Source organism: Nicotiana tabacum, chromosome 15, assembly GCF_000715075.1.
Source record: "Nicotiana tabacum cultivar K326 chromosome 15, ASM71507v2, whole genome shotgun sequence".
Lineage (NCBI taxonomy): Eukaryota > Viridiplantae > Streptophyta > Magnoliopsida > Solanales > Solanaceae > Nicotiana > Nicotiana tabacum.
Window position 1 is genome coordinate 120009980 of NC_134094.1, and position 72089 is coordinate 120082068.

General features: G+C 37.1%; 3 protein-coding genes across 4 annotated transcripts; all 3 read left to right on the plus strand.

Moving 5' to 3' along the window:
• Positions 1-7033: 7033 nt before the first annotated feature.
• On the plus strand, positions 7034-10740 carry LOC107784102 (uncharacterized). Its single transcript, XM_016605175.2, has 6 exons — positions 7034-7415; positions 7526-7658; positions 8144-8247; positions 8623-8767; positions 9089-9229; positions 9346-10740. The coding sequence occupies exons 1-6, from the start codon at positions 7375-7377 to the stop codon at positions 10384-10386; spliced, it is 1605 nt and encodes a 534-aa protein (XP_016460661.2). The 5' UTR covers positions 7034-7374; the 3' UTR covers positions 10387-10740.
• A 7284-nt stretch (positions 10741-18024) lies between these two features.
• On the plus strand, positions 18025-23900 carry LOC107784103 (heat shock 70 kDa protein 15-like). Its single transcript, XM_016605176.2, has 10 exons — positions 18025-18265; positions 19527-20742; positions 21234-21461; positions 21587-21682; positions 21791-22012; positions 22318-22512; positions 22597-22743; positions 22821-22970; positions 23092-23222; positions 23431-23900. Exons 2-10 carry the CDS (start codon positions 19573-19575, stop codon positions 23654-23656), a joined length of 2565 nt encoding a protein of 854 aa, XP_016460662.2. The 5' UTR covers positions 18025-18265; positions 19527-19572; the 3' UTR covers positions 23657-23900.
• A 20382-nt stretch (positions 23901-44282) lies between these two features.
• On the plus strand, positions 44283-50145 carry LOC107800496 (heat shock 70 kDa protein 15). 2 transcript variants are annotated; one of them, XM_075231196.1, is made up of 11 exons: positions 44283-44486; positions 45345-45569; positions 45696-46911; positions 47490-47717; positions 47844-47939; positions 48048-48269; positions 48576-48770; positions 48849-48995; positions 49073-49222; positions 49339-49469; positions 49666-50145. In XM_075231196.1, the coding sequence occupies exons 3-11, from the start codon at positions 45742-45744 to the stop codon at positions 49895-49897; spliced, it is 2571 nt and encodes an 856-aa protein (XP_075087297.1). In that variant the 5' UTR covers positions 44283-44486; positions 45345-45569; positions 45696-45741; the 3' UTR covers positions 49898-50145. The 2 variants fall into 2 exon arrangements, with proteins under 2 accessions (XP_075087297.1, XP_075087296.1); XM_075231195.1 differs by lacking the exon at positions 45345-45569.
• Positions 50146-72089: the final 21944 nt, after the last annotated feature.

Genomic DNA, 72089 nt, shown 5'->3' on the forward strand with positions numbered 1-72089 from the left:
AAATGATAAAAATAATTTTTCTCATAGTAATTGTATTAAATATCTTCTGAATATGCATAGATGATGAATTTAGTTAAATTAATTGTACATTAGTTTGTAATTATACATATCTTATAATATGATTTATAAATATGTTAAATTATATCTCACTCGACATCTCTTTATGAGTACATTTTGGCTTCTACTATTTCATCCTTATTTCTTTAAGTTTGCATTTAACCAATTTTATATACTGATTTCTTTTATCGCCGATGCTCTTTTTTTGAAAAATAATGTTTGTACTCTAAGATTTGTGTAAACTTCAAAAATAATTTTACCTATATGATAATTTGGAAAGGAATAAAATTGGATTATTTTTCTAGTTAGTTAATTCAAATCCTGAGGGAAAAGGTCAATTCAAATACTTAATTATCTTTTTTAATCACTGATAGAAATAATTTATCTTTTGAGTATTTTAGTTTTTTATATTATATCATTGCATTAAAAAAATATTTAACTAATTATAACTATATTCTTATCCAAAAAATTCTTTTGTCAAATGATAATTTTCTCTCTCTCTTTCTCTATTATGCAATATTTTCGTATATATTTTTTCTAATAATGTTTTATAATATATATTAATATTTATACTTAAGTAAATTATTGATCGAAGAATAAAATTAATAGTCAATGGACCACTCTAACATAGAATACGCATAACATTTATAGGTTAAATACTGATTTGAATAAAGGACAAAGCAAACTACTTCCTCTCTCTTTAATTTTTTCTTTCTTTTATTTTGTTTACATCATAATTTTTTTACCTAAAATTTAGCTTGATTATACAAATTTCTTTGAGATAAAAAACGTTCAATTACATAAAATTCATATATAAGATAAAACATATAAATATTTGGTGTTATTTAGTTATACTTTAATTTTAAATTCATATAAGATAAATAAAACTTTAATAATTTTAAAGTACTAAATATAAGGACCTCTTACTTAATTCAAATAAGGAAAGGTATAATAAGTAATAAATCTTATTTAATTTCAAACTCCTAAATATTAGTTAGAAGAATAATCAAATGACTATTCTGTCTAGTGTGAAATCTATTTTAGAGGGGTAAAAAGGGCAAACGATATTTCGCTAAGGACTTTCGTGCTTTTAATATAGTATAGAAGTATAGATTAGAGTGGCCTAGAGAAAGAAAGATGTAACGACCTGACCGATTATTTTGACCATTTACACTCCTTTCAACTATTTGAAATCTTAAATAGCTTCATTTGATGTATTATGACGTGTGTGAATCGTCGGTTTTGATTTTCAGGTATTTCGGAATTTGTTCGGAAGGATAAAGTTCATGGTTGAAGTTTTAAGATGGAAGAGTTGACCAAGTTTGACTTTTTAGTATTCGACCTCAGATCAGAATTTTGATGATTCCGTTAGGTCCGGATGATTATTTTGGACTTGGGTGTATGCTCGGAATTTTATTTGGATATTCTAGAAGGTTTCGACGCTAATTGGCGATAATTGAAAATTCGAAGGTTTGGAAAGATCATGAGTTTGACAGAATGTTGACTTTGATGATATCAGATTCGGATTGTGGTTCCGAAAATTTCAGTAGTTTCGTTACGTCATTTATGGCTTGTACGCAAAATTTGAGTTCGTTTCGAGTTGAATTGATACGGTTCGGCACGCGTTTTGGAAATTGAAAGATTTAAACAATTTTAAGTTCGAATTTGTGTTACGATTCGTCATTTTGATTTTTGTTCTATGTGATTTGAGGCCTCAAGTAAGTTTGTATTATGTTATGCGACTTATTGGTATATTCGGACAGGATCCTGAGGGACTCGGGTAAGTTTCAGATGAGGTTCGGATAAGTTTTGGACTAAGTTGATTTTTGGCTGGGCTGGTGGTTCTGGTGTTCCGCACCTACGACTGGTATTGCGTAGGTGAGATGGTCACAAAAGCGAGCCAATTGAATGCAGAAGCGAGAATGCACTGCTAGGCAGGAGTCTGCAAATGCAGAGAATTTTGCGCAGAAGAACAACCGCAGATGCGGTTCTGGGCATCGCAGAAGCGACCACTACTGGGTCGAGGTTGTCTCGCATATGCGGGCCTTTTCCGCATATGCGACCACTTGTCCGCAAATGCGAACAACGCTGGGCAGAATACTTTAAGTTCGAGGGTTCAATATTTTTACCCATTTACGTATTTTGGAGTTCGGTTTGGGTGACTTTGGAGAAGAATTTCACCACACGACTTGGGGTAAGTATTATTGACTCACTTGTGATTATATTTCATGAATTAATCTTCATTTACGGCGTATGATTATCGATTTTTTAAGAGAAAGCAAAGGAATTTTCTAAAAATTCATAAAATAAATTTTTGAGTTTTGAATATTGATTCGGAGTCGGAATTGAGTAAAATTTGTATGGTTGGACTTGTAATGAATGGTCTATCGGATTTTGTGGGTTTCATCGGGTTCAGAGACGTGAGCCCCACTGTTGACTTTTGGTTGACTTTTCGTGCGAAGTTGGAAATTATTATAAATTGTTAAATTGTAAATATTGGAGTGTATTTTGATTAATTTGCACGTTGTTTGACTAGTTTTAGACCGTTTAACTTGGAATTGAGAAGATAGCAAGGCGTTCGAAGGTTGATACGCGCAGAGTGGAATTTCTGGAGCATTGTTTAGCTTGCTCAGTATTGGATTCGGCTTGTTCGAGGTAAGTAACATTTCTAAACTTGGAGCTGAGAGTATGAACCCCGAATATACGTGTTATGTGATTTGTTTGGAGGTGACGAACATGCTAGGAGACGGGCGTGTGGGCGTGCACCAGATAAATTGCGACTTAATTGATTCTGTGGTGTTGTATAATCAAATAATGATGTCATTATTCACATATCCTCTACGTGTTAGAGAAATTGAGTTGAGACTCGTATTAAATATCATGTTTAGGCTATGTGCCGATATTTTGGGACCCACAGGGGTCATATTACTGTTGAATTAAATTTTTTAAAAATATAAATTTCATACTCAATCATGTTCATCCAGTTGTGAGGATATTTATAGAATCGAGCTGCACCTTTTTCCATATCCCATATATATATATATATATATATATATATATATATATATATATATATATATATATATATATATATATATATATATATATATATATGTGTGTGTGTGTGTGTGTGTGTGTGTGTGTGTGTGTGTGTGTGTGTGTGTGTGTGTGTGTGTGTGTGTGTGTGTGTGTGTGTGTGTGTGTGTGTGTGTGTGTGTGTGTGTGTGTGTGTGTGTGTGTGTGTGTGTGTGTGTGTGTGAGGTTGCACGCCGCAGCAGGCCATATTGGATATATATATGTGTGGGTGTGTATATGTGTGTATGTGTGTGTGTGTGTGTGTGTTTTATTTATGGACCGGGGTTGCACGCCGTAGCAGTCCTTATAGGCTTTATTATTATATGGATCGGGGCTGCCCGCCGCAGCAGGCCTTATAGGCTTTATAGTTATGGGATCAGGTTGCACGCCGCAGCAGGCCAGATTGGCTTATATTAGCGCTTGGGCAGGATCCACCCCTCCAGAGTCTGGCATACCAGCAGTGAGCGCAGGCACGATGACATATATATATACACGTGCTTTCGTGAGAGGCTTATGAGCCAGGCACTAGTATAGTGCTGAGTGATTTTGTGTGTGTGTGTGATGAAGTAGGCATTTGAGGCAGACAACTTGAGTATGTCGAGGGCGAGAGTGCCTAGGAATATCATCGTGAAATCATTTATTTGACATGCATATTTGGCATGTAGGCATAGAGATGTATTTTCTCTCATGTTATGCGATATTGTGACATTCATAGTCTGACATGTATTGACATGTAGGCATGGAGATGTACTTTCCTCATGCTATTTGATAATGAAATTCTTTATTGTGGAAGAAAGTTTTTGGGGAAAAACCACAATTTTCAAATTTACTCATATTTTGGTGATTTGGTGAAAAGAACTGAGTTTTACTGTCATCTTCGAAAAACAATATCTATTTTTTCGGAAATTGTGAACGAACATAGCATCATATCTTGAGTTATTACTTGTATTGTTTTATTTATGTTGTTATAAACTGTTTCTTGACTGTTGATGATGGACTCTGACTTTTGTCCAAGTCACTACTTTCAACCTAAGGTTATGTTTGTTACTTATTGAGTACATGGGGTCGGTTGTACCCATACTACACTTTTGCACCTTGCATGCAGATTTCTGATGCTGATGTTGCTGTGTATGGCGGGAGCTGACATGGAAGATGTACCTGTGATCCGGTCATAGTTGCCTCTTGTTCATGGTAGCTTTAGAATTTTTAATATATTCATGTATATTTCAAACAGATGTTGTATTTTATTTCATACCAGCTTTATTAATACTAAATCTTAGAAGCTCATGATTTGTACTACCAGTCCTTGGAAAATGTGTTAAAGTCGGTTATTTCGTCACTTATTTTATTAGTAAATTTCATTTGAATTTTATTTACGTAAATTGACTTACCTAACGGGTTGGGTTATGTGCCATCACGACTAGTTGGATTTTGGGTCGTGACTCGTAACAGAAAATGTAAATGTTAAGAAAGGAACCTTGCACCAGTGAGCATGTGATGGTTGGGTCCCTCCACCCTTAAATAATCTTTGAATATAAAATGAAAGAAAACAATCAATTTGTGACAAGAAATTGACAAGGTGAACCTGCTCGGGTGAATTATAGCCGGGAGGTGGAGGAAAATATTCAATTGGCACGTCAATAGAAGGTTCTGATTTTCTGATATAACATGATATTGTGTACTTTGGGCCAAGCCCGTACGATTTTTTTCAAAATGCCTCATACTAACAAGAGATCCCTTCAACTTATATACATGCTCTCAATTTTTTCAGCTACCAATATGAGACTTTGTTCCCACACCCAATAAGCTCCTCCTCGAACTAAGTTTCACATGGCCTACTACCACGATCCACATGTCTCCCACTCGAACCAAATCTACGTGGCCACACATGGATCCACAAGTCAATTTTCGAGATTTACTTTGTGCCACCCAGATTGTTTGAGTATTATGGCAACTTAAGCCAACAACTACCTTCTTCTTGTATGTGCATCTCCAAACTCGTAAAGATAAGCAAACTGGGCCCTACAATATCACTTATCCATCACTATACTCGTCCTACCAAATCTCAGTTTTGATACTAGTTGTGGGGCTAAAAGAATCATAAGATACTCTTAACATGGTGTGATATTGTCCGCTTTGGACTAAGCCTGCACGGTTTTTTCCACAAGGCCTTGCACCATTAAATGATCCCTACAACTTATATGTAGGCTCCTAATCTTTTCAACTACTAATATGGGACTTTGCTTGCACACCCAACAGTTCTTTATATCTCAAAAGGATTGGAACCTTCCCAAATTTTTTATTTGGAGCACTTCATTTTGTTTTTTTATCTCACTGGAATGTGTTCTTCTCATTTGATTTAGGAGTCGTTTAGATATGATTTACCAACTCCTGTTGTACATGTTGACGTCATTGTGTACGGATAAAATCGGGAATAAAAGTTATCCTCGATTTACCGATAAAGAAACAAGAAGACAGCGGGGCCCGATATGATCTCGAGTAATGTCGAGGGCATCCACACCTCAGAGCCCGGAGAGGACAACTGGTGCGCTCGATAGCGGACACGACCGAGCATTGGGTCCAAGCAGAGTGAAGGGCCGAGACTGGGGGAGACGACTATTAGATACGATAAGCGGGGGAGCGTAATATCCGCCCTAAACCAGATGTCACAGCGCAAATCTCACCTGATTTCAACTGCAGATCAACGTTTACTGGACGGAGAAGATTTTTTTTACCTTATTTAGACTTGTACTAGGGTTGGAACTCCCCTACTATATAAAGTGAGGAACCTTTTTATTTTTTCACACACTGTTAGTACGCATATCAAAATAATAAAATTAATTTTTGTCCTTTAGCTATTGTTCTAAGTGTTCTTCAGCTGTTTGTTTATCAAGTTATAACCGAGCTCCTTCGGAGGGCTAAATCGGAACCAAATCCCAGACGTCCAAAGCGAAGCTGAACTTGTTCCTCCACTACATTTGGTTTGATCGCTCTGATTTTCTTTATTTAATTATTTATTGTTCATAACTCATTCGTGTTAAATTAAATCACATATCATTTTCCTGCAGAACTCAATAGGCCCAAGTCATTGTACGTGTCCAAAAACGAAGATCATTAGAATGATAGTACAATATATATATATATATATATAGAACCATGTATGAAATTCACAAGCAAAGAATAAAAGTAAAGATCACTGGCAGTATTTGAATACTACGAAAAGTCGTCAATGTATGATTACCATCAATTAATTAGAAGCAAATGGCACTATATTGAGTTATTATAGAACGGAGAGAACTTCCACACCATAATAATAACTACTCTAAGAAAAAGTCCCCCTAACCAGATTCCATGTTCGAATGTGCCCACTAATCATCGAAATCTTAGGGAAAGACAGAAATAGTTGACCACCATAGTACTATTTCCATTTGCAAATATGACCTAAAGATAAAACATAATTAAGGTCATCGTTAGGTAGTGACAAATGTGAAACGACAAGGCGATAATGGCCGTCCAACTCATCCCTCAATCTTGTGTTGTTTGATCAAATCAAATAGAATGTAACTTGGGAGAAAAATATAACTTATATGCCCTAGCAATTAAAAAAAATGCACATTATATTTTTTAAACTGGTTATACTATGTTATTGAATAAGTCTATTGTAAGTTACCTGTTGTTATAGCTAGGTCATATACATTGACCATTGTCAAGAGCAAAACTTAAAGTTCTAATCATAATTCATTGCTTTGAATTATTAGTTAAAAATTCTTCCCGTATTACCCTTTCATTGGCGCCAAAACCGTTCAACTCCAGCCTGAACATCGAGGGCATCATGGTACAATCATAGACTTGCTGTTATATATCCGGCAGATCAATGTAGGAATTGGACGTGGCAGCTGAGGCTGTAATTGTAATACTTTATGCTGATAAAGAGATACTCTGCTGATATTCTTTCATCCCTCTTTCACTTTCTTTTTTCCCATGAATTAGTGTATATTTGTACCAGAAACTATGTCAAACTCGAAATATATATATGATGCACCTTTCAAACCGTAGAACTACCTTTGCATTAACATAGTATTGTGCATTTAATTCATCGTATAAGATTAATATTGCTCTATACTGAAACAACTGGATTCATTTGCAGGTCTATTCTTGACGTGATTTGAGTCGCATTTTTGTATCGTAGACCAGCTTCTGGTTTCAATATCATAAACTCCTAGGTGTTCCAAGAAATAAACAATGTTTGATGCATTGTTAAAAAGCAAGTTCTACACCAAATGGTAAGTATATCGGATGTTAATTCTGCAACAAAATTAAGTTTCAAAGAAACATGATATGCATTACTCGTTTTTGTTTGTGTGTGTGTGTGTGTTGGTTTTGTCTGGTGCAGCAAGTCTGTGATCAAGCTGACAAAGACTCGAATCGAGATGATCAGAAAAAAGAGAGAAGCTATGCTTAAATACTTGAAGAATGATATGGTTGACCTTCTTAAATCTGGATTGGATGTCAACGCTTACAACCGGGTGATTTTCTTTTCTTATTAATGTGTTTGATATTCTTATCTTGAAATATTTTGTGCTGTTTCAATAGATGCTTACATAGTTCAAGCTGAAAGCAATAGTTTCAGTTGAAACCAAGTACCTGTCTTAGATTTGCCTCTAGTTACATCTGTTCTCTATTTATTTTTAGTTTCTAATTTGGTGGTTGTTTGCAAAGATGTTCCGTGTTCAAACTTATTGTCAGAGTAGTTTGAAAGCAACGAACCCTCAATAATAATAACCCTATTAGAGGATCTTTAAGACCAAAATTCAGATTTCTGAATTCTTTTTCTGTTTGATGATAATGCAGACTGTAGAATTTCCTAGGCCTTAATATTGTTATTTGTTTCATGCTAGTGCCATTTCTAGAATTTTTAAGCCTTAGACAAAGTCAATTTGTATTTTCTCCCTCTTCCCCAAAAGGTTGGAGATTGATTCTGACATAATGTTTCTGGTTGTTAACGCAACAGGCTGAAGGCCTTATGTTTGAGCTCAATATCTCGATCTGTTATGATATGTTGGAGCATAATTCTCTGCATATTTCGAGTCACCTCGCTATAATGAGTAAACAGAGGTACGTGCACTAGTTTTTGGGCCAGAGGTACGTGTAATATGTGTATATAACATGTATATTATATATATTGATGTATATTATAAGTATATTTATACTTAATATACAAAACATATACATTTTCCGGTTATTATTTTTTAGAGCGGCTCAAAAATTTAATTATCCCTTAAATTTTCATTTAGTTGGTCTCCAGTAGTATGTTAGGCCCGAATTATTAATATTGCAGTTGCATATAGTGGAAGTCATGTTAATATGCTGCTTCCTCTTTTCCCCACTTGTTAATATTGCATTTGCATATAATGGAAATCATGTCATATCAATATGTTCTACCTCTTCTCCCTCACTTGTTAATTGTTTCTGGGTAATTCTTGTTTTTAGGGTGTGCCCTGAGGATTGCAGAGAAGCCGCGTCGACGTTGATGTTTGCAGCAGCAAGATTTTCTGACCTTCCAGAATTACGTGGACTGAGAGCTACATTCACTGAGAGATATGGAAATTCTCTCGAACTTTTTGTGAATAAAGAGGTAGTTACTTAAGGTCTTCTGAAGGGGAGCCTTGGCGTAACTGGTAAAGTTGTTGTCACGTGATTAGGAGGTCACGGGTTCAAGCCGTAGAAACAGCCTCTTGCAGAAATGCAGTGTAAGACTGCGTACAATAGACCCTTGTGGTCCGGCCCTAATTTCCCGGACCCCGCGCATAGCGGGAGCTTAGTGCACCGGGCGACCCTTTTTACTTAATGTCTTCAGCAACGTACATAATAGTACTCACACATAAACTTTCACATGGAGCTCTTTCTTCCTTTATTTAAAATATTCATATTCATATTCATTTTCATTTCTTGACAGTTTGTTGAAAAGCTAAAGTCACAACCACCAACAAAGGAGATGAAGCTTCAATTGATGCGAGATATAGCAGTAGAATCTGGTATAAAATGGAACTCAAGGGATTTGGAGCAGAAGCTATATAAACAACTGATGTCTGAACAAGTAAGTTTTCTATAGAACGATCGCAGATGTATCCTAAAATTGTCGTTGGCTACACATTGAAGATATGTTTCCACCCTAATCAGACTTCTTTTGCAACTTATTTCTATCTTTCACAGGGCAGGCCCAAGAGTCACAATGATGAAGAGCATAAATTGCACAAGAAAATGGATGAATCAGCCCGGAGCAAAGAACACGAAGACAGTAAACTTAATCATGAGAATGTGAGACAACATACAACTTCTAAAGCGAAAAGGGAGCATCATTCATCTTATGGCAGAAAGGAAGTCCCTGGTGATGTACATAGTTTGCCTAAGGGAAGGGACAGTGACAAACAAAAAAGAGATAATTTAAGTCGCGCATCCAACAGAAATTTGGATGACATACCTCCAATCAAAGATGGCAGAAAATGTAAACAAAATGAACCAGATATCAGTAGCTGTGTATCTAAAGAAGAATCTGATGACAAGAAGCCATTCTATTATAGGTCATTTCAGCCTAATTACACCAAGTCAAGAGCATGCATTACAAACAGCAGTTCAGATGTATCTCCTACTTGTTCCACTGAGGAGGCACAGAAACATACAGAAATGACTCAGATGAAGGTTCAGTTGTCCAAAGAAGAAGGTACATGTGTAAATGATACAATCAAAAAGCCAAAACCGAAATCAGTTAGGAGGACACGTCTGCAGCCGATGCATGGTTCTGAGGAGGACTCAGATAGATTGAAAGGCGAGGAGAGAGGAAAGAGCCGTACTAGTGGAGTGAAAGATAACGGAAAACATGGCATAAGAATCACAAAAGGTGATCATCACAATCAACGGGATGAAGAGGAAAAGATGATGGACAGGCTTTTGTTACACTATACTCGGAAACAGCTTCAGAATGAAATTCAGAAACCAAAATCAGTTGTTAAGTTACCTAAACTAGCTGAAGTTGACGCTGGTGAAGTTTCAAGGCAGAGATTTCCAAATGGTCCATCAGGCCGAGCAGCAATTACTCCCATTGAATTGAAACAGGCAAGTTCAGTAGCACTCAGAGTCAGAGAAGGGCACACACAGGCAAATTCCTTTGAGCGTGATATGTTGAGTCCAAATGGGCATATCCATCCCAAGCTACCGGAGTATGATGACTTTATCACTCGACTCAGGCGAATATAGTGTTGAATCGACGATTCAATTTAAATCCTGAATCCGTCTCTAACTCAACTGGCAGCTAGCTCTAACAAGGAAGTTTAAAGAATAAATTTGAAGTCAATTAGATGTATCATTATGCCATTCTTCATATTACTAATGGCTTTCTCATCATATTCTCTGTCAACAAGTTAGGACTGTAATCAGGAAGTAGTATAGAAAATGCTTACCTTATCATTTATTTGTAAATGGGAAATTAGTTCTAGAACTTGACTACAAGTTCTTAACATGAGTAAGAGAGATGAGTATTCAACTGTAGTCATAAGGAGATTAACTGAATTCGAACGTGGAACAGGTAAGTTACTACTTTTTCTCAGGGCGGACCTAGGTTCGACCGAAACCAGTAACTTTAATCTTAACTCTATATTTGTATTATATGTACAACAATTAAATTTAAAACTCAGTTACTAATTTTCCTAAAATTTGAAATCCATGAAGTTCAAATCTTGGCACCGCCTCTGCTTTTACTATATTACAATTTAATGCTTATCAAATGATTTATATGTAATTAATTACCTAATAAATAACCTGATTATGTAAATACTTTTTGATATTATCAGTGCATAGACCTCAAAATCTAACCTTTTAACACTCAGCTATTCTATTGGGTGCACAAATAGTCATTCTAAGGGATGCTATTCAGAGATTATTCAGCTGAAATTTTAAACTGAAAATCTTAATTTCAGGACAATTCATGATATTTTTGTCATGAAAAACTGAAATTCAGGACGCACCGGCTAATTCCTAAGTAACCGCCCTTTATAATGGCTACCTGGTGTTATTTCTACGATATTATTGGTTCAATTTCTGCCAATGTGCTGTTAATGGACCCCGTGTACAAAAGGCCAATCAAAATCAACAGTTGAAGAAAGCCCATTTAATCAGTTTAGGACCCATATTCAACCAGCCCGAGTTTGGGTGCACATAGATATCTATATTTAGTATAATGAACAAGCAAATTTGGACAGAGAAAGTATATACCGTCACCTCACGCATACAACTTAAACTCAAAAGGAAATACATTACACTGTAGATATACATCTTTTTCGCCTATATAAGTTTGTCCGCTCCTATGTTTCCCCATGCATTTGCACAATCTAAAAATCTCAACAACCACAAAAACTCAGAGTCTCAATTCACCTTTCAGATCACAAATTAACACCCTGTTTTGTCCACTCAGTACTCTCATGGATGACTTAGACAATGGAATTAGCGTCTGCTGTAGGCGGAGCTACTCCGGCAGAGAGTACAAACGTTTCGCATCGTATAAATTGCCGGCCGTTAACAGATCGAACAAAGCACCGGCCATCTGGAGATTGCTGTGGAGAAAGATGAAGAAAGAGAGGAAGAAAATTTTTGAACACTCCAAGTCCAAATCAATGCGGTTTACTTATGATCCACATTCTTATTCTCAGAATTTCGATCAAGGTTCAGCCATTTTGGCTGACGCTCAGGAACTTTCTCGATCATTTTCCGCTCGTTTTGCTGTTCCTTCTAGAATCTTCCCCAAGAATGAATTAATTGTTTGATGGAGAATCAAGAGAACTCTAGAAACTGGAGAAGCATCAATCTTTGTGTAATTCTAGTTGTCATTTTTATTTCTTCTGTAAATATATTGTACTCTAATTTGGTGTTAATTATGACAAAATTAATTTAGATATTATGTTTGGCGTTCTACTGCAAACTCTTCTATTACTTCTTACGCGGCAGCAGTTTATTCTAATGTTGTTGGTAAATAGGCAACTTTTTTGGGGCGGGTTTAGGAATTTTAGAATATGGATGCACTACTAATAATAAAAAGACGGAAAAAAAATGTAAATGGAAATTGATCATGAATAGTGAGTGATTCAATGCTCATTAAGTATATCATTAAATCTTTTTGGAGCATGCCAACAGATTATATTAGACAATTCTAAGAAATATGTACATAAAATATTTAGACAGAATGATCATGGGTTCACGTGCACTGTTGATAAAGTATTAAATCCGCCCTTGTTTGCACTGTCATTGTAAGGGACTCTTACACTATTAAGTCATCTTTACCTATTGCGACGATTAAGTTATCTTATTTTTAAGATTACAAAACTCACCTATATACATTTGTTGGATGATCTAATAATGTAATTTTTTGTACACGGAAAGTGTATAATACTGTACACTGAAAGTGTATAGTTATAACTTAAACTAAGTCATTTGAATTTTCTTATAATGACTTTTAATTTTAACTTGTTAAGAATTTTCTTATGATCTTATCCATGTTGTACATGAAAGTTCTAACAATTAACTTCTGTTATCACAAGTAAAGTTAGATGCTTTATGGATATATAGATCTTCTTTTTCTTCTTTTTGAACTTTGTTTTTTTGATCAGCTATATATGCTTTACAGGTTATTCCGTCCCCTTATCTTGACTTCTTTTTCTCATTTGATGTTGAAGTAACCCAATAAAGGCAATAAGAATATTTCATTGAGTTCCTTTTTTGCTGTTGAATAGATGACAAAGCTTAGCACACAATCGAGAAATGTTTTCAGTGAATCTTTTTCCCATGTGGAAAAAATGACGGCTGACCAAAATGCAGGGGCGGATGTAGCATCCAACGGGCGGGTTTAATTGGATTCATAACTTTTAAGACGGAACATAATTTTATGCGTAACAATTAATAAAATTACAAAATAGTAAATATGAACTCCTAACTTTACAAGTATAATGAGTTTAATAATAAGAACTTTAAATATTGAATCCATACAAGTTTAAATTATTGATCCGACTCTGCGAAAATGCCGCACAAATCCATAAATGATCCACTAAGTTTCTTTTTGCTATCGTCAAAGGACACCATTAGCAAGACAGAGCTATCCTTGGTGAAACTTGAATATCATTTACCGAAAAATTATATATTGTACATATATATTATTTTTTATGTATATATATTAAATGTTGAACACATTTAATAAAATTTTCTGGCTCTAACCCTTGACCTTATGCAAACGAAGAACTCTTGCCTAAATTTAAGTTTAAACAAGATTAGGTGATGGAATTACTCATTTGAGGGTCACAAGTCAATAGTGAAGGCCGTTAAATTTTTACATTATATTATATCATGAGAGGCTAGCTAGCTATGGTTGTATTTTGTATTATTAGTGTAAAGCCAAATTAATATATAAATTATGCAGGCCGAATAGGCTAAAAATAAATTCTGCATTTCTGCTTAGATGCACCAGCATCTATATTGACTATCCTGGATTTCATGGTATTGGTATTGGTATTCCTTTAGTTTTAAGATAGATTTGTAGGAGCTCTATTCAGAATATAGATAGTTGTTTTTAAAAGTTTCACCCTTGACATCATATTTTTCACCATTTTTATGAGAGTACGATTTTGTCTTTCAGCTATATCATTCTATTCAGGAACACCTTGCATGATGTATTGTATTATTATCCCATATTCTTGTAAAAATAAAGCAAAAGGTCTCATACATTGATTAATTAGACTCATTATATTTTCTATAGTACTCACCACCGTCGTCAGCAGAAGCGGATCCAGGATCTGATGGCTATGGGTGGTAGTGTATTTAATATATAAACTTACCGCTAGTCAAGGAAGCTGTATTAGGGTGTGCATCTAGTCGGTTCGCATTATTTTGAATTAATTATGTTCACTGTACAATATTATTTTGGTGCATAAAAATACACGTGACAATCAAACTGAAAATGTTTGATTCTTGATTTGAAATTAAAAAAAATAACATCAACTAAGTAAAAAACCAAAAATGATATCAAAAGCATATTCAAATAAATATTTTGAGATCTAGAAAAAAATATAAGTAAATATACTTTTATAATAAATAATTATACATGGAGTTAAAATACAAAAATGGAAACAAGAGAAACTAAAGGTGTCAAAGGGGTGGGCCGGGTCGGGCCGGGTTGACTAAAAAGTGACCGGTCGGTCATCAATTCGGACCGGTTATCGATTTTTTCAAATAGAGTTTAACCGGTCCGGGCCCATCCGGTGAAATATTGAACCGGAACGGTTACGGGCCTAAGGGGCCGGGTTTATTTTTTATTTTTTGTATTTTGTATAACTATCGTAATTTATATTAATATAAAGTAAGAATATAAAACAAAAAATAATCTTATAAAAAGAGTGTTTGAATAAAGGATGCAAAGGCTTTAAAATTCTTATATTTGAATATTTCATTAAAAATTTAAGATAATAGAATACAATGAAGATGGAAAAAAATTGCACTTATAATTTGCAAGTTCTTTTTTTATTTCAAACTTGCAAACTAAAGTTTACATTTAACAACAACTAAATTAACGAAAAAAGAGTAAATTCAAAGTTTAATTATTAAATATAAAATTATAAATCCAGAACTTCAAAGGTTTTGCATTGCCTTAGTAAGTTCTTCATAATCAATATGAACTTCTTGGCCTTCTTCTGGAGTTTTAACTTCAAAGGCTTTCATAGTTTCATTTTAAATTTTTATTGCATAACAATACTTTAAATTAATCAAACAAACTAAAACATTAAGCATAAATACGTTTAATAATTTTAAAATAACACAAATTATTTCAAATCAACTTAAAATTTTAAATACGAATTCCTGGAGGACGCTCAAGACAACTCTTCAGATACCTCCTTAAACAGCCTGTGCCTTCCCACTTTCGACGAAGATTTAAAACTCGACCACAGTTCTTACATTTTACTTTGTGAACTTCTTCATTTTCTTCTACCACCTCAAAGTGTTCCCAAACATATGAGCGCACTCTAGAAGCACGGGGCATGATTTAACTTGAATTGAAAATTTGAGTTTGAGAAATGAGAGATGAGTGAAGAAATAAAGAAGAGGGGGTGTATTTATAATTTTTTAAAGGGCTAAATTAGTAATTACTAAAAGTGTTATTTTTTAAAATAATTGCCCAAAAAAGGGCTATTCTTGCATTGGGCAACAGTCAAATTGGAAGTTGACTGTTACCAACAATCAAATGAATTTAAAAAAAATAATCAGAAAATAGCCGTTGAACCGGTCCGGCCCGGCCCGGTTAACCGGCTCAACAGTAATTTTTCTTGATCGGGTTTGACCGATCCGGTTAACTGGTAATGAAAATGTAAACGTCCCAACCCCCAAACCCAGCCCTACCCGACCCCCCACCACCGATCCGGGTTAATGCCGTTCTGGGATGGTCCGGAACCAGGTCAACCCGACCTGTTAAACACCCTTAATAGAAACTAAGAAAAAGAAAATATGGAAAGAGGGAACAACGGCAAAGAGGAAAAATAAAATTTAAACTTGCACAAATGTGAGTAGAGTGCATATCGGTCATGGGCCTTGAGCCAGGCGTTGGGCAATTTGACCATGGCATCGACAATCACTTTGTGATTTAGGGTGCCATTCTTTCTTTATTTATTTTTTCGGAACGTTTTTACATGCAATACTAGTACATACACGAAGTTCTACCGAGCGACTGAGTGGCGTACTACCCCCTCTTATCAACATAGATCCACCCCTGGTCGTCAGACCTTACTATCTAATACGCCTTCCTAAGTTATTTTTCAACTTTAGTCTTATAAATTTAAAACTTATCAAGTGCTTCAGATTTCTCTTTTAAAAGGTATATATAACAATATCTTGAAAAGTTATCAATAAAAGTAATAAAGTATTTATGATTGGTCAAAGTAGGTGCATAAGGTTCACTAACAAGAATATCAATAATTTTCAAGAATTCAGAGCTCCTAGTGGAACCCTCTCCATTAACCTTGGTCATTTTGCCTTTAACACAATCCACAGAAATTTTAAAATCTTTTGTATCAAGAACAAATAAAATATTTTTTCTTTACCAATTGCTTAATTTTTCTTAAAAAATATGACCAAGACAACTATGTCATAACGAGTAAGACGTTTTACTCATAGCAGGCTTTTTGTGGAAAATAGTTTCAATATTACAGAAAAAATTTCATTCAACACATTTAAGCAATATAAACTATCACTTAAAAATAGCATTAGTAACAACATGTGAATCGCAAAAAAGTTTAATAAAATCAAGATGTAGCTTAAACGAATAACCAGGCTTGCCGAAAAGTGAAACAGAGACTAACTTTCGTCTCATAAACGGTACAAAATAGTATTTTTCTAAACAAATACTAGAATTATTTTGGAAAGATAAAATAGCAGTCCCTATAAAGTCTACTTTCACTTTTAGTCTATTGCCCCTCAACAACACTCATTTCAGCCTCTTTTGGTTCTATCTGCTTGCCAGGTCCTGCAAGTCATTGGTTACATGAATAATTATACTATTATCCAATTACGAGAAATTTAAAGGAACATCCACTAAATTAGTTTCAAAGCAGACAAAAGCCAAAAAAATTACTTGGTTTCTTTTTCAGAGGACAATCAACTTTCTTGTGACCTACTTATTTGCTATCCTAATACTTGATTTCTTTCTTAGTCACAACTCGAGGATTAATAGAATTATGAGATTGATCTTGGCTACCACTAGGCTTATTAACATGACCACTATAATCACTGGATAATGAGACTGAACCATGTTTCCTTTTATGGAATTTAGGTCTACCTTCTTTTATAAGAGGGATAATCAGCTGATCTAGACGAACTAACAAGGTTCACTATGCCCTCACCTTTATCCTTTCGGGTCCTGCCTTCCTCTACCACAAATAATGATAAGCTCATTAACACTCCACTTATCCTTTTGCGTATTACAGGTTGTCTTAAGCTGGCCAAACTACCCAGGAAAGGACCCCAAAAATTGATAAATAAGAAAATTATCAGTAATGGTCACACCTAATTATTGGCTTAGTAGCAATGCTAATCAATTTCATAATGTGATCGCGGAACACTATATACAAGGTCATACCTTATGATGGATAGGAAATTAATCAAGCTACCTATCTCAGCTTTATCAAATTCTAGGAATTTCTATCCAATGGCCTCGAAAAATCTTTTACATTTTTATTAGTCTTGATTGCACCTTTTATGCGATCAGAAATGGATCTCTTTATGCTCATAAGGCTCAATTTGTTATCCTTCATCTATTTCTCATATTTAGCTTTTTCATCAAGAGTGCTAGTAGTTGTAGGTTCAAGATGCAAATTTGAGGTCCATTAGGCCTAACATTATTTCAACATCTTATTTTCACTTATTGTAGTTGCTACTAGTAAGAGATTCAATTGAATTCAATTAAGTAGTCATGTTGTTAGCAACTACATAAGCAAGCAACACTAAAGTTAGAGAAAATCATTAACATGAATATATAAATCAAAAAGTCAAAGACATCTATTGCACCCTTCCTTTTGGTAGACGATGTAATTGTCTCCCCTTTAATAATCAAGGAGTTCAAAATATTCATTGTATCCTCACTTTTAGGCAAGAGATTCAAAATCTCTCCCCCATGTTATACAAAGTATTTTTTTTTTTTTTGGACAAGGCATACATCATGTGTCCTTATTTGTATTTTTTTCACAAAAGAAGGTTTAGAAGCCCAGTTTTAGATCCACGAACACAACAGAACCTGTGAACTAACCCTCAAGGCCCAATACCTACTTAGTCCAGAGTGCACACATCAGCTGTAGAAGAGTTAACACCTCTAGATACATCTAGGACCACTAGAAACCTCCCTTCAGCCAAAAAAAGGAAGAATATTTTTAGTAAATTATAAAATCGAAAATTCTACACAAACCCCAATTCTCTTGTTCCTCTTTATTGCTCTCCCTTAAACCCCTTTTATTTTATATCAGTATCCTCCGCTTTGGCTAACAAAAAATTCAATCGTACACACACGAAGTGCGTGGAACATAGATTCCAGAAGATTTTATTCTTCGTATTCAAGGTATTGTTTGAATCAGGAAACTCCGTTTCTCTCTATAACAATTTGCAGATCTATGATTTTTGTTTTTTCTACTTTTAGGAATTTGTTACCATCGATTGCTTGATTGTTCGTTGGCTTCAGATTTTTAGCTAGGGATGTAATATTATTGGTTAGATTTGACAATGTTCGCTTGTGATTCGCATGCTGCATAAAGTTTTTGCTAGGAGTTAACTAAATTTGTTGTCTGGTGATGCATACTGTTGTATAGCTTCATGAAGGCGTTATGATTGGTACAAAATTGTGTCTTTGTCCTTCTAATTCCTGCATTGCTGGTTGCTATTGCGAACTCTTTAATCTATAATTTAGAAAATTAGAAAAGAACAAATGGTAATTCCTATCTGCCTAATTCTTGGTGGGCATAGTTACCCGATATGTGCAATGCTAGTGGGAGATAGCAGGTACTGGTGGAATACTCGAGGTGCGGTCAAGTCGGTTTGGAGACCAGCGTCAAAATAATAAAGAACAAATTATAAAGAAATGAAGTAACATAGTTAAGTTTATTATCAAAGGTGCAAGATTGAAAAAGGGGGGATAGCAAATTCCTTAGGCTAGATAAAGTGGTGATTGTAATTTACTAGGTAGCCATTAGCCAGTCTCTGATTATTCCTCTATTCAATTAGTTCTTAACATTGAAGATTCCTTTCAGGGAAAAATGGAGCAGGCTAAGGTCTGCTTTAGATCAGTGCCTGACAAGTTTGTATAAGGCGTTCTAGAGAGTACCTTCTTTATAAAGGCTGAGTTTTGGGCGTGTTTTGTGTATTCCTTGATAGTAGATTCAAAAATCCTTGTTCTTGTTGGTTCTTTACCAATTGAGTCCCGGCTTGTTGGCATGTGGGCAAGCTCATTCATGCAGGAAAGTTTCCTTGGCAGGAAAATTAGTTAAAAATCATACTTGAACTTTGGATTCTGGGCAAATTAGGGGGAAAAAACGTTCATGATCTTTGAGTCCATGTTACTTTAGTCTGTTGATGTTTTGGGTTGCGCCAGCCAACTTATATTGCTCTCTTCAGTATATCGATTATTAACACATAGTGTAATTGCATTCCACGAAACCCAGCCATGAATGATCAACTTTCTTAGCTTTTCAATGAAAAAGTAATCAGTTTTTTCATGTTGATTTGAGAGCTATCATTTAAAATGCATAACTTCTTTCTGTGTAGATTTGTGTATGGTTCATGCTGGTGTTTTAGTTGATTTTATCTTGTCTTTTGATGTTGTCCAGGTACTTTGGTTTATTGTTGGATATTGAGTGATTGCAGCCAGCAAAGATGAGCGTGGTTGGTTTTGACTTTGGGAATGAGAGTGGTGTTGTTGCAGTTGCAAGGCAGAGAGGTATTGATGTCGTACTTAATGACGAATCAAAAAGGGAAACGCCAGCTATAGTCTGCTTTGGAGAGAAGCAACGGTTTCTCGGGACTGCTGGTGCAGCGTCAAGTATGATGAACCCAAAAAACACCATTTCACAGATAAAGAGGTTAATTGGGAGGCAATTTTCTGATCCCGAGCTGCAAAGAGATCTTAAGGCACTGCCCTTTTCAGTAACTGAAGGACCTGACGGATATCCTCTCATCCATGCACGATATTTAGGGGAAATGAGAACTTTTACACCTACCCAGGTTCTTGGAATGGTGTTTTCGGATCTGAAAACTATAGCAGAGAAGAATCTCAATGCAGCAGTAGTTGATTGTTGCATCGGAATTCCGATTTATTTCACTGATCTTCAGAGAAGAGCTGTAATGGATGCAGCCACCATAGCTGGCTTGCACCCTTTGCATCTAATTCATGAGACAACAGCTACTGCATTGGCATATGGTATTTACAAGACAGATTTACCTGAAAATGACCCACTAAATGTTGCTTTTATTGACGTTGGACATGCAAGCTTGCAAGTTTGTATTGCTGGCTTCAAGAAAGGCCAGTTGAAGATACTGGCTCATTCATTTGACAGAAATCTTGGTGGGAGGGATTTTGATGAAGCTCTTTTCCAACATTTTGCCGCAAAGTTCAAGGAAGAATACAAAATCGATGTTTTCCAAAATGCTAGGGCATGCATTAGACTTCGAGCTGCTTGTGAAAAGTTGAAAAAGGTCCTCAGCGCAAACCCTGAGGCACCTTTGAATATAGAGTGTTTAATGGATGAGAAGGATGTCAGAGGATTTATCAAGAGGGAGGAGTTTGAGCAAATCAGCATACCTATACTGGAGAGAGTGAAGAAACCACTAGAGAAAGCTCTTGCTGAAGCTGGGCTCACTACTGAGAACATTCATGCAGTTGAGGTTGTTGGGTCAAGCTCTCGAGTGCCTGCGATTATGAGGATTTTGACAGAGTTCTTCGGTAAGGAACCAAGGCGCACCATGAATGCAAGTGAATGTGTGGCCAAAGGATGTGCATTGCAATGTGCTATTCTCAGTCCTACCTTTAAAGTGCGAGAATTCCAGGTAATGTGGTTAGCCTTGCATTCTCTTGATTGATGTGTTTTCCATGGTCATATTGGACTCAGGGCTTTCAACTTCTTAATGTGTTGCAATTTCGTCGATAATCCTTATTATTTAAGTAGACACATTTAATATGTGAAGAAAAATATTGGTTTGATCTTTTCTTCATTTTATTTTGTTGTCTGAGTGCGACCTAATTTTTGCTTGGCTTGAAACAAGCATGAAAGTGAGGTAATTAGTGACGAATTACAAATAAAAAAGATAATAAATGACACAGTGGGAGGTAGAAGATATTGTTTTCTTGAAGGATGAAAGAAATGCACGATTTATCATAGAATGACCAAGATTTTTATTGAAGCAAATGTCAATTGTGATACTAATAACCTTTGATAAACGATTATGTTACTACTTGCACATCTGGCTCCAAGCAGAATAAATTGTGCTGATTTATAAGCGTAATAAATGTACTAATAGTTGTAGTTGGCTGATTGAAGGTTAATGAGAGCTTCCCTTTCCCAATTGCATTGTCGTGGAAGGGACCTGCTCCAGATGCACAAAATGGAGCTTTGGAGTATCATCAGAGCACAATTGTTTTCCCCAAAGGGAATCCGATACCCAGTGTGAAAGCTCTTACTTTCTACAGATCTGGCACGTTTACAATAGATGTACAGTATGCTGATGTCAGTGAGCTTCAGGCGCCAGCAAAGATCAGTACTTACACGGTATTTCATAGTTTCACTCACTAATTAGATCCTGTGTTTTCATCTATTAAAATAAATAGAAAATGGATCCTCTGGTTTCAGGTGAGTCCTTGGCTCACTTCGGTTTTCTTTGATCTCCTTGACAGATCGGACCATTCCAATCTGCAAAGGGTGAAAGGGCCAAACTAAAAGTTAAAGTACGCCTAAACCTGCATGGTATTGTCTCGGTTGATTCTGCCACTGTAAGTCCAGAAATTTGTGGTTTCTCTTCGTTTTTCCTTTTTATGTTGCAATTATTTAGTGAATGGAGAGACTATCATCTAATCTTATGGTTTTGGTCTGTAATTTAGCTTTTGGAAGAAGAAGAGGTGGAAGTCCCAGTTGTGAAAGAGGCAGTTAAGGAACCTGCCAAAATGGAAACAGATGAAGCTTCTGGTGATGCTGCTGCTCCAACTACATCGGAATCTGATGTAAATATGCAAGATGCTAAAGGAGCTGGGGATGCTTCAGGGGCTGAGAATGGTGTTCCAGAATTTGGAGACAGACCTGTCAAGATGGAAACAGATGCTAAGGTGACACGGCACTCTTTCATCTCTTCTCATTGCTGCTTGAGCTAGTTTATATTTCCTATCAGTCATATTTGGTTGTTTTTTATCAACTATGCATCTATTCAAATCGTCGGTATTTGATTTACGCATTTACTATTGGGAACGCATGGATGGGCTGGTGTTTACCTATATTTTAATTCTTGAAATGCATCAGTATAGTGCCTTTTTCACTTAATTAATGTTGGATAACTTATATTCTTCTTCTACTTCAGTGTATTAGCTCAAAGATGTCAGTAAAGCTTAGCATTTATGTTTTCATTTTCTTGCAGGTTGAAGTCCCTAAGAAAAAGGTCAAAAAGACATCTATACCGGTGACTGAGATTGTTTACGGAGCAATGGCAGCTGCTGACGTTCAGAAGGCTGTTGAGAAAGAATTTGAAATGGCTCTTCAGGACCGTGTTATGGAAGAGACAAAGGACAAGAAGAATGCTGTTGAGGCCTATGTTTATGACATGAGGAATAAGGTATTTGATGGCCTTATGGTAGTTGTATGAAAACATGTGATATGTTACTGAATACTGACTGGTCTCCCTTCTTAATATATCCAGCTTTCAGATAAATATCAAGAGTTTGTAATTGATTCTGAAAGAGAACAATTTATTGCTAAACTTCAAGAAGTGGAAGATTGGTTGTATGAAGATGGAGAGGATGAAACTAAGGGTGTTTATATTGCCAAACTTGAGGAGCTTAAAAAGGTTGGTGTTTCTTGAATATCCTATTTCCCTTGTCCTTTTGGAATGTATGGAGCTGATTTAGTGTGGCGAATCTGCAGCAAGGTGACCCGATTGAGCAACGGTACAAGGAATACACGGAGAGGGGTTCTGTGTTTGATCAATTTGTTTATTGCATAAATAGTTACAGAGAGGCGGCAGTGTCAAATGATCCTAAGTTTGATCACATTGATTTAGCGGAGAAGCAGAAGGTGTGCACATATCTGCTTAATATTGCTATTTGCCTTTTCTTTTCTTTTCTTTCATCATATGCTCGCCCCTCTTCTTCCTGAAAATCTGATTTGATGTTTATGTTTCGCTTGCACTTCCTAGGTTCTGAACGAGTGTGTCGAAGCTGAGGCTTGGTTTAGAGAGAAAAAGCAGCAGCAGGATGTTCTTCCGAAATATGCCAACCCTGTTCTTCTGTCGGCTGATGTTAGGAAGAAAGCAGAGTCACTTGATAGGTACTGTTGACTACTGAATCTATTTTGCTATCAGTTTAAAAATATAAATATTTGCGCTAATTGTACTGCAAAGGCTTGGTTGGCTAGTTGCTATATCTGTTTTGTCTGCGTAAGGCCGGCCTTCTTTCCTTTTTCTTCCTTTTCCTTGCTTTGCGCTGCTGATTTGTTATTTGATTTGTTATTTACAAGGTACTTTCTGTCTCTACAGGGTTTGTAGGCCTATAATGACAAAGCCTAAGCCGGTAAGGCCAGCAACTCCTGAAACACCATCATCTCAACCTCCTCAAGGAGGTGAGCAACAACCTCAGGGTGCAGAGAGTCCTAATTCAGGAAATGCAAATGCAACTGAGGGTGCCAGTGCTGGAAGTGAAGTACCACCTGCTACCGAGCCAATGGATACGGACAAATCTGAGACTGCCCCAAGTGCTTCATGAGTTAAGTTGATGGTTTGATCTTCAGATATTTTTTGAAGGCAAAGACTTGGTTCGATTTGTATTGTTTTGCATTTTAACCATATCTTTTTGAAGGGTCTATACCGATCAACATTTTGTCTTTAGATTGTTGTGATCAATTTCTTCCATTTATATGGCCTGTCTTGTTATATTATTGATACCGACTCTCTAAAATCCTGCTTTTCAGAGGATTTTAAAGAAATTCAATTGCTGTTGTTTTCTCCCACATCTCTTCACTAAGTGAGATTTTCTGAGTCATATGGCTCCTTGTAGCTAGAATATATTAGCACTTTACCCTTTATAAAGATAAAAACAAAAACTTTGTCAAATAGCTAACTTTTTTTTTCTACTGAAACCAATCAAATTTAAATAAACTATAAGTCATATACCATAATACAAATAATCGTAAATCAGAATACAAACCATGTCATTTTTCCTTGAATGAAGAAAGTAATGTTGTGTCATGAAATGTTAAAAGAAAATTGGAAACTCAACTTTCATAAAAAAAATTTCATCTTCAACTCAATTATCTTGCGAGTGCCTACTTTAAATTTGCGAAGGAAGAACTAGAAAAATTTCATGACTTTGTATTTTTCAGTTTCAATTGTATACTTTCCATAAATAGACGGCCCGTTATTACCCTATCTTTTTTCTGCAATGTTGTCTCATTGGAAATGGCTTGGAGGAAGAATGAGCTTATACTTGCGCGTAGTATGATAATCAACTTGTACTCGTTCAGGAGATTGTGATTCTTCCTTTAGAGTATTGCCAAACCGAAAATATTAGGATTTATAGGGTGTGTTTGGTATGAAGAAAATGTTTTCCAATTTTTTCATGTTTGGTTGGTTTAAATATTTGGAAAACATTTTCCTTATGAACTCATTTTCCTCCAAATGTTTTCCTTATCAAGGGAAAACATTTTCCAAAATTTCTTCTCAACCTTCCCCACCCTATTCCCCACCCTCACCACCCCACCCCACACCCCCACACCCACCCATCTAACCCCACCCCATGCTTACCAACCCCACCCCCTCTCTTAGAAAAAAAAATTTGCTTTTTTTTTTTGTAATTTCAAATTTCTGTTTTTTAGTTTTTCTGCAATCTCCCCCCCCCCCCCACTGCCCCAAACCCGCACAATTTTTTTTTATTTTTTTACTTTTTGTTTTGTAATTTCAAATTTCTATTTTTTCATTTTTCTGCACCCATACCCCCTCCCCCGAATTTTTTTTTTTTTATTTTATATATTTTCAGTTTTAGTTTTTTCATCTTTCGGTTTATATGTTCGAAATTTTACAAGCTCCAAAGTTATGAGTTCGAAGGTTTATGTGTTTGGAAGTTTACGCGTACCAAACACCGGAAAATGAATAAGATTATTACTTGTTTTCCAAGAAAATATTTTCTTGGAAAATATTTTTCACGGAAAACATTTTCCGTTATACCAAACACACCCATAATATATAGGAATTTTGTTCGTAGGAAGTGTAGCAGGCTCATCATGAATGTTTTAGGATTGGTTGATATATTTGGATGGGTCCCGAGGGGCTCGGGTGCATTTCGGACGAGGTGCAAATCATTTCATATTTTTGGGGAGACATGTTCTGATGTTTTTGCACCTGCGAAGGTCTGACCGCAAGTGCGAGTTTGCAAATGCAGACTTGGGATGCAAAAGCGAAGCTGGGCCGGAGGAGGCAGGGACCGCAGATGCGGAAGGTTTGGCGCCGAAGCGAGGCTAGATACCCTGTTATCTCTTGGCAATGTTTGAAGGTCCTGCAAGAATGGTCGAGACAGAACAACAAAGTCAAGCGATTACTTAAGCTTATCAACCTCAACTTAGGATGTAAAGCAAAATTTTCCTTATCTTGGGCAATACTCCAAACAAGAATTATCTGTTCGGATCTTGGTTAATGACGGTCTGTATATTGATTTTGACTTAGGATCTCTGTATAAAAGGTAGTTGTATTGTTGTAATGGTTGGACTCTTTTTATTTGTTTTTGGAATGAGCGAAGACCAATTCCTTTCGACCTATAAAGATATAGAAGAGGTGTAGTACGTTTTTGAGCTGAAGAACATGTGAAGGTTGGATACAGAATAATACGTGAACGGCCAAGATTATTTTATTTTTTATCGGCATTATCATCACTAGATCCAACACTTGCGCTGATGAATGTTTGCAATGAGCACGAGACTGTAAAGACAAATTAATGATCTTAATAGTTGACTAATTGACACTGTATAAGCAAGAAAAAGATTGACGAAAATGGAACACGAAGTACAAAGGAAAGGAACTACGTTTGTTGCTTCGCCTTTCAGAAGCACGAACTTCTACCGTAAGAGATTTGATATTTGAATTTTGAATCAAATTATTATTTTTATGTTAAAAGAAAGAAACATAGCAACAGCCAAAATTTCCTTTATTGTATTTTTTGCCACAAAAAAAGAACGTTTTCAAACTCTTTAACTAACAGGGCTGGCAACATGAGTTGAACGGAAAAATGTCCGGGAAATAATTGGCCAGATTTACTATTTATTGATATTCACTTTTGGGGCCGCTATTGAAGTTATACCTTAATTGCACAAAGATTTGTAAAATTTCCTCACGGGATTTGAAGTTCTTCCATCTCTTCAATACAACTTTAAAATTGGATCTGGAATTCTTCTGTCTTTCTAATGCAACTTGAGAAAAATCGGATCATAAGTAGTTCTATTTATTCAATGCAATTACAGAAACCAGATTTTAAGTTCTTCTATCTTTTCAATGCAACTTCAAAAAATTCGAATTTGAAGTAGTTTTATTTCTTCAATGCAACTTCATAAATCGAATCTTAAGTTTTGAAAGATAAATTATTCGTCGAATTTCAACAATCTAACACATGATTCAATGCCTAAATCTACTCCAAATGAGCTCAAATTTGATACATAACTTTCAAATATCATAAAGAACAAATTTCAATCTATATATATCTATATATATATTAAAGGAATAAAGTTACCATATATAATTAACATTGTGGTAAAGCCAAGTGGCAAGCTAATAAATGCCAATAATATATGGTAACTTTATTCTATATTTGGCTATGCTAGTGTCACGACCCAAAAATCTTAACCTATCATGATGGCGCCTATCTCAGTATTAGGCAAGCCGACAACATCAATAACCCACGATTTTTTTTAAATTTAAAAACGTAACGTTTAATACAGTACCAAAAATTTAGAAATTTCCGATACAACACTCCCAAAACTTGGTGTCACTGAGTACATGAGCATCTAATGTGAGTACAAGTCTGGAAAATACGGTCTATAATAGTCTGAGACCAAATACAGTAAACAAGGAGATAGAGAAGGAGAGACAAGGTCTGCGGAACACGACAACTACCTCAAAATCTCCTGAAAATCAACTGCGCGAATGATCAACACCCGCTAAGTTCAGAAACACCTGGATCTGCACACAAAGTGCAGGGTATAGTATGAGTACAACCAACTCAGCAAGTAATACTAAAAACTAAGGAACTGAAGATAATGACGAGCTACACAGTCATAGTTCACTTTCAATAGTTCCAGCAAAGAATAGACATGCTTTCAAATCCGGCAGTTTAAGTCAGATCAATTTATACAGTTCAATTTCAAGTAATCCGGATATAAATTCTTTCAGAGATTTCACAACAATGACAGATGGCAAATAAGTGCAACAACAAATGCAAAGCAAGTACAGCCTCTCAGGCAACAGCCTCTCAGCTCATCACAACAGCTCAACCACTCGGCTCTCAGCCCTCAACACTCACACGCAATGGGTACCCGCGCTCACTGGGGGTGTGTACAGACTCCGGAGGGGCTCCTACAGCCCAAGCGCCATAATCTGCACGGACAACTCACGTGCTATAATATCCTGTACGGACAACTCACGCGCCATAATATCCTTACCTCACCGACAGGCCATCGGCCTTACTCAGTTCTCAACCTCTCAAGTCTCTCGGGCTCTCAGAAATTACAAAGATCAGCCCAAAGAAAGATAACATAGTATATCAACAAATATCCAGAAAGACTGAGGTATAATACGCAAGAAAAATCATGACCGAGTACAAGACATCAATTAGCAAATAATTCAACAAGGACGCGACCTCTACGGGTCTCAGCAGTACTATAACATAGCCTAAGCATGATTTCTAACATGATTTATAGTCAAATTTCTTCAACACATAGAGATCATATAGTTAACAATAAATTATTCAACTTTACAGTTTTTCGGGACGGACCAAGTCACAATCCCCTCGGAGCACGCTCACACGCCCGTCACCTAGCATGTGCGGCACCTCCAAAATAATCACATGATACCAAAATCCGGGGTTTCATACCCTCAGGACCAGATTTATAATTATTACTTACCTCAACCCGTGTAATTATTTATTCCGCTATGCCCTTGCCACGAGAATTAGTCTCCGAAAGCCTCGTATCTAGCCACAATTAATTCGAATCAGTCAATACAAATTATTGTAATTAATTCCATAAGGAAATACTAATTTTTTTCAATAAAATCCGAAATTAACTCAAAAATCGCTCGTAGGGACCATATCTTGGAACCCGAAAAAAGTTACAGAATATGAATGCCCATCCAACCACGAGTCCAACCATATAAATTTTACCAAAATCCGACACTAACTCGACCCTCAAATCTTCAATTAAAGTCTATGAAGATTTCTACTATTTTCAACCCAATCCTTACCCATTTGAACTTAACAATCTTTCCACAACCTTATTGGTATGTATATATGATACTCTACGCCCAAAAATCATACTATTAATCACCCATCTTTATTCCAAATCCGAAATTAAAGAATTAGGGAAAGAAATTCTTACCTCTTTGAAGCCCTAACAAGATCCTTGTGAAATCTTCAAACCTTGAACAAGAATTGATGGATAAATCACTAAGTCTTCACTTTCTCTCCCTAAAATGCTCTCACCCCTCTCTAAAATATCATATTTTTGGCTAAAAAATAAGCTTCAAGGGCTATAAATCGAAGTTGGGTCGGGTAAAAAATTAGAAAGAATGGAAGCTCCGACGCAGTTATGCGATCGCATAACAGGTATGTGGTCCGCATATCCGCAGCATAAATTGGCCTCCAAAGCTGGGCGTTACTGACCCGGTCTGCGGTCATTATGCAGCCCGCATACTTATTCTGCGATCGCATAATGCACCGCAAAATAGGTCTGCGGTCGCATAGTGCATCACGAATTTTTCTCAAATCTTGCCCCTCTCCTGATCCACTTTGCGACCATTATGCGGTCCGCAGAGTGATTCTGCGACCGCATAGTGGTCGCAGAAATGACCATTTTCCGACAAAATTTTCCTTTACACATCGGTGCATTGTTCAACCCAAAAGCTCGCCGCGAGAAATTTCTATAATATTTGTACTAATTGATCTACCTCGGCACTACCAAACCTTAATTTCCTAAGCAAAATTTCTCCGGGGTCGTTACACATAAGTTAACATCCGGTCAACCTTTTCAACTTAAATTCTAAATCTTGGAACTAAGCGCTCTAAATCATTTCAAAACCTCACCGAAATCAAACCAATTACCCCGACAAGCCAAATAACAACTGTAATTCATAATTTGAGCAGTAAATTGGGGAACGGGATTGCAATAGTCAAAACGACCGGCCGTTTCGTTACATTCTCCCCCTCTTAAACAAACATTTATCCTCAAACGGGCTTAGAATCATACCTGGAGTCTCAAATAGATATGGATATTTGCTCCGCATCTCCTGCTCAATCTCCCAAGTAGCTTCTCCGACTGGTTGGCCTCTCCACTGCACCTTCACCGAAGCTATGTTCTTTGATCTCAACTTTCGAACCTGTCGGTCTAAAATGGCCACCGGCTCTACATCATAAGTCAAATTACCGTCCAGCTGCACTGTACTGAAATCCAAAATATGAGACGGATCCCCGACATACTTTCGGAGCATGGATACATGGAATACTGGATAAACACCTGATAGACTAGGTGACAAGGCAAGTTCAAAAGCCACTTCTACAATTTTCTTAAGTATCTCAAAAGTCCCAATATACTGAGGGCTCAACTTGCCCTTCTTCCCGAACCTCAACACACCCTTCATGGGTGAAATCTTGAGCAAAACCTTCTCCCCAACCATGTGAACAACATCATGAATCTTCCTGTCGGCATAACTCTTCTTTCTAGACTGTGCCGTGCGAAGCCGTTCCTGAATTACTTTAACCTTCTCTAAAGAATCCTGAACCAAGTCAGTACCCAATAGTCTAACCTTACCCGGCTCAAACCAACCCACCGGAGACCGACACCGTCTCCCATATAAAGCTTCATACGGAGCCATCTGAATGCTTGACTGGTAGCTATTATTGTAAGCAAACTCCGCGAGTGGCAGAAATTGATCCCAAAACCCCCCAAATCAATGACACAAGCGCATAGCATATCCTCCAATATCTGAATAGTGCGCTCGGACTGTCCGTCCGTCTGAGGGTGAAATGATGTACTCAACTGAACATGTGTGCCCAATTCTCGCTGTACTGCCCTCCAAAACTGTGATGTAAACTGCGTGCCCCGATATGAAATGATGGACACTGGTACACCGTGAAGGCGAACAATCTCGCGGATATAAATCTCAGCCAACCGCTCCGAAGGATAATTAGTACCAACTGGAATAAAATGCGTGGATTTGGTCAACCGATCTATAATCACCCAAACTGCATCAAACTTCCTCAATGTCTGTGGAAGCCTAACTACGAAGTCCATGGTAATACGCTCCCATTTCCACTCCGGAATTTCAAGTCTCTGAAGTAATCCTCCTGGTCTCTGATGCTCGTACTTTACTTGTTGACAATTTAAACACCGAGCTACAAACCCAACTATATCTTTTTTCATTCGCCTCCACCAATAGTGCTGCCTCAAATCCTGATATATTTTCGCGGCACCTGGATGAATAGAGTACCGCTAACTGTGAGCTTCTTGGAGAATCAACTCGTGCAAACTATCTACATTAGGCAAACATAGCCTACCCTGCATCCGTAATACACCGTCATCTGCAATAGTGACTTCCTTGGCATCGTCGTGCTGAACCGTGTCCTTAAGGACAAGCAGATGGGGATCATCATGCTGGCGCTCTCTGATGCGATCATATAAAAAAGACCGAGAAACCACACAAGCCAAAACTTGATTCGGCTCGGAAACATCCAATCTAACAAACTGGTTGGGCAAAGCCTGAACATCCAATGCTAAAGGCCTCTCTGCTACCGGTAAGTATGCTAAGCTGCCCAAACTCTCCGCCTTACGACTTAAGGCATCGGCCACCACATTGGAATTTCTGGGGTGGTAGAGAATGGTAATGTCATAATCCTTAAGCAACTCTAACCATCTTCGCTGCCGCAAATTAAGATCCTTCTGTTTAAACAAATGTTGTAGACTCCGATGATTTGTATATACCTCACACTGGACACCGTACAAATAATGCCGCCAGATTTTTAAGGCATGAATAATAGCTGATAACTCAAGATCGTGGACTGGATAATTCTTCTCATGTAACTTTAACTGTCTGGATGCATAGGCAATCAGACTACCGTCTTGCATAAGTACTGCGCCGAGACCAATACGCGACGCGTCACAATATACAGTATACGACCCTGAACCTGTAGGCAACACCAATACTGGGGCTGTAGTCAAAGCTGTCTTGAGCTTCTGAAAGCTCTTTTCACATTCATCCGACCACCTGAACTGAGTACCTTTCTGGGTTAATTTAGTCATAGGCAATGCAATAGACGAGAAACCCTCCACGAAGCGACGATAATAACCGGCCAAGCCGAGAAAACTCCGAATCTCAGTAACTGAAGATGGCCTGGGCCAACTCTAAACTGCCTCTATTTTCTTCGGATCCACCTTAATCCCCTCACTGGACACTATGTGTCCCAAGAATGCTACCGAACTAAGTCAGAACTCACACTTAGAGAATTTGGCATAAAGTTTCTCCTCTCTCAGCCTCTGTAGTACAATACTCAAATGCCGTGCATGCTCCTCCTGACTACGTGAGTACACCAGGATATCATCAATAAATACTATAATAAATGAGTCAAGATATGATTGAAATACACTGTTCATCAAGTGCATGAATGTTGTTGGGGCATTGGTTAGCCCAAAAGACATCACAAGAAATTCATAGTGGCCATAATGAGTTCTGAATGCTGTCTTTTGAATATCCGAATCCCGAATTTTCAATTGGTGATACCCAGATCTCAAATCAATTTTGGAGAACACCCTCGCTCCCTGAGGCTGGTCAAATAAATAATCAATACGTGGCAAGGGATATTTATTTTTGATTGTAACTTAGTTCAACTGCCTATAATCGATGTACATTCGCATAGTGCCATCTTTCTTTTTCACAAACAGAACTGGTGCACCCCAAGGTGACACATTAGGCCTAATAAAACCCTTTTCAAGGAGTTCCTGAAGTTTCTCTTCAATTCTTTTAAATCAACTGGTGCCATACGATACGGAGGAATAAAAATGGGTTGAGTGCCCTGCACTAAGTCAATACCGAAATCAATATCCCTGTCGGGTTGCATACCCGGCAGGTCCGTAGGAAATACATCAGGAAAGTCTCTTACTACCGGTACTGAATCAAGAGTAGGAGTATCTGCATCAACATCTATCACAAAATCCAAGTATGACAAACACCCCTTCCCAACCATACGTTGGGCTTTCAAATAAGAAATTAACTTACTAGGAACAAAATCTAGAGAACCTCTCTACTCAACCTTTGGCAACCCCGGCATGGTCAATGTCACAGTTTTTGCGTGACAGTCCAGAATAGCATGACATGGAGACAACCAATCCATACCCAGGATTACATCGAAATTAACCATACCGAGTAATAAAAGATCAACCCTAGTCTCCAGTTCCCCAATAGTTACCACACACAACCGATACACACGGTCCACAGTAATAATATCACCCACCGGTGTAGATACACTAACATGTGAAACTAAGGACTCACATGGCATATCCAGATAATGGAGCAAAATACGATGATACATATGAATAAGTAGAACCAGGGTCAAATAATATAGAAGCCTCCATGTGGCACACTGAAACAATATATGTGATCACTACATCTGAAGCAACATCATTTGGCATGGCAGGAAAAGTATAGAATCGGGCCTGACCGCCACCTGATCGGCCTCCCCCTTTTGGGCGACCCCTAGTTGCCTGACTCCCACCCCGAGCTGGTTAGGCGGGTGGTGTAACTGCTGGTGCCGTTGGTCGAGAACTCTGCTGTGGAGCCCCACTCAACAGCCTAGGACAATCTCTCTTGAAATGACCCAATTCTCCGCACTCGAAACAACCCCTCCTCTAATAGAACTACTGCTCCTGATAACCCAAAGAATTACCTGTAGAAGCCTGAGCGGACGAGGCCTGATGAGAACTCTGCGCTGGTAGTGCACTGAATGAAAACTGGCCTGAGTGAGCACTATAAAAACCATGGCTAGCTGATGCACCATGATGAACTGGACGACCCGCTTGAGCGTGTCTGTAAGAACGGCCCTTACCACGGTAAAACTGACCCCCTGAAGGAACACCGCTGAAATCACCAGAACCACGAGGCCTATTTGCCTCCCTTTCAATCCATTCCTGGTTGCGAACCATCTCAATCTGATGAGCAATGTCAACAACCTCGTCGAAAGTAGCACTAGACACTCTCTCTCTAGTCATGAGTAATCGCAGCTGAAAAGTAAGGTCATCTATGAACCTCCTGATCCTTTCCTTGTCTGTAGGAATCAACCAGATAGCATGACGGGCCAATTCTGAAAATCTCATCTCATACTGCGTCACAGACATATCACCCTGACGAAGTTGCTCAAACTACTTGCGCAGCTCCTCTCTGCGGGACTGAGGTACAAACTTCTCCAGGAATAGACCGGAGAACTAGTGCCAGGTAAGGGGTGCTGCACCAACCAGCCTACACCTCTCGTAAGACTCCCACCACCTGAAGGCAGTCCCAGAAAATCGAAAAGTAGTGAATGAGACCCTACTGGTCTCCAGAATATCCGCTGTCCGAAGCATCCACTGACACTTATCCAGAAAATCCTGAGCATCCTCTGACTCAGCACCGCTAAAAGATGGAGGCCGAAGCCTCTCAAATCTCTCAAGTCTCCTCTGCTCATCATCTGCCATAACAGGAACTACCGGGGCCTGAGCAGCTACAACCGACTGGACTGGTAGTGCCCCCGGTATTTAAAGTCCCTGTACTACCTAGTCTGGAGTACGGGCAACAGGGGTATGAGTACCTCCCCCGGCCTGAGAAGCGGCAGGTGCGGCCTAAGCCGAAACCACCTGAGCCAGACCAGTGCAAACTGCCAATATCTGGGCCAAAGTCTCTTGAAGGCCTGGAATCTCAATGGGCACAGCTGGTGCCTGAGCTGATCCTGTCGGCTCAGCTATATCTGGAATCTGCTCCTGAGCTGGAGCAACTGGTGGTACTACATGTGCTGGTCCAACTGTGGTACGAGCTACACCTCGACCTCGACCTCGACCTCGACCCCGGCCTCTACCACGGCCCCGGCCTCTCGCGGCCCTAACTGGTGGCACTGGTGGTTGACCGTCCGATCCGGTAGTACGTGTCCTCACCATCTGTGAGAGAATAGATTAACAGAAATTTAGTTTCCGGAATCAAAAAATTTGTACGACGGAATACAAGAAAGTGAAGTTTTCCTACGGTTTCTGCAGCCCCTCGAAGATAAGTACAGACGTCTCCGTACCGATCCGCAAGACTTTACTAAACCTGCTCATGACTCATGAGACCTATGTAACCTAGGCTCTGATACCAACTTGTCACAACCCAAAAATCCTAACCTGTCGTGATGGCGCCTATCTCAGTACTAGGCAAGCCGACAACATCAATAACCCACGATTTCCTTTAAATTTAAAAACGTAACGTTTAATACAATACCAAAAATTTAGAAATTTTCGAAACAACACTCCCAAAACCTGGTGTCACTGAGTACATGAGCATCTAATGTGAGTACAAGTCGGGAAAATACGGTCTATAATAGTCTGAGACCAAATACAGTAAACAAGGAGATAGAGAAGGAGAGACAAGGTCTGCGGAACACGACAACTACCTCAAAATCTCCTGAAAATCAACTGCGCGAATGATCAACACCCGCTAAGTTCAGGAACACCTGGATCTGCACACAAAGTGCAGGGTATAGTATGAGTACAACCAACTCAGCAAGTAATACTAAAAACTAAGGAACTGAAGATAATGACGAGCTACACAGTCATAGTTCACTTTCAATAGTTCCAGCAAAGAATAGACATGCTTTCAAATCCGGCAGTTTAAGTCAGATCAATTTATACAGTTCAATTTCAAGTAATCCGGATATAAATTCTTTCAGAGATTTCACAACAATGACAGATGGCAAGCAAGTGCAACAACAAATGCAAAGCAAGTACAGCCTCTCAGGCAACAGTCTCTCAGCTCATCACAACAGCTCAACCACTCGGCTCTCAGCCCTCAACACTCACACGCAATGGGTACCCGCGCTCACTGGGGGTGTGTACAGACTCCGGAGGGGCTCCTACAGCCCAAGCGCCATAATCTGCACGGACAACTCACGTGCTATAATATCCTGTACGGACAACTCACGCGCCATAATATCCTTACCTCACCGACAGGCCATCGGCCTTACTCAGTTCTCAACCTCTCAAGTCTCTCGGGCTCTCAGAAATCACAAAGATCAGCCCAAAGAAAGATAACATAGTATATCAACAAATATCCAGAAAGACTGAGGTATAATACGCAAGAAAAATCATGACCGAGTAAAAGACATCAATTAGCAAATAATTCAACAAGGACGCGACCTCTACGGGTCTCAACAGTACTATAACATAGCCTAAGCATGATTTCTAACATGATTTATAGTCAAATTTCTTCAACACATAGAGATTATATAGTTAACAATAAATTATTCAACTTTACAGTTTTTCGGTACGGACCAAGTCACAATCCCCTCGGAGCACGCTCACACGCCCGTCACCTAGCATGTGCGCCACCTCCAAAATAATCACATGATACCAAAATCCGGGGTTTCATACCCTCAGGACCAGATTTATAATTGTTACTTACCTTAACCCGTGTAATTATTTATTCCGCTATGCCCTTGCCACGAGAATTGGTCTCCGAAAGTCTCGTATCTAGCCACAATTAATTCGAATCAGTCAATACAAATTATTGTAATTAATTCCATAAGGAAATACTAATTTTTTCAATAAAATCCGAAATTAACTCAAAAATCGCCCGTAGGGCCCATATCTTGGAACCCGACAAAAGTTACAGAATATGAATGCCCATCCAACCACGAGTCCAACCATATAAATTTTACCAAAATCCAACACTAACTCGACCCTCAAATCTTCAGTTAAAGTCTATGAAGATTTTTACTATTTTCAACCCAATCCTTACCCATTTGAACTTAACAATCTTTCCACAACCTTATTGGTATGTATATATGATACTCTACACCCAAGAATCATACTATTAATCACCCATCTTTACTCCAAATTCGAAATTAAAGAATTAGGGAAAGAAATTCTTACCTCTTTGAAGCCCTAGCAAGATCCTTGTGAAATCTTCAAACCTTGAACAAGAATTGATGGATAAATCACTAAGTCTTCACTTTCTCTCCCTAAAATGCTCTCACCCCTCTCTAAAATATCAGATATTTGGCTAAAAAATGAGTTTCCAGGGCTATAAATTGAAGTTGGGTCGGGTAAAAAATTAGAAAGAATGGAAGCTCCGACGCAGTTATACGATCGCATAACAGGTATGCGGTCCGCATATCCACCGCATAAATTGGCCTCCAAAGATGGGCATTACTGACCCGGTCTGCGGTCATTATGCGGGTCGCATACTTGTTCTGTGGTCGCATAATGCACCGCAAAATAGGTCTGCGGTCGCATAGTGCACCGCAGATTTTTCTCAAATCTTGCCCCTCTCCTGATCCACTTTGTGACCATTATGCAGTCCGCAGAGTGATTCTGCGACCGCGTAGTGGTCGCAGAAATGACCATTTTTTGATAAAATTTTCCTTTACACATCGGTGCATTGTTCAACCCAAGAGATCACCGCGAGAAATTTTTATAATCTTTGTACTAATTGATTTACTTCGGCACCACCAAACCTTAATTTTCTTAGCAAAATTTCTCCGGGGTCGTTACACATAAGTCAACATCCGGTCAACATTTTCAACTTAAGTCCTAAACCTTGGAACTAAGTATTCCAAATCATTTCAAAACCTCACCGAACCCGAACCCATTTCCCCGGCAAGCCAAATAACAACCATAAATCAAAATTTGAGCAGTAAATGGGGGAACGAGATTGTAATAGTCAAAACGACCGGCCGGGTCGTTACATTCTCTCCCTCTTAAATAAACGTTTGCCCTCGAACGCGTTTAGAATTATAGGATAATTTTTAATTTATAGATAAAGTTTTTAAATTTGAATTAAAATAAAAAATAAATTTATCTTTTGGTATCATACTTAATTCGGTTAATGATCATATGCAATCATGTTAGGAACTTTTTCTATCTTTTCTAATTATTTAAATACTACTTCGCCTTTGGCAAAAAAAATAATAATAATAATAATAATAAAACTACTCCATATAACTATAAAACTCTTTCACATCTAAAATGATATAATTAAAGTTCTTTAAAATACTATAGCTAGATTTGAATAAAGAGAATTTTTTTAAAATAAATATAATATATAGGGTGCACGTCTATGTTTATCCAGATAACAAAAAAGAGTTTAAAAATCAAATAAAAATTTACTTACATATAAAATGAAGTAAACCTACATGTTCGAGAAAGAAACATCACAAAAATAAGTCAATATTCAAAAAAAGTTTTTTTTTTCTTTTTGATGAATGTTTGCTTGACGAGTCAATTTGTATAAATGAACATCAAACAAATAGCAAAACTTTAGCTATACAATTGCTATCATTAATTTCAATTTAGCACCTTCTAGGAATTGAAGGATATAAGCTGAAATCTTTTCATTTAGCTACAATCAAACCAACATTGCAAGGGTATAATACTTTTTTCGTTGAAGAATATTAGTTGTGAATCATTAGATTATATGAAAGGTTTTTTCCTCTCGAATTTCAACAAGAGGGATATTAGTTTCTAATTGATAATTTCTATATCGATTTTTCAAGTGTAACAAAATGTATATTTTATGTCACGACCCAACTTTTCCTCCATTTGGGTACCGTAATGGCACTTAGTCTTAGGGACTAGGTAAGCCTAACAATAATTAAAACAACAACATTATTTAAATAGAATCTCTTAAAATTTCCAAAACTGGTAGTACAAGTCATAAGCTCTACAGAGTGTTTGCTAGAAAACTTTTAAATACAACTGTCCAGAAATAAGAATAAATAGTACAAAACGAAAAGTTGAAGGTGACTCTGAAGCCTGCGAATGCAGCGGCAGGTTTACCTTGAGTCTCCGCAGCAACAGTCTACACAGCTAGCTAACGAACAATTACCTGGATCTGCACACAAAAAATATGCAGAAAAGTAGCATGAGCACACCACAGCGGTGCCCAATAAGTATCAAGACTAACTTCGGTGGGGTAATGACGAGGAACAGTCAAGACATTCACTGATCTAATAAACTAAGCAGGTACAAGTATATAAGCAGCATAAGTATGATGTCTACATAAAGACTATGCAATATGACTCACAGTACAGTAATGGTAATAAGGAAGGAAACAACCAGTGTCGGCGAAATATCATGAAAATGACACAGAAAAATGAATGGAACCCAACCTAAATCCGGAATCACAAATACAACAAGGATAAGTAATAACGCAACAACTACAACCGCTTTTACATCAGGTTTTAGCCAACAACTTCACGAGGTACCGAACCTCGGATAATTTACAACTCACAGGTCTCAATACCTGAACCCTAACACTTGGCATCCTGAGCCCTCATAATACCTCATAACCGCACTGACGATTCACGTGCCAATAGAGCCATTCTCACATAGAAGGCAAGTAAACAAGGGTGAGCATCTATGATCAACAATATCAAGAACACCTCTTATCCAATAAGAGTACTTAACTACGTGTATGCTTGTGCAAGTGTCCTACCATAGTCCATATCAGCAAATAAGTATAAGAAAAAAGAACGGACAACACGTAGAATATTTTCTTACAGCTTTCACAAGATAAAGCTCACACAGGTATGTATACCACTTCACAAATATCAACAACAATAATGCCCCCAAGCCACAAATCATCACAAATCAATCCCTGACACAGCCCACCTTGTCTCGCCATGTGTGCAATAGTAACATAAATGCACGCCTTGTCTCGCCACACGTGCATAATAATGTTCCCACCTTGTCTCGCCACATGCGCAACCTCTCTCTCTCTCTCTCTCTCTCTCTCTCTATATATATATATATATATATATATATATATATATATATATATATATCCCGCCTTGTCACGCCGTATGTGCAAATATCAATGGTAACAATAGCACGACAGAAACCTCGTGTAATCCCATAATAACAACCGCACAACAGAAACCTCGTGCATCACAACAATAACAAGTACAACAGCAACAATGACAATAATACAAAGTACGACAAGTAAATCAACTCAAGAACTTTAATTCACAAAGAAACAGTAGAACCAATTCACAAGGAATAACCACAGTAAAGAATGCTAGGCGAAAAAAGAACAACTCAACAAAGGAAAAACTAATGTGTAACAACGATCCCACAATATACACTTCAACAATAGGGAAGCTAACAGGAATCAAATAATTCCAAATAAAACAAGTCGACTAAGATATAGGATATCTAAACTTCTTTTAAGGTTGAGGAAATTACGAAGGATATTCAACAATTCAATTAAGGATAAGCAGCGGAAAAATAATTATAACCTCAATTAAGACTGAATAATTATAGGATGAAATAATATAAATTTCAAATAAAGATAAGCAGTTATGAAAAGATAGCATGGCTATAAAAGAGTTAACAGTTTCAGTTAAGGCACGTATGAATCAAGTAACAATAATAGTGGATCATGAAGCAATTGATTCTAATTAAGCAGGTAGATGTGAATCTAGTAATTAAGATATATAATCATAACAAGAACAATTGCATATTCAATGAATACAAGGACCTAAGAATCCTAAAAGGCCAACTTTCCACAAATAAATCTGTGCACGCACTCGTCACCTCGTGTACACAGACTACAATCAACATAGAAGACTCAAATCCTAAGGGGAAGTCCCCCACACAAGGTTAGGCAAGATACTTACCTCGAACCAAGCTCAAACAATCGATCACAATGCCTTTCCATGAATATCCGGCTCCGAATGGCCCAAAATCTAGCCAAACACAATTGCATAACATGAATACAACAATAATAGACTCATCTAATCAATGAAATTAATATTTTAACAAAAATTCTGAAATTCGCCCTAAAAAGTCGACCCGGCCCACATCTCGGAATCGAGTAAAAATTATAAAATACGAACACCCATTCACTCACGAGTCCAACCATATAAAAATTACTCAAATCCGACTACAAATCCCCCTTCAAAACTCAAAATCTTTATTGAAGAAGTTCTTCCAATATTTTTCCATTTCAACCCCAAAAATCCGAAATTAAATGGAGAAAAATTATAGATTAATGCAATAAAACCAAATTCGAGTAAGGAATCGTTACCCACAAGATTCCTTTGAAAATCCCTCAAGGAATCGCCTTCTCCCGAGCTAAAAATAAAAAATGGAGTGAAAAATGAACTAACCCTCGATTCCAACCCCTTTCTGCCATGCGATCATTTCTCGTATCTGCGCCTACCACACCTGCAGTCTAACCAGTCTTACATGCGGAAGTCACTAACTCCCACAGCCTCCGCATTTGCGAGCCTTCTGCGCATCTGCGGGCATCGCAAATGCGGAACTTCCTCGCACCTGCGACCCTAGGCCAACTCTCAATTCTCGTATATGCGCTTCCATCTCCGCACGTGCGAGTCCGCTGATGCGCACAAATTCTCCGCACCTGCGGAGACTGCCAAGTTCAGCTCTTCTGGCACTTGCGCCTCCATCTTCGCACCTGCGCCTAAGGTCCGCAGGTGCGATTACACCAGAACTCAGACCTCCCCAAAACCATGGAAATCATCCGCAACTTGTCCGAAAAATACCCGGGGCCCTCGGAACCCCGTCCAAATATACCAACAAGTTCTATACCCTAACACAGACCCGCTCGAGGTCTCAAATCATATCAAACAATGTTAAAACTACGAATCGCACCATGAATCGAACTTATAAATTTTCAAATCTTTCAACTTCTAAAACCCGTGCCGAAACCTATCAAATCAACTCAGAATGACGTCAAATTTTGCAGGCAAGTCCCAAATAACACAGCAGTGCTGTTCCAACTCTCGGAATCACATTCCGACCCCGATATCAAAAAGTCCACTTCCTGTCCAAATCTCCAAAAATTTGACTTTTGCCATTTCAAGCCTAAATCAGCTACAGACCTCGGATTTACAGTCCGGACATGCTCCTAAGTCCAAAATCACCCAACGGAGCTAATGAAACCGACAGAACTCCATTCCGGAGTCGTCTTCACATAGTTCCGACTACTGTCGAAATCCTAAGACTTAAGCTTCCGTTTTAGGGACTAAGTGTCACAAATCACTCTGAAACATCCAGTAACCGAATTTAACCACGCACGCAAGTCAATACACATAATATGAAGCTGCTCAGGGCCTTATGTCGCCGGACGGGACTTAAATTCTCGAAACGACCGGTCGGGTCGTTACATTTTAAAAAAATAAAATTGGTATGACGTGAATTGCTTTTAAAAAATGTAAGTAAATTATTTCGAAATGAGATTATTTTTTAAAATATAATATAATTTTAAAAATAAAAGGATAAGATATTTTTGAATTTTGGTAGAGAGTTTTTTAAATTATTATAACAGAAGTCATATCAGGGATAAAATCAAGTAGCCAAGATCTTATGGAATATTTACATAAATATCTGGCCAGATTTATATTTTACTTTTTATAGCTGATATACATAGATGATATACCGACAACACGTGATTATACACATATTACATATGAATTATATATAAATTACATATCCTTTAATTTTTTAATTTAGTAGTTGGGTGAGCACCTATTTAGGTTGATTAGATAAAGCAAAAAGGAAAATATGAAAGAATTTCAACCAAAGATTAAAAATATAAATAAATTTCTCATATAGACAATTTCTATTATAACTCATCCTTTTATAGTGAAATAAATTAATTTTTGTAACAAAAAAAGAAGAAAAACATAAAAAATAAGATTAAAAAAAATAAATTTAGAAAAAGATAGATGGAAAAACTAAAAATCAGAAATAAGAGATGACAAGGAATTTCTTTTTCTGCTTCATCTTTGTTGAGTATATAAATTTTGGAAGTTGATCTCATCGATTTCAAATATATATTTTTTCAATTCAAATACATAGATTATAAGATAAGAATTTTTTAATTTATATTATGTGTCGTTTTTTAAAAATCACTATTAGTAACAAATTGATATGATATTTAAATCTGAATTTAAATGCAATTTAAATAGTTTGCATTGTGGTAAAGCCAAGTTTGGTGTCGAGAAAAGAATAAAGTTACCACATACTATTGGCATTGTGGTTAAGCCAAGTGACAAGCAAATAAATGGAAATAATATATGGTAAATTTAGTCTATATATATTTGAACTCAAATGCAATTTGAGTTATTTGCATTGAGGTTAAGCCATATATATATATATATAGCCGAAAAGTATCCTAAATTAACATTTAATGATTCAAAGAACAAAAAATCTGTATATGTAGAGTATTCAAAATTCAAAATTTGTGGGTAGAGATATCGATAAACTCAAAATTGAGTCATACTGAAATAAAGTTTCACCAGCAATAAAATTATTTAAATTTTTAGATAGCTGATTAAAGTGGATTTTAAATTAAGGATACTATCTTCACTTGCATCATTATAAAGATAATCATTATTGAAATATATATAAAGTTTTAGAAATTGAAATTTCAAAATAGAAATATTTTTTAAAAGATAACAGCTTACCAAATAAGAGTTCAAGTCATAGTAAAAGAGTCATATCGTAACCAAAGAGTCGTTCATATTTTGTCAACCTTTGTACTTTTCCATAAATACGAGTTATTATTTCGCTTCGTGACTATTTTTAGATTCCATTGACACCAATGAAAAATATGCAAAAAAATATTATCACTACAAGATTTGAGAAAATGTTAGTCTTTTTTCATATAGTGTTTCTTAATTAATATCTAACGATTATCTATAATTATCTAGAAGGTTTAAAGTTTAAGGTTATTTAAATATAATTCAAATAAATTAGATATTTAATATGGTTAGTGTCAAAATATCAAAATAGAGTTATACTGGAAAACAAATTCACTCGCTAAAGAATTATTTAAATTTTTAGATAGCCGGCTAAAATAAGTTTTGAATTAAGGATAATATTTTCACTTACATTATTATAAAAATAATTATTATTGAAAAATAAAGTTTTAGAAACTGAAATTTAAAATAGAAATATTTTCTGAAAGATATCAACACACCAAATAAGAGTTCAAGTAGTAGTAAAAGAGTCAAGTCGTATCGAAAGAGTCCTTCATAATTGTTTTGCCATAAATATGAGTTATTATTTTGCTTCCTGGCTATTTTTATGATCCAATGACACCGACGAGAATGGTACCAAAAAAAAAAAATAGAATTGTAGCTAGGAGATTTGAGAAATGGTTAATCTTTTTCATGTAGTGTTTCTTAATTAATATCCAATGATTATCTATATTTATCGAGAATGTTTAAATTTTAAGATTATTTACATATAATCCAAATAACTCAAATACTTGACATGATTAATGTCCGCGCATCAGCGCGGGTGCTAATACTAGTTATTAAAATAACAGTAAATTTAACAAACTTATTTTGCAACTAAGAAGAAGAAGAAACCCTAAGCACAACCTATAATGGTATTTTGCAACTAAGAAAAAGAAGAAAAAATCAAATGGCTCGTAGATACATGAAACATGAATACATAGAAAAAGAAAGCAACAACGAAACTTCTGGATACATGAAACATGAATACAGAGATTAAAAAAGGAGTAGCGGAGAAGAAGAAAAAAGCGTATCTGAAGTTACCCAAAAATTCGGCATCGGTTAAACTTTTTTAAAAAAGTAGGTATGTAAATTTTTTATACTGGTATTCTAGTTTAAAAATAATTCTATATTTATTATACATTTTTTGGCTATATTTAATTAAAGTAATTAAGTGGACGGCTATTTAAGTAATCCTTCAAAAAGAGTTCACCTCATCAAAGCCCACTTAGATCCACGAATCCAAAAGAATCTATGAACTAACCCTCTAGGCCCATACCCTCTTAGTTCAGACACTGTCAACAAGGGTATAGCTGTAGGAGAAAGAACTTTCTAGAAGCGCTAGTATATATACCTCTAGACAAATCTAGGACCACTCGAAAAAACAAAAGGAAAAAAAGAAGTCATTTTTAGTAATTATAAAATCGAAAATTCTACACAAACCCCTTTTCTCTTGTTCCTCTTTATTGCTCTCCTTTAAACCCCTTCTATTTTATATCAGTATCTTCCGTTTGCCTCACCAAAAAATCAATCGCGCACGTTGGAACATAGATTCCAGAAGATTCTATTCTTCGTCTTCAAGGTATTGTTTGAATCACGAAACTCTCATTCATCACAATTTGCAGATCTATGATTTCTGTTTTTTCTTTAGGAATTTGTTACAACCGATTGCTTGATTGTTCGTTGGCCTCACATTTTTAGCTAGAGATATAGTATCATTGGTTAGTTTTGATGTTTTCCCTTTTGAATCGCATGCTGCATAATGTTTTTGCTAGGAGTTAACTAAATTTGTTGTCTGGTGATGCAGACTGTTGTATGGCTTAATGAAAGGCTTTATGATTAGTAGAAAATTGTCTCTTAGTCCTTCTAATTCCTGCATTGTTGGTTGCTATTGTGAACTCTTTAATCTAGTTTTGGAAAATTAGGAAAGAACAAATGGTAATTCCTTTCTGCCTAATCCTTGTTGGGCATAATTACCCGATAACTGGTGGAATACTCAGGTGCCCCAAGTTTGTTCGGAGACCAGCGTCATAATAATAAAAGAACAAATGATAAAGAAATGATGTAACATAGTGAAGTTTATTGTCAAAGGTGCAAGATTGAAAAAGGGGACGGTAGCAAATTCCTTAGGCTAGATAAAGTGGTGATTGTAATTTACTAGGTAGCCATTAGCCAGTCTTTAATTAATCCTCTATTCAATTAGTTCTTAACATGAAGATTCATTTTTAGGGAAAAATGGAACAGGCTGATCAGTGCCTGACTAAGTTTGTATAAGGCGTTCTAGAGAGTACCTTCTTTATAATGGCTGAGTTTTGGGCGTGTTTGGTGTTTTCCTAGATAGTAGATTAAAAAATCCTTGTTCTTCTTGGTCTTCACCAATTGAGTCCCAGCATGTTGGTACGTGGGCAAGCTCATTCATGCAGGAAAGTTTCCTTGGCAGGAAAATTAGATAAAAATCGTACTTGAACTTCGGATTCTGGGCAAACTAGGGGGAAAAATCTTTCATGATCTTTGAGTCCTTGCTACTTTAGTCTATTGATGTTTGGGTTGCACCAGCCAACTTATAGTGCTCTCTTCAGTGTATCGATGATTAATGCATAGTGTAATTCCATTCCAAGAAAACCCAGCCATGAGTGATCAGCTTTCTTAGCTCTTTAATGGAAAGGTAATAAGTTTTTTCATGTTGATTGAGAGCTATCATTTCCAATGCATAACTTCTTTCTGTATAGATTTGTATACAGTGCATGCTGGTGTTTTAGTTGATTTTATCGTATCTTTTGATGTTGTCCAGGAACTTCCGTTTATTGTTGGATATCGAGTGATTGCAGCCAGCAAAGATGAGCGTGGTTGGTTTTGACTTTGGGAACGAGAGTGGCGTTGTTGCGGTTGCAAGGCAGAGAGGTATTGATGTCGTACTTAATGACGAATCAAAAAGGGAAACACCAGCTATAGTCTGCTTTGGAGAGAAGCAACGGTTTCTCGGGACTGCTGGTGCAGCATCAAGTATGATGAACCCAAAAAACACCATTTCACAGATAAAGAGGTTAATTGGGAGGCAATTTTCTGATCCCGAGCTGCAAAGAGATCTTAAGGCACTGCCCTTTTCAGTAACCGAAGGGCCTGATGGATATCCTTTCATCCATGCACTATATTTGGGGGAAATGAGAACTTTTACACCTACGCAGGTTCTTGGAATGGTGTTTTCGGATCTCAAAACTATAGCAGAGAAGAATCTCAATGCAGCAGTTGTTGATTGTTGCATAGGAATTCCGATTTATTTCACTGATCTTCAGAGAAGAGCTGTAATGGATGCAGCCATGATAGCTGGTTTGCATCCTTTGCATCTAATTCATGAGACAACAGCTACTGCATTGGCATATGGTATTTACAAGACAGATTTACCTGAAAATGACCCACTGAATGTTGCTTTTATTGACGTTGGACATGCAAGCTTGCAAGTTTGTATTGCTGGCTTCAAGAAAGGCCAGTTGAAGATATTGGCTCATTCATTTGACAGAAATCTTGGTGGGAGGGATTTTGATGAAGCTCTTTTCCAACATTTTGCCGCAAAGTTCAAGGAAGAATACAAAATCGATGTTTTCCAAAATGCTAGGGCATGCATTAGACTTCGAGCTGCTTGTGAAAAGTTGAAAAAGGTCCTCAGCGCAAACCCTGAGGCACCTTTGAATATAGAGTGTTTAATGGATGAGAAGGATGTCAGAGGATTTATCAAGAGGGAGGAGTTTGAGCAAATCAGCATACCTATACTGGAGAGAGTGAAGAAACCACTAGAGAATGCTCTTGCTGAAGCTGGGTTCACTACTGAGAACATTCATGCAGTTGAGGTTGTTGGGTCAAGCTCTCGAGTGCCTGCAATTATGAGGATATTGACGGAGTTCTTTGGTAAGGAACCAAGGCGCACCATGAATGCAAGTGAATGTGTGGCCAAAGGATGTGCATTGCAATGCGCTATTCTCAGTCCTACCTTTAAAGTGCGAGAATTCCAGGTAACGTGTCAGCCTTGTATTCTCTTGGTTGATTTGTTTTTCCATGGTTATATTGGACTCAGGGCTTTCAACTTCTTAATGTGTTGCAATGTCGTCGATAATCCTTATTATTTAAGTAGACACATTTAGTATGTGAACAAAAATATTGGTTTGATCTTTTCTTCAGTTTATTTAGTTGTTTGAGTGGGGTAAGGACTGCGTACATAGTACATACTACCCTCCCTAGACTCCACTTGTGGGAATATACTAGGTATGTTGTTGTTGTTGTTGTTTAGTGAGACCTAATTTTTAGTTGGCTTGAAACAAGCATGAAAGTGAGTAATTAATGACGAAGCACTAATAAAAAGAGGTAATGAATGACAAAGTGGGAGGTTGAAGATATTGTCTTCTTGAAGGATGAAGGAAATACAAGTATTATAGACTGACCAAGATTTTTATTGAAGCGAATGTCAATTGTTTTACTATTAACCTTTGATAAACGATTATGTTACTACTGCACATCTGGCTCCAAGCTGAATAAATAATGGTGATTTATAAGCGTAATAACTGTACTAATAGTTATCGTTGGCTGATTGAAGGTCAATGAGAGCTTCCCTTTCCCAATTGCATTGTCATGGAAGGGGCCTGCTCCAGACGCACAAAATGGAGCTTTAGAGAATCATCAGAGCACGATTGTTTTCCCCAAAGGGAATCCGATACCCAGTGTGAAAGCTCTGACATTCTACAGATCTGGCACGTTTACAATAGATGTACAGTATGCTGATGTTAGTGAGCTTCAGGCGCCAGCAAAGATCAGTACTTACACGGTATTTCATAGTTTCACTCACTCATTAGGTCCTGTGTTTTTCATCTATTAAAATAAATGGAAAATGGATCCTCTGGTTTCAGGTGAGTCCTTGGCTCACTTGGGTTTTCTTTGATCTTCTTGACAGATCGGACCATTCCAATCTGCAAAGGGTGAAAGGGCCAAACTAAAAGTTAAAGTACGCCTAAACCTGCATGGTATTGTCTCGGTTGATTCTGCCACTGTAAGTCCAGAACTTTGTGGTTTCTCTTCGTTTTTCCTTTTTATGTTGCAATTATTTAGTGAATGGAGAGACTATCATCTAATCTTATGGTTTTGATCTGTAATTTAGCTTTTGGAAGAAGAAGAGGTGGAAGTCCCAGTTGTGAAAGAGGCAGTTAAGGAACCTGCCGAAATGGAAACAGATGAAGCTTCTGGTGATGCTGCTCCTTCAACTACATCGGAATCTGATGTAAATATGCAAGATGCTAAAGGAGCTGGAGATGCTTCTGTGGCTGAGAATGATGTTCCAGAATCTGGTGACAAACCTGTCAAGATGGAAACAGATGCTAAGGTAACACAGCACTGTTTCATCTCTTCTCATTACTGCTTGAGCTAGTTTATATTTCCTATCAGTCATATTTGGCTGTTTTTAATCAAACTATGCATCTATTCAAATCGGGGGATTTGATTTATGCATTTACTATTGTGAATGCATGCATGGGTTAGTGTTTACCTGTATTTTAATTCTTGAAATGCATCAGTGCAGTGCTTTTTTCGCTTAATTAATGTTGGATAACTTATATTCTTCTTCTGCTTCAGCGTAGTAGCTCAAAGATGTCAGTAAAGCTTAGCATTTATTGTTTTCATTTTCTTGCAGGTTGAAGCCCCCAAGAAAAAGGTCAAGAAGACATCTGTACCAGTGACAGAGATTGTTTATGGAGCAATGGCAGCTGCTGATGTTCAGAAGGCTGTTGAGAAAGAATTTGAAATGGCTCTTCAGGACCGTGTTATGGAAGAGACAAAGGACAAGAAGAATGCTGTCGAGGCCTATGTTTATGACATGAGGAATAAGGTATTTGTTGGCCTTATGGTAGTTGTATGAAAACATTTGATATGTTACTGACAGGTCTCCCCTTCTTAATATATCCAGCTTTCAGATAAATATCAAGAGTTTGTAATTGATTCAGAAAGAGAACAATTTATGGCTAAACTTCAAGAAGTGGAAGATTGGTTGTATGAAGATGGAGAGGATGAAACGAAGGGTGTGTATATTGCCAAGCTTGAGGAGCTTAAAAAGGTTGGCGTTTCTTGAATATCCTATTTCCCTTGTCCTTTTGGCATGTATGGAGCTGATTTAGTGTGGCGAATCTGCAGCAAGGTGACCCGATTGAGCAACGGTACAAGGAGTACATGGAGAGGGGATCCGTAATTGACCAATTTGTTTATTGCATCAATAGTTACAGAGAGGCGGCCATGTCAAATGATCCTAAGTTTGATCACATTGATTTAGCAGAGAAGCAGAAGGTGTGCACATATCTGCTTAATCTTGCTATATGCCATTTGTTTTCTTTCTTTATATGCTCGACCCTCTTCTTCCTGAAAAAGTCTTTTGATGCTTATGTTTCTCTTGCACTTTCAAGGTTTTGAACGAATGTGTCGAAGCCGAGTCTTGGTTTAGAGAGAAAAAGCAGCAGCAGGATGCTCTTCCGAAATATGCCAACCCAGTTCTTCTGTCGGCGGATGTTCGGAAGAAAGCAGAGGCACTTGATAGGTACTTTTGACTACTGATTCTATTTTGCTATCAGTTTGTAAATATAAATATTTGGGTTAATATTACTGCAAATTCTTGGTTGGCTAGTCGCTTTTTCTGTTTTGTCTGCATAGGGCCGGCCTTCTTTCCTTGTTCTTCCTTTTCCTTGCTTTGCTCTGCCGATTTGTCATTTTCGAGGTACTTTCTGTCTTTGCAGGGTTTGTAGGCCTATAATGACAAAGCCTAAGCCTAAGCCAGCAAAGCCAGCAACTCCTGAAACACCATCATCTCAATCTCCTCAAGGAGGTGAGCAACAACCTCAGAGTGCAGAGAGTCCTAATGCAGGAAATGCAAATGCAACTGAGGGTGCCAGCGCTGGAAATGAAGTACCACCTGCTGCTGAGCCAATGGAGACGGAGAAATCTGAGACTCTGCCAAGTGCTTCATGAGTTAAGTTAGTGGTTTGATCTTCAAATGCTTTATGAATGCAAAGACTTGGTTGGATTTGCATTACTTTTCTCATTTTAACCTTATCTTTTTTCAAGGATCTACACCGATCCAACATTTTGTCATTAGATTGTCGTGATCAATTTCGTCGATCCATATGGCCTGTCAAATTATATTATTGATACCGACACTCTAAAATCCTGCTTTTCAGAGGGTTTTGAAGAAATTCAATTACTGTTGTTTTCTCCCACATGTCTCTTCACCGAATGAGATTTGCCGAGATATGTTTGGCGCCTTGCAGCAAGAATATATTAGCACTTTATAAAAATGAAAACGAAAACAACTTTACCCATAGTGAAACAATGACTATTATTTTGCATTATCTTTCAGATGCTGCGGCTGAAATAGTAACAATTGACACACATCTCGATCCATAGTGAAACAAAAATCTTTCTGATCCGCTAGTTGGTGGTCCTCTTCGGGTTCATTTCCTTTCGAAGACCTTGCGTAAATTTCCGATGATCAAGAAATACCCCCCATAATTCTGACCCAGAGTATGTTCATATCCACTGAGTAAGTAAATAACTATCCAGAACGAAATAATCTTTTACTTTGGTTAAAGGCCCAAATTGGAACCCGGTTAGATTAAATCTTGCATTGTCATCCTTCACCTCGAAGAAAGATTGAAAGACGGCTTTCGAAATAGGCTTTTTGGTACTAGCTTGAGGAAGAGAAGGGAAAGAAGAGAGGGAATGCGGGCTTCTTTCACTTACTTGAGTTTTGTTTTGGTGTCACGACCCGAAATCCGTTAAAGGTAGTGATGGTGACTAACACCGCTGTCAGGCAAGCCAACAAGTGAATTAAACATATATCATTCCATCAAAAAAATTTCGAGAAATTAAACTCTTCTTACTTGCAATATTTGTGAATTAAACATATATCATTCCATCAAAAAAATTTCGAGAAATTAAACTCTTCTTACTTGCAATATTTAATAAAAATACAAAGGTTCTGAGTAAATAAAAATCAAGAAAAATACTTAAATCCACAACTCTATTAATGTGTGTGCCAAGACCTGGAGTCACAAGTGCATGAGCCTCAACTGGAAAATTAGATAAATGCAACATTTGTCTGGAATACAAGTTAGACAGGGGTATGTAAATAACACTGATGGAGACTTTGTATGCTGCAAATTCGTAACATGGAAATGCAGCCCACCATAAGTCCCCGCAATAGCTGCGCCTCTATGCCTAAGATATCGCTAAACATATATGTACCTGCACAAAAATGTGCAGCAAGCGTAGCATGAGTACGTAAACAACATGTACTCAGTAAGTATCAAGCCTAATCTCGAAAAAATAGTGACGAGAGGTCGACTTTGACACTCACTATGAGTCAATAAGTCGCCGTGTCCGGAAGCACCTGGATCTACACACAAGGTGCAGAGTGTAGTATGAGTACAACCAACTCAATAAGTAACAAGACTAACCTCTGGGCTGAAAGTAGTGACGAGGTCCGCAGGTACAATTCAGTATAGATAATGGTACAAAAATGTAGGCATGCTTTCAAGTTCAACAGTAAAACTCAGTACAAGTGAAATAGATCAATACTGCATGATATGAGGAATATGACATCTCAGTAGAAAGACCTCATGTAAATAATGGTCACAAATTATTCGGTCACTCGGTACAGTTTATGGCCAATCCAGCCCCTGGGGCGTTTCAACCCGTATATATATACACATCGACTGACAGTCAGTCATTTAGTACCGTATAAGGCCAATCCAGCCCTGGGGTAATTTATCCCCAAATGTAAATGATACGGACAAGATCCATATCCAGGTAAATTCATTACAATATAAATAAGTAAGGCAAGTCCATGCCCTGAAAAATCCATCCCGAATATGTATAATCATCTACGCTCACTAGGTGTGTGTACAGACTCCGGAGGGGCTCATTCAGCCAAAGCGTGATATAAAGCCTTTATGGCCTACTGCAGGCGGGCAGTCCCGATCCATATAATAATAAAGCCTATAAGGTCTGTTGCAGGCGGGCAACCCCGATCCATAAAATAGTAAAGCCAATAAGGCATGCTGGAGGCAGGCAGCCCCGATATAGAATAATAATAATGTATAAAGCCATTCTGGCCTGCTACAGGCGGGCAACCCCAATCTATTTAATGATAACATATATAAAGCCAATGTGGCCTGCTGCGGCGCGCAGCTCAATCCCATAAATATCCTCGCAATGGACGAATATGACTGAGTGTGAAATGTACATTTTTAAAACAACTAATTCAACAGCAACACGACCCCATGGGTCCCAAAATATCGGCACGTAGCCTAAACATGATCTTTAATAAGAGCCTCATCTAAATTTCTCTAACACGTGGGGAAATGTTCAGATAATGACATGATTCTTTAATTTTTCAACTCCACAGAATTTATTCAAGTCACAATTTCAATGGTGTACGTCCACACGCTCGTCAACTATCGTCCTATCGTCCACACGCTCATCAACACTTCCAAACAATTTATATAACATAAATTCAGAGATTCATACCCTCAGGACCAAGTTTAGAAGTGTTACTTACCTCAAACCGTATAATTTCTTGCTCCGCTAAGACCTTGCCTCGTGAATTGGTCTCCAAACGCCTCGAATCTAGCCACAAATAATTCGATTTTGCCAATAAAGTTCATTGGAATTAATTCCATAAGAAAATACTAATTTTCCAACAAAATCCGAAATTTTACCCAAAAATCGTCTGTGGGGCCCAAGTCTCGGAACTCGACAAAAGTTACAAAACTCGAAAGCCCATTCACTCACGAGTCTAACCATACCAAATTTGCTCAAATTCGATAACAAAATCCCATTTAAAACCTCAAAATTCTAGTCCAAGAACTCTTCCTCATTTTCCCTAAATTTTCATCTCAAAACACTAATTAAATGCTGAAAAAAATGATATATTCGTGTATATTGACTAAATCCGAGTTAGAATCACTTACCCCGACGTTTTTTCTTGAAAATCTCTTAAACATCGCCTCTCCCAAGCTCTAATTTGTCAAAAATAGAAAAATGGGACGAAGGCCCCGTTTTATAACTTAAAGTTTTTGTCCAGGTGGTGCCCTCGATTTTCCTGCCCCCGATTTTCATGACCTCGATTTCCTACCCTCGATTTTCATGACCTCGATTTTTTGCCCTCGATTTTCATGACCTCGATTTTTATGACCTCGATTTCCTGCCCTCGATTTTCATGACCTCGATTTTTCATGACCTCGATTTTCATTTTTCTGCCCTCGATTTTTCATGACCTCAATTTTCTGCCCTCGATTTTCATGACCTCGATTTCCAGACTCGATTTTCCTGACCTCGATTTTTCCTGACCTCGATTTTCAGCAGAAAGAAAAAAAAATTCCAACAGCTCTGTAAGTTCAAATTTTGATCCGTTAACCATCCGAAACCCACCTGAGGCCCTCAGGACCTCAACCAAATACACCAACAAGTTCTAAAACATCATACGAACTTAGTTGAAACCTCAAATCACATGAAACGACGCTAAAATCACTAATCATACCCCAATTCAAGCTTAAGGAACTTAAGAATTTCCAACATCTACATTCGATGCCGAAACCTATCAAATAAATTCCGATTGACCTCAAATTTTGCGCACAAGTCATAAATGACATAACAGAGGTATTCCAATTTTAAGAATCAGATTCCGACCCCGATATAAAAAAAGTCAACCCCCCGGTCAAACTTTCCAAAAATTCGACTTTCGCCATTTCAAGCCTAATTCCACTACGGATTTCAAAAAATATTTTCGGATATACTCCTAGGTCCAAAATACCATACGGAGAGCTATTTGAATCATCAAAACTCCATTCCGGGGTCGTTTACACATAAGTCGACATCCGATCACTATTTTAACTTAAGCTTTAAACCTTGGAACTAAGTGTTCCAATTCATTCCAAAATATCACCGGACCCGAACCAATTAACTCGGTAAGTCATAAAACAACCGTAAAGTATAAATTGAGCAGTAAATGGAAAAACGGGATTGTAATACTCAAAACTACCGGCCAGGTCGTTACATTACTAAACATGCTGCAAAGAGTTCAAATAGGCAATTAGGACACGTAGACATGCTATTCTAGGCTAACAGGATAACTACACATGCTAGTATACTCATATAAGATGAAAACATGCCATTACTCAATAGAAATCAAGTTTTTTCCACAAATAGCCCGTGTACGCACTCGTCACCTCGCGTACACGACACTCACATATCATAAAAACACCAAATCCTAAGGGAATTTTCCACACACAAGGTTAGGCAAGCCACTTACATCGAACCAAGCTCAAATCAATCCGTAACAATGCTTTTTCCACGAATATCCGACTCTGAATGGCCCAAATCTAGCCAAAATCAATTACATACCATAAATACAACTATAAGAAATTAATCTAATTAATGAAATCAAGACTTTAACAAAAAATCTGAAATTCGTCCAAAAAAGCCGACTCGGGCCCACGTCTCGGAATCGGGTAAAAATCACAAAAATCCGAAAGCCCATTCACTCACGAGTCCAACCATACCAATTTTATCAAAATCCGACCTCAAATGACCACTCAAACCCAAAATCAAACTCTTCAAATCCATAGCCTCAAACACCCAAATTCCACGTTAAATACACACTAACTAGGTGGAAAAATAAATGGGGAAGCGAGATTGTTGATCAAAAATAAGCACAAGGGACTTACCTCAAGAAATCTGTCGAAAATGCTCTCAAGAAATCGCCAAACCCGAGCTCAAAATGTTTAAAATGAGCAAAAATCGCGAACCCTTTGCATTTAAGTGTTTTGTCCAGCATTTCCGCATCTGCGGACCTCTAGTCGCACCTGTGACGCCACACTTGCGGAAAAACTATTGCAGGTGCAGATTCCACTTATGGCCAGGGTTTTCGCTTTTGCGGACCAGGGATCGCACATGCGATCTCGCTTCTGCGGAGACCCTTACGCTCATGCGATCCCAAACCTCCTAGGCCTCTCCGCTTCTGCGTTCAAGCTTCCGCAGAAGTGACTCCGCTCCTGTGGCCTTCATGTCGCACCTGCGACCCCACACCAAACTCCTCCAGACCGCATCTACGATCCTCCTCTCGCATGTGCGAGTCCGCACCTGCGGTCACCCCACCGCAGGTGCGAAAACACCAGAAACCAGAAACTTCATCAATTTGCATAAGTCCAAATTCAATCCGCTAAGCATCCGAAATGCACCCGAGGCTCCCGGGACCTCAACCAAACATACCAACCAGTCCTATAACACCATACGAACTTAGTCGAGCCCTTAAATAACATTAAACAACACTAAAACACGAATTACACATCGACTCAAGCCTAATGAATTTCAAAGTTTTAAACTTCTACATCCGACGCCGAAACCTATCAAATCAAGTCCGATTGACCTCAAATTTGTATACAAGTCATAATTGACATTACAGACCTATTCCAACTTTCGGAATCGGAATCCAACCCCGATATAAAAAAGTCCACTACCGGTCAAAATCTTCAAAAATCCGACTTTCGCCATTTCAAGCCTAAATCAGCTACATACCTCCAAAACACAATACGGACACGCCACTAAGTCCAAAATCACCCAACGAATCTAAGAGAACCTATGAAACTCCATTCCGAAGTCGTCTTCACACAATTCCGACTACGGTCAAAATCCTATGGCTTAAGCTTCCGTTTAAGGACTAAGTGTCCCAAAATACTCTGAAACCAAAAACAAAACCTCCCGGCAAGTCACATAAGCCGAAACAGATACGGAAAAAGTAGTAAATAGGGGATCGGGGCTAAAACTCTCAAAACGATCGGCCGGCTCGTTACACGGTCACTGTCTTCGCACCTGTGGGCTCGCAGGTGCGCTTCCTAAATCGCTTCTGCGATTCATGCCAGCCTCCCCTTTATCATATCTGCGACTTGGGGCTCGCTTCTGCGAGCTCACACTTGCGGCTGCCCAAGCACATGTGCGGTTGCAGCAGAAGCTGGAAGCTTCAGCTGCTGCTCCAACTTTCAAAATTGATCCGAGCTTAGTCCGGTTAACCCCCGAGGCCCCGCCCGAACATACCAACAAGTTTGAAATCATAATTTGCTCGAACTCTCGAAACGTGTAAAACAACATCAAAACTAAGAATCATACCCCAAACCAAATTGATTCAACTTAGAAATTTCAAATTTCTTCAAACTTGCTCCGAACGCGCCGAAATATACTTATACTACTCGGAATGACACCAAATTTTGCGTGCAAGTCTTAAATCAACATACAGAGATATTCTCAGGCTCGTAATATCAAACGGATTTCAATTACTCCAAAACCTACTCCAAACCAAATTTAAAGAACATTAAACTTTCAAATAGTTGATATTTTTCACTATTAAGCTCCGAAGCGCTCCCGAGTTGTCCAAAATCCGATTCGAACATACGCTCAAGTCCGCAATCATCATACGAACCTATTGGAACCATCAAATCCTGATTCCGGGGTCGTTTTCTAAAAATGTTGACCGAGTCAAACTTACCCTTTTTAAAGCCAACTAAGGAACCAAGTGCTCCGATTTCAACCCGAACACTTCCAAATCACGAACCAACCATCCTCGCAAGTCATAAATTAGTAAAAGTACATATGGGGAGTCTTATTTAGGCGAAGGGGGTTTTAACAGTCAAAACGACCAGTTGGGTCGTTACATTTGGAGAGAGCTTGACTATTATTTAACATTATCTTTCAGATAATCCTTATATATTAATGGTATAAATTTTGATTTTAATGATGTAAATAAACAGAATATGTCACGTATATTAATTATATACGCATAGTATACTTTTAAAAAAAAAAAAACATACAAAAGCAAAACAATAACAGAAGAGTTTTCTGCCAAGGTTATGTCCGTACAAGCAGAAAAATGTAGAATGGTTCTGTACTCTTTCCTTTTTTAAGCTAAAATTCAAGCGTCGGCTTTACCGTTCTAATGTGGATACAAAACCTCCATGTAGCATACCTTCGATTTTGTAGTATCACATCTGAATCCAGCGCATCAGCTGCGTAGGTTTGGCTATAACCGGGAATATGGGTCTAATCAATTTTCAACAAACTTCAGCTTCCCATTCCTACTCCGCTCGGGGCTTGAACCACTCATTTTTCTCCTTCTTTAATTCGGTTAATATATTCACTAATCACTTGAATAGCTTCGGTAAAGTGCACTTATTAATATACCTTTTACATTGGGAGTAATATATCACATGTATTGTTTAAGTACGTATAATTTACATAATATATATCACTAATATACTATACTGTTATATACGTACAGTGTATTTATTATATACATTCTAATAAGTACTAACATTTGAAGCTATAGTAGAATTTGTTTTAGTTGTTGATTTATCTCAATTGGCATGGTCAAATGCTCTGAAACTTAATGGCCTCTCCATATTATAACCACCCATAGCTTTTTTATGGTCCAAATTTTTCACAGGCGTAATTGTTTTTTTAATTTTTCCCTGTAGAAGTCTCCAATGAATCCATATTTTCTAAAACTTAGTTTGTGGGCTCGTCTAATGGTGTTCTAGCATGTAATTTTGATTTGAAAAGCTGAATTAGATATTACATGTTTAGCCAAGTTTCTAAAAACTGATTATTTTGATAAACATTTTGTTAAAGTAGTTTTTAGAGAAGTAGTTATAGAGTGAAGTAGTTTGTGTTTGTCTAATTCATTTGAGAAATCTTTTAGTATTTAATAAGTTAGTTGTGTTTAGTCAATTTTTTCAAAAAGTACTTTTGAGAGTTAAATTACAAAATAAAAAATATTTTTTGGTAACTAACTTTGTATTAATCACCAAGTGCCAACATTACAAAATCATAGACAGTTCAACACAACAACTACGAAAAATCAAAACAAGCTTAAATTGGACAAGCTACAAACTACAGTCAAAACATAGTTAAACAAGCTAGAACATCATGCTATGTAACAAGTTCTGGACTCTATGAGATGCTCTACATTGCACATGTAGGCGATCTCTCTAGCTATAACCTCCCAGTTCTTAGTCTTCTTTTCCAAAGATCCTCTAATTTCTCTCCATCCAAATGGCATAGTTGAAGTACATAGTTGTACATCATGTAATTACAGTAGTACTCTTCTAGAAGAATAATTTGTTAGTAAAGTGGTTAGATTGTTAAGCATAGTAGAGGTGAGTCAGTCACTTAATATGTGTATATACATTGTATAAGTACTGTACATTTTTTTAGTGAGAACACAGACCAAAAAATCTCCAAAACACTGTTCCTCTTACTCTTAGCTTCTCTCCTCTAATCTCTCTACAGACGAGCTTCAATGGCGTCAATGGCTGCCGATATGTTCAATTTAACATGGTATCAGAGCTAGGCTCACAACGATCAATATCGAAGTCGCGTAGAAGCTTAGATCTGATTTCTCCTCTTCTCAGATTCAATTTTCCTTAACTTCTCAATTAATTCTCGCTCTGCTAAATTCCATACCAAGTCCTTCATTAAAACCAAAAATGTCAGTCGATACATCTTAGAACGCTACTGGAACCTCACATGCAAGCTCTCAACAACTTGATTGTAACGATCTACTCTATGTGCATCCGTCATATACACCAGGTGTGGCGCTTGTGCCACAATTGCTGATTGGAACGGAGAACTACTCAAAGTGGAGTAGATCGATGAAGATGTCTCTGTTCGTGAAGAATGAAATTGAATTTATAGATGGATCGTGTGCTGGAGAGACCTACGTAGCAGATAGCTTTCGATTGCATCTGTGGGAGAGATGCAATGCCATCGTCCAGTCGTGGATAATGAGCTCTGTAGCACAGGAACTGAGGAAAGGAATCATGTATTCATCAAATGCACAAAAGGTATGGGAAGCCTTCAAGGAACGTTTTGATAAGGTAAATGCAACAAAAATCTATCATATGAACATAGAAATAAGTAGTCTAACACATGGAATCTCCAATGTATCGATATATTACTCGAAATTGAATGATTTGTGGGCTGAATTTGAGTCAATTATACCCTATCCTAGTTGTGATTGTGCGAGATCTAGGTTCTTTGTTGAATTATTGCGCCAACAGAAGCTAATAAAATTTTTGATGGGACTAAATGACACCTATGCACCTCAAAGGAGTCAGATTTTGATGATGAACCCCGCTCCCACACTTGATCAAGCATATTCTATGCTCATAGAGGAAGAGAGTTAGAGAATGAGTGGGACTTCGATATCACAGAGTGGTATTATGGGAAGTGGACCTATAGAAGGTACCAATAGTGCCTTAGCTGCAGCAAATGCAACTAACATCAGGCCCAAGCGTAACAATAATATCTACTGTGACTGTTGCTATATGAAGGGTCACAGGAGAGAGAATTGCTACAAACTAGTTGGATATCCATCCAATTCTAGGTTCGATAATAGAAGAAGAAGTGGTTTTGAGAACCAGAATCAAATGCCTTAAACTCACAATGTAAGTATGAATGATAAAGGGGAAATGCATTTTGAAAATTTGAAGAAAATGTCTACGCCAACTGTGCCAGTGTTCACTGCTGAACAATACCAACAGATTCTGAAGTTGCTAAGCAATGAACATGAACCAACTGAAACAACAAACATGGCAGGTATATCTAATACTTCTCAAGGTTACTGGATTATTGACTCTAGAGCTTCAAATCACATGGCTTCATCCTTGAACCTACTATTAAATCCTAATAATGTACCAAATCATCAACCTAACTATGTGCAATTACCAAATGGAAACAATACTAAGATCACTCACACTGGATCCTTTTCCATTCCCCCTACACAAACTATACAAAATGTGCTATATGTGCCTGAATTTAAGTACAACCTCATCTCTATTTCTAAATATACAAGAGAATTACAATGCTCAGTTAATTTCTATCCTGATTTCTGCCTGTTTCAGGGTTTCTTCAGTGGCATGGTGAAGGGGATTGGTAGACTTAGGGGTCGACTATACATCCTCAATACATTCACACATGTTGCTACTCCTTCTACTATTATTCCTTCAAACCATATAGCTTCTTAAGTCCAGTATCATTCTGATGACTTGTGGCATCAAAGGCTTGGTCATGCTCCAGTTGCAGTACTGTATAAAATACCCTCAATAAAGGATATTGTGTCCAAATCAACACATAATACTTGTTCTATATGTCCATTAGCTAAACAAGTTAGACTACCATTTCCTACTAGTGCAACCAGATCAAATTCCCCATTTAGTCTTGTACATATGGATGTTTGGGGGTCCATATAGAGTGTCTACTTACAATGGTTTTAAATACTTCCTTACTCTTGTTGACGACTACTCTAGGATGACCTGGACATTTCTTTTGAGACTGAAAAGTGATGTCTATGTGGTCTTACTTGATTTCCTTCAATTAGTATACAATCAATTTTCTGCCTTTGTTAAAGTCTTTAGATCTGATAATGGGCATGAGTTTTTCAATTCTCTATGTTCTGACCTGTTTAGATCAAAGGCATAGTCCACCAAAGCAGTTGTGTTCACACCCCTCAACAAAATGGGATGGTAGAAAGAAAACACATACACATCTTTGAAATAGGAAGAACATTAAGATTTCAAGCCCACATACCATTAAGATTATGGGGGGATTGTATTATGACAACAACATACATCATAAATAGATTTCCCAATCCAACCTTAAAGGGTCATTCACCCTATGAATTATTTCATGGTCAACCACCCAAGCTTGAGAATTATTTCATGGTCAACCACCCAAGCTTGACCATATGAGAACTCTTGGATGCCTTTGCTATGCCACAAAGCCTAATTTTAATGACAAGTTTACTCCTAAATCTATTCCTGCAATCTTCATGGGTATTCATCTACACAAAAAGGCTATAGGCTATATGATATTGAAGCTAGTAAGTTTTTTCTAAGTAGAGATGTAATATTCCACGAACACATCTTTCCCTTCAAATTTCCTAAAAGTAAATTTCTTGCAGCTCCAGATTTAAACTACTCACCATCCATATACTTCCCTGATAGAACTTTACTTGCTCACTTACCACCTCAACCTGACCTCTCACCTCAACCTACTATACCCTCTTCACCTGATTAATCTACTCATCTCTCTGCACCACAGTCTCAGCAGTTCCTGCCGATACATCCAATTATGTTCCCACTCCTTCACCTATTCCTCCATCTCATGCTGCTCCTCTTAGAAGGTCAGGTAGAACATCCAAGCCATATATTTGGTTGACAGACTATGTCCATCCTCCATTACCTTCTACCTCCAATTGTATCACATATCATATCCATCATTGTATTTCCTATACTCATTTGCACCCACACTATCAATCCTTTCTTTCCTACTTTTCTACTGATACTGAACCTTCCACTTTCTCTCAAGAATCCAAGGATGATAGATGAGTGCAAGCAATGAAACTTGAGATTAATGCTCTAGAGGATAATCATACTTGGGAGGTTATAGATCTACATACTGGGAAAGTTCCAATTGGTTGCAAGTGGGTATATAAGATTAAGTACAATGTTGATGGTTCAGTGGAGAGGTTTAAGGCTAGACTAGTTGCTAAGAGGTACACACAACAAGATGGCCTAGAATTTCATGATACCTTCTCCCCTGTAGCCAAACTTACCACTATTAGGGATGTTGTAGCTACAGCTGCACTGAAGCATTGGCCTATCTTCCAAATGGATGTACACAATGCATTCCTTAATGGGGATCTTGATGAGGAGGTCTACATAACACTACCCCATGGATTTGGTAGCCAGGGGGAGTCCAAAGTGTGCAAACTACTCAAATCCCTTTATGGGTTGAAGCAAGCTTCAAGACAATGGAACCTTAAGCTCACACAAGCCCTCACAACTACTGGTTTTCAACAAAGCAAACATGACTATTCTATGTTCACTAGACTTGTCAACAATAAATTTGTTCTAGTGCTTGTATATGTGGATGACATCTTAGTAACAGGAATTGATTTAGAGGAAATCAACCAGGCTAAAGCTTCACTTCAACAGAATTTCAAACTAAAAGACCTAGGAGAACTAATATACTTCCTAGGAATTGAGTTTGCTAGATCAAAGGAAGGGATACTTATGTCACAAAGGAAGTATGCACTTGAGATGATTTCAGAAATAGGCTTAACAAGATCAAAACCAAAAGACACACCTATGGAACAAGATCTGAAACTCATAAGTGTGGAGTTTGATAAGTGCACTAATACATGCAACCATGATGAGACATTAGTAGACATGAGGAGTTATCAGAGACTTGTAGGGAAGCTACTATGCCTTACAATTACCAGACCAGACATCTCATATGTAGTCCAGTGCCTTAGCCAATTCATGCATGCATCAAAAAGGTCACATTATGAAGCAACATTATATGTTGTGAGATCTGTTAAGAAGCAACCATGTTCAGGGTTACTTATGTCCAGTAAAAGTGAAGAGCAGATACATACATTTTGTGACTCAGATTGGGCCTCATGCCATATGTCAAGGAAGTCAGTGACATAGTACTGTATATGATTGGGAGGTTCACTCATCTCTTGGAAGGCAAAGAAGCAGAACACCATCTCAAGAAGCTCTGCAGAAGTAGAGTACAGGAGCATGGCAAGCACAGTAGCTGAACTAGTCTGGTTGAAGGGACTTTTGAAAGAGCTACAAGTAAATCTAATGTCACCTATGGAGCTACACTGTGATAACAAGGTTGCACTGATAATTGCAGCCAATCTCATGTATCATAAAAGAACAAAGCACATAGAGATAGATTGCCATTTTATTAGGGAAAAAATTCAGCAAGGTATTATCAGAACAACTTATGTTGCCACTCAATGTCAACCTGCAGACATTCTAACAAAGGCATTGGGACATCAGCAACACATTGTCCTTTTATCCAAGTTGGGAATGAAAAATATTATTCATTCACAACTTGAGGGGGAGTGTTGAAGTACATAGTTGTACATCATGTAATTATAGTAGTACTCTTCTAGAAGAATAATTTGTTAGTAAAATGGTTAGATTATTAAGCATAGTAGAGGTGAGTCGGTCACTTAATATGTGTATATACATTGTATAAGTACTGTACATTTTTTAATGAGAACACATAGAACAGAAAATCCCCAAAACATTGTTCCTCTTCCTCTTAGCTTCTCTCTTCTAATCTCTCTACAAACGAGCTTCAATGGTGTCAATGGCTGCCGATATGTTCAATTTAACACATAGCCACACTTTGCATACACAATTCTGAAGATGTAAGCTTGTTGGGTCCTCCCTTTGGCATTCTGAATTATCCATGCTACATGTTGATCCTAATCAGTGGTAGACCATGCATGTTTCTGAAGCCAAAGAAGAATCCTATTCCACAATGCTATAGTAAATTTACAACTCATGAACAAATGATCTCTACTCTTAGGATGAGAATGGCACATGACACACTCCAACCAACAATTATATCCCATTTTGCTAGTCTATCAGTATTGAGAAGCTTGCCTTGTAGCTATAACCACATAATGAATTTGGCCTTAGGTTTAGCGTCATTCTTGTACATCACACATTTTCAAGGTACTCTAGGATAAATAGATATGAGCTGATCGTAAATTTCTTTGGTTAGGCTACCTGGAATATTTCAAATTTGCACTTATGCCAAAATTTGTCTTACTTCCAAACTTTTCCTCATGATCCAACAAGTTTGATGAGGGACTCTGGGTGTGGTAAAAGGCTGGCCTTTGAGGTAGAACTCATGGATCCACTTGATCCATGTAATGACTCAAAAGGTCATCTTATATTTTAGAACTCGATTCTGCGCTCTTAAGCCCTAAAAATCTCATTTTTATCCTCCTCGATTTGCGTGCGCAGTCCGAGCGTGTTTCCGGAAAAGCTTCTGTGTTAAAAATTGATAAAAAAATAAGAATTGTTGTCTTAAAAGTTGATTTTAGTTGACTTCGGTCTACATTTTTGGTAAACGGGCCCAGATCCGTGTTTTGACGGTCCCGGTGGGTGCATATCGAATTATGGGACCTGGGCGTATGCCCGAAATCGAATTTGGAGGTCCCTAGCTCGCTGCAATTTAATGATTTTTAAGAATTGGTTGATATTTGGCATTGTTAGAACTGAGTCCGTATTTTTGTCCCGAAGCCCGATACAGGTTCATTATAATATTTAAGACTTATCTGTGAAATTTGGTGAGAAACAGAGTTGGTTTGACGTAATTCGGACTTCCAGTTGAGAAAATTAAAATTTTAAAGTGTTCTTGAGAATTTCATTTCATTTGGTGCTAAATTCGAAGTTTTAGGTTTTATTTTGGCGATTTGGTCATGCGAGCAAGTCCGTATGATGATTTTAGACTTGTGTGCATTTTTGGTTTGGATCCCCGAGGACTCGGGTGAGTTTCGGTCTTCAGATAGGCCACGGGATGTTTTAGACTTTAGAAAATCTAATTTTCTGCAGATTATGGTGTTCTCGCATATCCTTCTTCGCGTTCGCGAAGATACTCTCGCGAACGCGAAGAGTAAACTGGTGAGGCTGAAATTTCTTCTTCGCGAACGCGAAGGCCTGGTCGCGAACGCGAAGTGATGGGGGATTTACCCTTCGCGAATACGACCAGCTCATCGCGAACGTGAAGCACTTGGGCACCTGGGGGAGGGTTGGTCGTTCCTTTATCGCGAACGCGAAGTCCACGGAGGAGTAACCATCGCGAACACGAGCAAGGTCTTGCGAACGCGAAGGTTTGGAAGCCGATACTCTTCGCGAACGCGACAGTGGCCTCGCGAACGCGATGCACACTGTCACCCAGCACTTAACAAAATCCAAAAACGGGAATTGGCCATTTATTTCATTTTCGCAAAAACCAAATGGGCTAGAGGCGATTTTCAAGAGATAAGTTCTTCCCCAAAGTGTTGGTAAGTGATTCTAAACCATTTTCTTTCAATTACCATTTCATTTCATAAATTTTCAACCTAAAATCTAGAGTTTTCATGGTAGAATTAGGGGTTTGGGTAAAAACTAGGGATTTCGGGAATTTGGGGATTTAAACCTCGATTTGAGGTCGGATTAGAGAACTAATTACATATCCAGGCTCGGAGGTGAATGAGTAAATAAATTTTGGTCCGAACATCGGATTTTGACCAATCGGGCCCGGAGTCGATTTTTGACTTTTTGGAAGAAAATTTGGAAAATTTAATTTATGCAATATAATTGATTCGTTTAGCAATATTTGATATTATTGAGTCATTTTGAATAGATACGAGTGGTTTGGAGGTGAATTCTAGAGGAAAAGCTGCGATTGAGAATTAAGTGGCCTTCGGAGCAAGGTAAGTGTTGTGTCTAACCCTGACTTGAGGGAATTAGGAACCTTAAACTATTTGTTATGTGAAATTCATGTGAGCGGCGTATATGTGAGGTGACGAGTACTTATGCGCCGCCAATTTACCTGTTTTCCATGTTTCTTTCATTTTTCTTATATTGTCTCTTTCCTATGCCTAATTGCTATGTGTTTATACTAGTATTGTTAAATTAATCGTTCTTATCATGATTACGGATTTTCTGGTGATAATTGAATATTTATTTCAAAGTTGAGATTGATATTGTGGAACCAAATGTTGAAGTAATGTTTGTACTTGTTATTCTATCTCCCTGTTGTTATGCATTGCATTATGGTAAGGGAGAGTGTTAATACACGAAGGGTGATGCCATGCCATATTGAGAGTGTTAGTGCACGAAGGGTGATACCCTGCCATATCGTGAGTGTTAATGCACGGAGGGTGATGCGTTGCCATATTGTGAGTGTTAATGCACGAAGGGTGATGTCATGCCATGTATGAGAGTTAATGCACGAAGGGTGATGCCATGCCATTTCTATTGATTTTATGGTGAGATTGAGAGTAAAAGCATGAAGGGTGATGCCGTGCACTTTTCCTTTACTGTATTTGTTGTTTCTGTTGATTCATAGTATATTAGTTATTCCAACAATCATTTTGCTGTAGTTCTTATTCTCGTATTTCCCCCAACATATTTCCCTCTCCCGATATTTACTGTCTAGCTCTTCATTACTGTTATTTATACATACATTGTTAAATTGTACAGGTTGATTTGTATGTGCCTTGCCTTAGCCTCGTCACTACTTCGTCGAGGTTAGACTCGACACTTACCAGTACATGGGGTCGGTTGTACTAATACTGCACTCTGTACTTTTTGTGCAGATTTTGGTACCGGCTCGGGCTGATCGAGATTTTTACTATTTGACCGTTATCCGGAGACTCAAGGTAGATCTGTCGGCGTTCACAGGCCTTGAAGTCCCTGTCTATCTTTTATGTTCTACTGTTTCTTTCGTTCAGACAGTAGTATTTCTTTCAGACTATTACTTGTAGTAAATTCTAGAATGCTCGTGAATTGTAACTCCAGATCCGGGTGGTAGTAATTAATATAATTTTTATATTATTCCGCACTTATTATATTTTATTTTAGCTAATTATTGTTATTTACTGAATAGAAATAAGGATTTGGTGTAATGATTCTCTAACGTTGGGTTGCCTAGCAAGTAAAATGTTAGGCGCCATCACGGTCCCGACGGTGGGAATTCCGGGCCGTGACAATCCATAACTTGTTATCCTTGTGAGCAAGATCCTAGTATATCTTAGCCAGAGTAGTTTTATTCCAGATTTTTATATTAAGGAGGTTTAAACATCCAAAAGTTCTGGGTAAACACAAGAGCCTTTTTAGTAGTGACAGACCATACAAAACTTTTAATATGCATCAATCAACTTAAGAACCTTAACTGGCATTTGAAACAATTGGGACATGTATGATTATACTTTAAATAAAACAGATTCATCCCGTTGAACTCTCCTAGCATAGGAGAGTTCCTTAGCCGTTCTGGCCACTATTTTCTCTAATTAGAAGAAATTATAAATATTTTTTATGGAAGGCTTTAATTAAGTTTTTTTTATTTAGTTAAAATATAAAATATAAAATGAAAATATATATTAAGACTTGTTATTGATATAAATGTCGTTAAACAAAATAATAAGCGAAGAATAGTTTCGTATTTATATTTGCGAGATGTCTATATTATTATAAAAGCATGAATAAAATATTGGATTACAAAAATAACCTTTTAATATTAAGCATAATAACTCACAATAAAAGGGTATAATCGGAACTCTAGACATTAGCCTTGTAATCCTATTAGTTTTAGGATATACTTTTTTAAAAATTTCTATTACTAATTTAATTTGAAAACATATTATATTGTCCAAATCCATTTAGAAACATGAGAGCCTATATCTATATCTATCTATATTATTATAAAAGCATGAATAAAATGTAGGTTTACAAAAATAACCTTTTAATATTAAGCATAATAACCCACAATAAAAGGACATAATCGGAACTCTAGACATTAGCCGTGTAATCCTATTAGTTTTAGGACATAATACTACTACATGATTACCTTTAGTAATGTGTGTGTGTGTGTGTGTGTGTGTATATATATATATATATATATATATATATATATATATATATATATATATATATATATATATATATATATATATATATATATATATATATAATACTACATGTTAGCATGTAAACCTAATACCTTTACGAACACGTTAGATTTCCTATTAGTATAATTACTTTCGGAGTATGGACATATTTTTAGCCATGTAATTCTATTACTTTTAGGATATACTTCTTAAAAAATTCCTATTGCTAATTTAATTTGAAAACATATTATATTGTCCAAATCCATTTAGAAACAAGAGAGTCTATATTACGTTTAGGATATACTTCTTAAAAAAATTCTATTGCTAATTTAATTTAAAAATGTATTATATTGTCCAAATCTATTTAGAAATAGGAGAGTTGTATTATTATAAAAGTATGAATACAATACTGATAGACCAAAATAACCCTAAAATATTAAATAGAAGAACTCATAGGGAAAGAACATAATTGTAATAACTTTTTTTTTGAACTACAATAACTTCTATGTTAATTATTTTAAAATTTAAGATTTTAAAATTAATACAATCTTGTCTATTGAATTCTTATTAAAATATATTGGAAGGTTTAAAAAAATCAATTTCATAAGAACCCTCCATATTGGTAATACATTACCACTCTATAATATTCAATACCAAGAAAAAATAAAAGTAATGTTAAACGGACTGCATAAAGCGTTGAAATTGAGAAAATATATCTACGATAATATATTATTATATTATATTTGAGCTGTTTTCCTACTCAAATAATATTTTTTTATTATTAATTTTTCGTGTAATATAGAAAAATATATTCAATTATTAAAGAACAACTAAGAAATTTTTTATGAATATAAATGTATGAGAAAGAGAAAAAAAAGTTGGTAAGAGTCAATACCACTAATGGTTTTACAAACATAAAGATCTAAAAGTGATATGTCATATCGATATTTTTACTCTTTGAAAATAAAATTTATGGTGGAAAAAATTATAATTACGGTTAAATATTCAAACATGAGATGAACTAATATTAAGATTCTGAATCAACAGAAAATATATTATTTTTTATGTCAAAACCAAATAATCAAATATTTCAATTAATTATTTAATAGATAATCTAATAAATTATTTTTAAAATTCATCATATGAGTAAAATTATTTTTCAAGTTAAAAAAAATGCATAAATTTATTCCTTAAAAAGAGTGTTAGAGATTTAAAAAATTAGATCACAAGTAAAAAAGATTAGTATAATATTACGAAGTCCAAACAGGTGTTTGAGGAAGCACAATCAAAGCTAAATCCTGAACAAAAATAAGCTTTCAAGACTATATTATAAAAAGTTGACTCTGGTATAGCAGGATTATCCTTTGTAGATGCCTCCGGGGGAATCGAAATAATATTCCTATGTCATGCATTACTTGTGAATGTGAGATCAAGAGGCATGGTATTGTTAGTAATAAGAATAAGTGGTGTACAATCAACGATTTTATTATGAGGTCGTACATTTCACTTTAGATTTGATATAGCTCTTCAAATAACTGAAATAACCATCACAAATATATCAAAGCAGAGAAATAGTGCTAAAATTATAAGGAAAGCAAAAGTGATAATATGAGATGAAACACTTTTGGCTCAGCATCAAACGATCGAAATAACCATCCAAAGTTTTAGAGATATATTGGATATCAATGAACCGTTTGGTGAAAAAATAATAGTTTGGGAGGTGATTTCTGTCAAGTACGATCAATAGTTCCAAAATTGACGAAAGCAGAAACTGTAAGAGCGAGTTTGCCAAAATTATACTTATGGTATCAAATAAAAAAAATATTCAAATGACAAGAAAAATAAAAGTAAGAACAAATCCAACATTCAGTGACTTCTCGCTTCGTGTCGGAAATGAAGGACATCCAATAAAAGATAATTTGACTTTTCTAGAACACTTGGTTATCAACCCCAATGGTAATAGTAGTGCATTTAGTAAGGAAATTTTTTCCATCATTAGATTAAAATGCAATTTGTGCAAATTACATGATACAAATTAAAGAGCTATCTTAGCTAGCAAAAAGAAATATATTGATCAACTAAATAAAAGATTGATTGCTATGTTTTATGGTAAAAATAAAATATTTTTCAGTTTTAACTCGGTAGAAGATGATACCAATAATTACTACTGCGAAGAATACTTAAATACTTTTATACCAAATGGCCTTCTACCGTACATGTTTGTTGTGATGACCCAAAATGTTATCTTTAAATTTAATAATTAATTATGTATTCTAAGATCTTAAAAAATATTATTTATTATTCCTCGACTTGCGTACGCAGTCCGTATAATTTTTCGAAATATTTTTATGTGAAAAATAGATTAAAATGCGAAATAGAGCTTTAAAACTCAATTAAGTTGACTTTGGTCAACAGTTTTAGCAAACTGACCCGGATCAGTATTTTGATAGTTTCGGTTGGTTCGTATCATGATTTGGGACTTGAGAGTATGCCCGGAATCGAATTCCGAGGTCCCTAGCCCGAGATAGGGAATTTTGATGAATAATTAAAAGTTTGAAAGTTTAATGATTTTTAAGAATTTACTGATGTTGAATTTATTGACACCAGGTCCGTATTTTTGTTCCGGAGCCCGATATAGGTCCACTATAATATTTATGATTGTCTATCGAATTTGGTGAGAAACGGAGTTGAATTGACGTGATTCGGACGTTCGGTTGTAAAAATAGAAGTTTTAAAGTTTTCTTGGAAATTTCCTTTGATTTGGTGTCCGATTTATAGTTCTAGGTGTTATTTTGGCGATTTGATTGTACGAGCAAGTTCGTATGATATTTTAGGACTTGGGTGCATGTTTGGTTTGGAGCCCCGAGGGCTCGGGTGAGTTTCGGATACGCTACGGGATGATTTTGAACTTAGAAAATTTGGTTTTCTACAACTTTAGGCTTATGGTATTTCCTTCCCGAGGGCTCGCGAATGTACTCTCGCGAACGCGAAGAGCAAACTGGGCTGGCTGAATTTTTCTCCTTCGCGAACGTGAAGGCTGGGTCGCAAACGCGGAGCTATGGGGACTTTACCCTTCGCGAACGCGACCAGCTCAACGCGAACATGTAGGCTTGTGACCTGGGGAAAGGGGAACTGAGTAATACTCTTCGCGAATGCGGCACAAGGCTTGCGAACGCGTAGGCTGGGGGTGAAAGTCTTCGCGAACGCGAAGTGTATCTCGCAAACGCGAAGGCCAATCGGGCTGCTGCGCATCGCGAACGCGACAGGCCTGGCGCCTGTGACTTAAAACAGAACCAAAATGGGATTTTTCCCATTTTTCACAAACCCTCAATTATAACTCGGTTTAGGTGCGATTTCAAAAGAGTTTTTCACGATTTCGAACTAGGTAAGTGTTCTTTATCATATAGTGATTGTATTTCATAAATCTAAGTCTATATTCATTGTTTATTTCGGATTTAAATGGGAGAAATTGGAATTTTTGTAAAACTTTCCAAAAACAAAAATTTAAGATTTGAAAGTTATTTGACATCGGAATTTGATAATTTTTATATGGTTGGACTCGTCTCGGAATGGGTGTTCGGATTTCGTAAATTTTTTCGAGATTTGAGATATGGGCCCCACTGTCAATTTTTAAAATAAATTTCGGATTTTAATTCAGAAAATTAGTAAATTCCTATAGAATTAATTTCTACGATTTGTATTGAATATATTCGATTGTTTATGACTAGATTTGAGGATTTCAGACACTAATTTGTGAGACAAGGGTGTATTGGAAACTTGAAATTTGGTTGCGAAGCGAGGTAAGTGTCGTGGTTAACCTTGACTTGAGGGAATAAAACCCTTGAATTGTTTGCTATATGAATTTCATGTGTAACGATGTATAGGCAAGGTGACGAGTGCCTATACTTTTTTAAATTAATTATTTGCATAATTATTAAATGTCATAAATTATTTTAATACACGAATTAATTGTTATAATAATGGTTTCTCTCATATTTCGTGTTATATATTAATTCTTGAATTCCTGCAATAATTGTTATATGCTTATTTGATTTATGTGTCTTAAATTGTTATTTGATATTTAGCATATTAAATATTAAACTGCCTATTTTCTCCCTGATTTCCACAATTAATTGCTACTTGTCATTGTATGTTTCATAAATGAATTATAATTATTGTATGCCTCGATGCTTAATAAATTCTCACTGAACGTGGTATTTATTGGAGTAATATTTGTTACATTTATGAGTTGTTAAAATATATTGGGGGATCGGGTTACACGCCGCAACAGAAATGAAAGTAAATATGTTGGAGGATCGGGTTGCACGCCGCAACAGACTTATTAAAAAGTCTATATTGGGGGGATCGGGTTGCACGCCTCAATAGACTTATTTAAAAGTCCATATTGGGAGAATCGGGTTGCACGCCGCAACAGACTTATTTAAAAGTCCTGCAACAGACTTATTTAAAAGTCCATATTTGGGGATCGGGTTGCACGCCGTAACTGACTTATTTAAAAGTCCATATATTGCTGGATCGGGTTGCACGCCGCAACCGACTTATTTAAAAGTTCATATTGGGGGATCGGGTTGCACGCCACAACAGACTTATTTAAAAGTCTATATTGGGAGATCGGGTTACACG

Excerpts from the sequence above, each read along its gene's own strand:
- LOC107784102 (XM_016605175.2), top strand. The coding sequence starts at position 7,375 with ATGTTTGATGCATTGTTAAAAAGCAAGTTCTACACCAAATG. Across the intron at positions 7,659-8,143 it reads ATGTCAACGCTTACAACCGG|GCTGAAGGCCTTATGTTTGA; the intron begins GTGATTTTCTTT and ends TTAACGCAACAG. Across the intron at positions 8,768-9,088 it reads AACTTTTTGTGAATAAAGAG|TTTGTTGAAAAGCTAAAGTC; the intron begins GTAGTTACTTAA and ends ATTTCTTGACAG.
- LOC107784103 (XM_016605176.2), top strand. The coding sequence starts at position 19,573 with ATGAGCGTGGTTGGTTTTGACTTTGGGAATGAGAGTGGTGTTGTTGCA. Across the intron at positions 22,013-22,317 it reads AGATGGAAACAGATGCTAAG|GTTGAAGTCCCTAAGAAAAA; the intron begins GTGACACGGCAC and ends ATTTTCTTGCAG. Across the intron at positions 23,223-23,430 it reads AAAGCAGAGTCACTTGATAG|GGTTTGTAGGCCTATAATGA; the intron begins GTACTGTTGACT and ends CTGTCTCTACAG.
- LOC107800496 (XM_075231196.1), top strand. The coding sequence starts at position 45,742 with ATGAGCGTGGTTGGTTTTGACTTTGGGAACGAGAGTGGCGTTGTTGCG. Across the intron at positions 48,996-49,072 it reads AGCTTGAGGAGCTTAAAAAG|CAAGGTGACCCGATTGAGCA; the intron begins GTTGGCGTTTCT and ends GCGAATCTGCAG. Across the intron at positions 49,470-49,665 it reads AAAGCAGAGGCACTTGATAG|GGTTTGTAGGCCTATAATGA; the intron begins GTACTTTTGACT and ends CTGTCTTTGCAG.